The sequence below is a fragment of the Miscanthus floridulus genome, chromosome 6 (assembly GCF_019320115.1).
Source record: "Miscanthus floridulus cultivar M001 chromosome 6, ASM1932011v1, whole genome shotgun sequence".
Lineage (NCBI taxonomy): Eukaryota > Viridiplantae > Streptophyta > Magnoliopsida > Poales > Poaceae > Miscanthus > Miscanthus floridulus.
In genome coordinates, this window is record NC_089585.1 from 83,465,079 (window position 1) to 83,536,450 (window position 71,372).

Sequence of the window (71,372 nt, forward strand, 5' to 3'; positions counted from 1 at the left end):
CGTTTTATAGATTAGCCCTCGGATTTCCAAGTAATCAACCCGTAATCCAAATCAGTTCAAAATGATTTCTTTTAGGTTCTGTTTTATTCTGTTTTAGACCGTGTGTTTTCCAAAAATAGTACCCGCAGTCCTATAACCGTGTAATTTCATATTTTAATTGTTTTAATTCAAGAATGAGTTTAGTTTATTTACCAAAATGCCATTACACCTTATTTCATGCATAACTTTTGCATTTTAAGTCTGATTTGACCCGTTCGAATTGCGTTAGGATTGTATTTATGTTTTCTACATGTTTATACAACTGTTAGACATGTTTTAAATATTTATAATTCATGGGTAGATTTAATCTATTATTTAACTAAAGTAAAACTTGTTTAAATCATAATTTATTTATTTTAACTCCGAAATAGTCCGTTCAAGTTGTGTTTGTTTCATAACGATGAGATCTACGCATTAGTAATGATGTTTACTATATTACTATTTCATAAAAATCATGGTTTAAATCATATCTTGATTAATGATTATGCAAATGGATTTTATAAATAAAATATGATTTGATTTACTTTAGTTTTATAATTTAAATCTAAAATTGACTTAATTCGATCCATATTATTTATAAAATATCTTTTATATATGAATTCATATAGTTAACATAAACGAAGCCTATAGTTTTCTTTTCCATGTATTAAGCAAATCTCTTGGTAGTTGTAACTTCTCAACCGTAGCTTCGATTAGCGTGCCTCTCGCGACTGTGTGTTCATAGCGATGCGTAGAATTATGTTTCAATCTCTTTTATTTATTTTTCTATAATTGGTGTACTATTCTGATATAAATGCAAATGTATGCTATGCATGTATGTGTATGGATGTTTGTGTGGTGTTCTACGATTACGTCCAGTCGGTGAGATACACGTGGTGATCCAAGAAGAAGAAGAAGGACGTTGAAGATTAAAGCTTACCGAAGGATCGGTGTGTAAGGCAAGTATAGCATAGAACCATCCTTGTTACCTATTTACATTTAATCACTTAATTCATATTGCATGTGTCTACCTTGATGCCAATAAGGATATCCTAGATATTTGATATCTTGTACCTTGAAACCTTTGGGATATTGCATTAGGTAGTTTTGCTAGTGCTTAATCAAAACCATGATCTTGTAAGTTGACTAATGGTATATGCAATAAACATTAAAACATGACTTTTTAGCAACATGGAAATAGGGGGCTGGAGTATTTAGCTACTTTCTAAATGCTTTAGATTCCTCTCCCTAAGGACTTATCTGTAAGCGATCATCCAGGACTTACAGTGTAGCTATGAGGGCTATATGGCTCTAGCTTTAGCTCAGTATGAGGACCTTTTATAGCTTGTTAGTGGTTACCTTTGTGGCGCATGAGGGTATGTTTCCTTTTCTGCTAGGTTGTGTGTACCATGTTGTGATGCCCATGCGTGCCACTCCTAGAGAAGTGCCACATACGCCTAACGGCCCTAACTTGTTAGACGAACCTTTGAAAGGCTTCATAGTGAACCCTACCGACCTTCCTTGGTAGTGGGTCAAGAGGCTGATCACCTCGGGCGAAAGGGTAAATCACGACTCATAGTGAAAGTGTACAAACTCTACAGAGTATAAAACTGATATATCAGTCATGCTCATGGACACGAGCGGCCTTGGACCCTTATGGAATAGAGATGATCACTAATGGATAATGGTACTAATGATTAATTGTTTATGCTATACATTATTTATGTTTACCCGATCATGTGTTTATGGGAATGATAACTTCTTTGCCACTCAATTGCTTAAAAAGATGACCCATTAAAGCTAATCGCAGTAAACAAGTGTCGGCCTTTTGAGCCTCATGAACCCCATGATATAATTGTTAAGTATGACATGTACTTACGCTTGCTTTACTTTTCTATACTTTGGATAAAAATCCCGAATGGGTACCAGATTGCTAGTTTGGAGGAGTTAGGCTTGTGGTCAACCAGTCAGTCATCCCTATGGATTTGGAGTCTTTGCCTAAAGATCAGAGTCGACTTTCCACTATCTATACTCTGAGGTTATTTTCTTTTTACTAATACATTATGTAATAAGTATTGTCTCTTGATATTACCCTTATTTGTGGCTATATGTGAGATTTGACTTCCTGGGCTCACATATAGTGTGTATCTGGTTTTGTCTTTAAAACTAGGTGCTACACAACATCGCTCTTGCTTTCGGGCAGGAGTGGGGCTGGTGTCATAGCCTCATTGGCTGGTTAGGCACCGCTCGCAGTGGTGCCCATGACCTCGGTGGGACAAATAGTCGCAGGGGCTGAGGGAACACCCTTGGAGGTCGTAGAGCAACCGGCGATGGAAGCGATTCCACTGCTGACGTTAGGGTGGACGGAGTTGGCGCTCACACTCATGGTGCCGGCCGCTGTGGGTGTGATGCCACCAGTCGAGGCCCCTCTGATGTAGATGGAGGTGGCAATGACTATGATGAGCCATGAGTAGCTAGACGTAGCAATGGCAGTGCCTAAGGAAGCAGCGCAATCCGCACCATTGACGGCCCAAGTGATGGAGCCTGACACGGGCCGGTTGGAGGGAGGCACAGCCGAGGGGTCCCTAGGCATCGTGACAGTTGTGGAGAGGACTGGTGGGGAGTCACCCTTGGCCCTAATGTCAAGGGCAGCCATTCGCCTACACAGGGCGAGCCACTGCTCTAGTGGATGGATCTGCAAGACCCAACGTCGATACTCTTCTCGCTCGATGATGCTACCGAGAGCATAGAGCGAGAGAGTCTTAACGAGGGGATCTCGACCATGCTTGAGGCTCTAAACCAGGCCAGGGGTGTCCTATGCAATGTCATCATTCCTATAGGCCGTGTATTCGCTTAATCTCTCCTCTTGCTTTCTTCTTTCTTCATGTATCTTTGTGTTTTGACATTGATCTTCTTTTAGTCCCTTATCGCTTGTAGCTAGGAGAAATCCTGGTTCCTTAGCTAGTAGAAGGAAAAATGGGACCACCTCGATGAAGAGACCTGGCTGCACGAGGATGTGAGCGCCTAGCTTGCTATTGCCTAATAGAGGGTGGCCGAGCAGACTCCCCTGGCCGAGGAAGCAGTCGAGCTCCGATAGCGGGAGGCCGAGGCCCATTAGGATGCAGAGGATGCTAAGAAGGCATTCTAGGATTTGTCGGTGAGGGCACGGTAGGACAAGGAGGAGGGTGCCAGAGTCCGAAAGGAGCAGGACGAGCTACTCTAGAGGGACCATGAGGCCCGCCAGTGGGTCCTCGACCTCCAAGCCTAGGTGGAGAAGGAGCAGGACCTCAAGCTAGGAGCCAAGGAGAGGTCCATGGCCCTACAGCAGAGGGTGAGCCTGGACACCGAGATGATAGCCTGGATGTGCAAGGAGCAAGACGAGCTATGCCAGACTATGGAGAGACTCTACTTAGAGTGCGGTGTGGCCTATGAGGAGCGCGACCAGGCCATCCAAGAGTGTGACAATGCACAGCAGAGGGTCAGCTCCCTCTAGGCCAAGCTTGGAACCATGACAACCTAGAGGCTAGAGGCCAAGAGCATCTCCACCGGGCTAGTCATGGAGCTTGCCGAGGCGCAGAGGATCCTTTAGGCAGAGAGCAATGAGCACGACCTCCTACGTGTTGCCATCGGGGTTGTCTTCGATGACCTAGAGGTGGCGCAGTCGGATGGAACCAGCTCGCTTGCAGCCCATGCCATAGATATCACGGCACGGGTGCGCCAGCTCAAGAAGGAAGTTCTCCACTTCAGGATCACCCAAGCCTTCACCATCGCCCGCTCCCACTATGCCGATAGTATCAACTTGGAGACAATGAGCCTTGGCTTCATGCCTGGCTATGAAGCCTCCGAGCTAGATGAAATAGAGAAGGCAGTGGCTCCTATCATGTGGAACCTAGCGGACAAAGTTGAAGAGATAGTTCTCCCTTAGAGGGGGACAGTTAGTCAACTAGGTTGGGTGATCTTAGATAAGTGTCATTGTACTCTAGACAATTGTCAATCCTTATGTATTACAAGAACAAATTCATAACTTTGTTATTTTGTTTTGTTTGATTGAATTTGTTTCCTTCCTTTTTTGTATGTGAAAAGAGAAGGCTCACATATTCCGACCCTTTCATTTGTTAAGATCATAGGGCCTAAGGTGTATGGGGAGAACTTCGACCATGCTAGTGAGCAAAGACACCATAGCCACCAAGGCATAGGTGTTTTGTAGTCCAACCAGACATGACCAATTATATGTTTCCACAAACCTTGCCACTAGGCTTAGCATGAAGAAGAGATCTAATGCAGAGACTATTTTAGAAAAGGTATACTTATACCTTCATCAGCCCCCGGGTGAGGTCTGACACCTTTGCCACTACTAGGGTTGGATGTCACTGAGAATCAAGGGAATGACAGTGAAACTTAGGAGAATACATCTCATATTTGCATGTACCCTCTCCCTAGGATCTTAGCTATCTTCTACGACCGCGTGTTAGGTCTCCTTGTAAGTCTAACCTTCCTTGAGCCCCATGTGTGGTAGGGATTTGGTCAAGGGTCGGCTCATTTTTCATGACTGTCGCCCCATCCATAGTTTTTGCAACAGGAGGGGTCGATGTAACATCATTTGCCTTGATGGCTCAGGTGATGCACTTAATGAGCTTGCTGATGGGTGTGTTCAAATGGAATTTGGTTCCGTTGCTTGTAATGGGGTCGACAAAGCCCACGGGGGTATTCCACTGCTCCTTAACCCACCTTCCAATAGATTCCCCCTCAATGGGGAGTCCATGGGCTTGGATAGAGGTTTTGGTCGAACGACAAGGTTGAGATGACCTTGTCCGCTTCTAGGCGGGATGGGTGAAGGCCATTGGGGCTCATCTATGTTTTCTCCCCTAGATCTATTTGATGCGAGGTGGCCTTGGGCCCTTCATGGGTGGCCTTCGCACCTTGGTCTCTCGATCTCAGATTAGGTGGCTTGAGCCCCCGAGCCCCATGGGGTTCAAAAGGGGTTGGCCATGTTTCATGCATCACCCCATCCTCAGTTTGCGCAACCAGAGGGGCTAAGCTAACAACACTTGCCTTGATGGCTCGAGTGTCACGCTCAGTGAGCTCGCTAATGGGCATGTTCAAGTGGAATCCGGGTCCGTCATCCGCTGATAGGGTTGGCTGGCATTCCACTGCTTCTTAACCCGCCTCTTGGCAGATGCTAGAGCAGTTTGATAGGCTCAGGTGACTCATTGGCCTCTCCTCAATTGGAGATTCTATGGGTTTTGCTCAAGGTTAGAATCAAACGAGAAGGGTCAAGATGTCCCTATTCGCTTCTAAACAGAGTCGGGCAAGGCCACTAGGGCTCATCTTGGTTTTTCTCCCCTGGCTCTATTTGACACGAGGAGGCCATGAGCCCTTCACTGGCCGGCCTTCAAACCTCAACCGGTCGCCATTCATATTGAATGACACGACTACTATTTCATGACGCGACGCGAAGCATTGTGATGCGGCAATCACACGTGCAATGCTTGGATGTACGAAATGATCATAGTTTAAGAGAAAATGGGGGTCAATAATGTTACCTCGATGGCATGAGTGATGGGTTCTAGGAGCTCTTTACTAGATATCTCCATATGAGGTTCAGGTCCAACGTCTGGCATAAACTGCATGAGACTCCCATTCCTCTGTATCTATCATTCGGTAGTGGCCCAAGTTGATCGATTTGGGCTACCTGATAGCCTCTCCTTGATGGAAATTCTATAGGTAGGCCCCTCCAAGTCCTTCCCGAGAAGGTAGAGGTTGAGGTTTAGAGTGCAAAGACAAGGACTTTGATCACGTTGGTGGACCAAAATGTTGTAGCCGCTAGGGCATAGGGTCCTAGCGGTCTAACCAGGCCTACTCAAGGTTTGTGCCCGCACACCGTGCCTCCAATTTTTTTAAATGTAAGGAGAGGCCAGGCAAAGAGAATGTCTAGCGAATAGACACCCTCACCAGCCCCCGAGCAATTCCTAACCTTCTGCCGTCACTGGGGTTGGAAGCTTGGTAATGAAATTAATACATAAAGTAAGTAAGTGAGAATGCTTATCTTTTAGCAATGGTCTTGAGCCATCTGATCAACCTAGGAACCGGTTTTACCTCGATGGTAAGTGTGGTGGGTTAGGAGAGCCTCCCCTGATATGAGCATGACCCCACTTGCTCCTTATCTATTTCTCATTGGTGGTCAAGCCATATGATCGATTCACGTTACCTGTTAAGACACGATTTCCCTAAGGAAATAGAGGATGAGGACAATCCATGAAAGAATTTAGTTTGGTACATAGGCCAAGCATCGAATTTGTGCAAAAATGGATGAGCTCTTTGTTATAGCAAATAGTTTTTTTAGCTATTTTCCCTCTTTTTGTAAAAGAGGTTTTAGTGTATTCTAGCCCTTCCCATAGTTGAGGTCATAAAGGCTAGGAGTGCGGGTGAGCTAGCTCTGATCACGCCGATGAGCAAAGGCACCGTAGCCACTAGGGCGTAGGTTTCTTGTAGTCTACCTAGTTTTACTCAGAGCTTGTTCCTGAGAACCTAGCTCTTAGGACTTAACATACATAGGGCAGGCATAGAGAATTTTTGTAGGATAAATGTACTTATATCAGCCCCCAAGTGAGGCCTGACCCCTGGTATTTGCTAGGATCGGATGTCACAAAGGATTAGGGAGTTTTGATAACAAAATTGATAAGTAAAAAGTGTGCATTTATTAGGGGTAAAAGCGACGTAGCTGCTCGATGTTCTAGGCATTGGTGAAGACCTCACTGTTGATGGTTTTTAGTTTGTAGGTGCCTGGCTGGAGTACCTCCATGATGACGTATAGTCCCTCCCATGGCGAGGAGAGCTTGTGGCGGTCCTTATTGCTCTTGATGAGGCAGAGGACCAATTCCCCGATGTTGAAGGCCTGGCCCCACACTCATTGACTGTGGTACCGCCGTAATGCCTATTGGTACTTGGCTGAGCAGAGGAGGGCGACATCACAAGCTTCATCCAGCTGGTCCATGGCATCCTCATGGGATGCCTCGGCTCCCTGTTCGTCGTACGCCCTAATCTGTGGTGCTCTATAGTCGAGGTCGGTTGGGAGGATGGCCTCAGAACCGTAGACCATGAAGAAGGGCGTATAGCCAGTGGCTCGACTAGGGGTTGTCCTTAGGCTCTAGAGTACTGAAGGGAGTTCAGCGACCTAGCATGCGCTGAATTTGTTCAACCGGGTTGAAGATCCTAGGATTAAGGCCTTGTAGGACCATGACATTTGCGCGTTCCACCCGCCCGTTCATTCGGGGGTGTGCTACGGAGGCCCAATCGACATGGATGTGATGTTCATCGCAAAATCAAAGGAACTTCTTCCTAGTGAACTGTGTGTCATTGTTCATGATGATGGAGTTTGGGACTCCGAAGCGATGGACGATGTCGAGGAAGAACAACACGGCCTTCTCAGATTTGATCATGGAGATTGGCCGAGCTTCTATCCATTTTGTAAACTTGTCAATGGTGACAAGCAAGTGGGTGTAGCCCCCGGGTGCCTTTTTTAGTGGTCCAACTAGATTGAGTCCCCAAACTATGAATGGCCAGGTGACAGGGATTGTCTGAAGTGCTTGGGCCAGTAGGTGAGTCTACTGAGCATAGTACTGGCACCCTTCGTAGGTGCGTATGATTTGCTCAGCATTGGTTACCGTGCTAGGCCAGTAGAAGCCCTATCGAAACATGTTTCTGACCACCATGGTGACCATAGACCCCACCATGGATATTGCTTGGCAAATGCTTCCCCTATTCGAAGGGGATGCAATGCTATAGGATCCTGGTGTGGCCTCGCTTGTAGAGTTCACCCTCCACAAGAACAAAGGCATTGGCGCAATGTGTGAGCCATCAGGCCTCCATCTTATCTGTTGGTAGTGTGTCACGGAGGAGGTAGTCGAGGTAGAGTGTTCTCTAGTTAGCCAGAGGGTCAGGCTCTATCGCTAGATCCTCTTCAAGCTCTATGACTACGGAGCTAGATGTGGCCGATGGTTGTTCAGCCCCCGGGCTAGGATTGGATGAACCATCATCGCCCTGTTTTGACTCCTCGTAGTGAACCGAGGGCTTGTGCTGGTCGCTAGCGAAGATGCCCATTGGTACCAGCTCTTGACCGGATGCAGCTTTTGCAAGCATGTTAGCTGCCTCATTAAGACGCCTTGGGATATGATTGAGTTCAAGGCCATCGAGCTTGTCCTCCAATCGATGGACTTCTCGATAGTATGTGGCCATCTTGGTGTCGTGGCAACTTGACTCCTTCATTACTTGGTCGACAACCAGCTAGGAATCCCCTCGAACATCGAGGCATCGGATGCCCAATTCGACGGCAACACGTAGGCCATTGATGAGTGCCTCATACTCGGCTACGTTGTTGTTGGAGGGGAAATGGAGATGGACCATGTACCTCATGCATATCCCAAGGGGCAATATGAAGACTAGCCCCGCACTGGCACCCTTCTTCATAAGTGATCCGTCGAAGTACATTGTCTAGTACTCTTGATCGACAACTGCTGATGGCGTTTGGACCTTAGTCCATTCCATGACAAAATTAGCCAACACCTAGGACTTGATGGTTGTTCGAGAGGCATACGCAATGCCCTGACCCATCAGCTCGAGTGCCCATTTCGTGGTTCTCCCCGTGGCATCCTGGTTTTGGATGCCCCCACCAAGGGGGAAGGACATCATGACCATAACTAGATGTGACTCGAAGTAGTGGCGTAGCTTCCTCCTAGTGATGAGGACAACATATAAAAGTTTCTAGATTTGGGGGTAGTAGGTCTCTGAGTTAGATAGGACCTCGCTGATGAAGTACATAGGGCACTGTACTTTGAGGGCATGCCCCTCTTCTTCCCGCTCCACTACTAGGGCGATGCTGACTACTTGTGTGGTGGCCATGATGTAGAGCAGAAGGGGTTCTCCCTTGGTGGGAGGAACTAGGATTGGGGCCTTTGTCAGGAGCTGTTTAACCATGTCAAGTGCTTCCTAGGCCTCGGATGTCCATTTGAAGTGATCAGCCTTCTTCAGGAGTCGATAAAGGGGCTGACCTCATTCACCGAGGCATGAGATGAAGCAGCTAAGCATGATGAGGCACCCCATAACCCATTGTATCCCATTTATGTTCTAAATCGGGCCCATCCTCGTGATGGCTGAGATCTTCTCTAGGTTGGCTTCGATGCCACGCTCAGAGAAGATGAAACCAAGCAACATGCCCCTTGGGACCCTGAAAACACACTTCTCAAGATTGAGTTTGATGCCGTTCACTCAAAGTTTTGTAAAGGTCTGCTCAAGATTGACGACGAGATGGTTGGCTTATTTGGTTTTAACCATGATGTCGTCAACGTAGGCCTCAATGGTCCACCCAATGAGGTCCCCGAAGCACCTGAGCATACAACGCTGGTATGTAACCCCAGTGTTCTTCAGACTGAATAGCATTGTGATGTAGTAGAATGATCCCAAGGGGGTGATGAACGATGTCACAAGCTATTTGGACTCTTTCATCGCAATATGATGGTACCTGGAGTACGCATCAAGGAAGTAGAGGGTTTCGCACCCCGAGGTAGAATCAACTATCTGGTCTATGCATGGCAAAGGAAAGGGATCCTTTGGGCATGCTTTGTTGAGACCCATATAGTCAACACACATCCTCCATTTCCCACTCTTTTTTCATACAAGAACGGGATTGGCCAACCACTCTGGGTGGTGCACTTCCTTGATGAATTCGGCCACCTAAAGCTTTGTGATCTCTTCACTGATGGTCCTGCGTTTCCCCTTGTTGAAGTGACACAGGCAATGTTTCACTGGCTTGGAGCCTAAATGGATCTTCAAGGTGTGCTCGGTGACTTCCCTTGGGATGCCTAGCATGTCCAAGGGTTTCCATGCAAAGATGTCTTTGTTGGCATAGAGGAAGTCGACGAGTGCATTTTCCTATTTAGAGGAAAGCATGGTGCCAACGTGCACCACCCTACCATCGGGGCTTCCAAATCTATGAGGACCTCTTTAGAGCCCTCTATAGGCTCAAAAGACCTGGTCAACTTCTTAGGGTCGGGTGCTTCTTTGGTGACCTCCTTCTTGATGGCGATGAGTTCTCTGGAGGCGATGATTGTTGGGGCATGATCGTAGCACTCGACCTCGCACTCATAGGCATGTTGGAAGCAGGTGCTGATGGTGATGACCCTGCTAGGGCCTGGTATCTTTAGCTTGAGATAGGCATAGTTGGAGATGGCCATGAACATTGCATAGCATGGACGTCCTAGAATGGCGTGGTAGGTTCTGGGAAACCTGACCACCTCGAAGGTGACGGTTTCCATCCTATAATTAGACAGATCCCTGAAGGTAACAGGCAGATCGATCAGCCCTAGTGGCATGGCCTACTGTCTGGGCATGATGCCATGGAACGGTGCTCCGGTTGGGCGGACGCGTGTTCGGTCGATGCCCATTTCGTCGAGCGTCTTGGCATACATGATGTTGAGGCTGCTACCTCCATCCATCAGTATTTTGGTGAGCTGCTTCATGCCAACGATCAGGTCAGCCATGAGCGAATATCTCTCCAGATGTGGTATGCTCTCTGAGTGGTCAGTCTGATCAAAGGTTATGGTGGACTCTGACAGCTTGAGGAAGGCAGGTGAGGCCAGTTTGGTCATATAGACCTCATGGCGTGCGACCTTCTGACAACATTTGGAGTCATAGGCCACTGATCCTCCAAAGATCATGAGGCAACCGTACGGTGTTGGAAAGCCACCATCCTATCCCTCGGTGTCATCCATGGTGGGGTCAAGGTCCTTCCTATGCTCTCCTTTGTTGGAGCCTCCGAACAAAAACCACCTCATGAGGCTATAGTCCTTGTATAGATGCTTGACTGGGAAGGCATGGTTCGGGCATGGACCCTCGAGAAATTTTTAAAAATGGTTCAGAGTGCCCTCCATGGGCTTTCGACCACCCTTGCAGTCAGTGGCGGCCATAAGTGAGCCCTCGTGCCATTGCTTCTTATTCTTCCATTTGGTAGAATGATTGGAGGCACCTTCGCTGGCGTCCTTGTCCCACCTTGCCTTGCCTTCGAGACGATCAAAGATTGCTCTGACCGCTTCTTCTCCAGAGGCATGCGGGTGGCGATGTCCAAGAGTTCCTTGGTGGTTCATGGGCCCTTGCATCCTAGCTTATGAACCAAACACTCATAGGTGGTCCCAGACAGGAAAGCTCCTATAACATCGGTGTTAGCGATGTTAGGAAGCTCGTTTCACTACCGGGAGAAGCGCCGGATGTACCCATGGAGGGTTTCACTAGCCTTTTGTTGGTAGTTCTTAAGGTCCCATGGGTTTCTAGGGCACTTGTATGTGCTCTAGAAGTTCCCCATAAAGATCTCCTTTAGATATGCCCAACTCTAGATTCCGTTGGACGGTAGGTGTTCCAACCACGCTCATGCCGAATCGGTCAAGACCAGTGGAAGGTTGTGGATAATGGAGTCATCATTATCCACACCACTAGCTTGGTAAGCAAGCCGATAGATAGTCTTCAAGCCATAGTCTGGGGTTTGTTTCCCCAGAGTACTTCTGGATATTGGTCAGTGGTCAGTACCTTGGTGGGAAAGTAGTGTTGAGGATGTGATGGCCAAAGGCCTAATGATGAGGGCATGACACCCATGCATATAACCATGTTTGGCACATGGTATGGAGGGGTAGGAGGCCAGCAAGGGTGTCCAAGTCAAGAAGTAGGCCCGAGGCTAATTTGGTTTGAGTCCCCGAGGTGGAGGCCCAAAGCAACTCAAGTTCGAGTCTGCCTTGGCCTCTAGGACTAGTCTACCTTAAAATGGTCACCCAGGACGCATCTGGACTCCTTTTTGACGATCCACATATGGTTAGAAAGATAATTTGATAAGGAATCCAATCCAAGTGGTCTCATATCAAAAGGCCTTCAGAATCAATAGGAATCATCAAAACAAGTTAGCATCTAGAATCTACCAGGGTGCTACGACACTGTCTTTTGGTCCGTTGGACCATCTATCGTGTTTGGGCCTATTAGGGGGCGCGTCTAGGGTAGGTGATGAACCTAAGACCTTTATAATCATACGCCACTGCCATCCTTAGGTTTTGGGTTTTGCTTAGATTAATCTATCAAGAATAGTTTTGTCGTTCATTAGTTTGTGAGACCCCAACTTCATGAAAGTAATCATTCATCTGCAATTTCATTGCTTTCTTTCTTGTTCTTGCTTGTGTTCTTCGTTGCATAGGCAAGGATTAGCCTTCTTGGCAAGGTCAACTGGATACATGTCTCGGTTGATAACTAGAGGAGTTGTGGTGCTAAGATTGCAGGGTTCGATCTTTCGATCTAAAGCTGGATCGGTGTGTCATTCTTTACCACAACGATAGTTACCTGTACCTGATGGAAGATTGAGATCCCTGTTTCCATCACCTGAGGCCCCAGCAAGCCAGGGCTTAGGCTTGGGTCCTTGCCACTGTTGTAGCATCCACCATGATGAGGGTGATAGCCGCGTCTTGCTCCCTCTCTTGGGTTGTCGTAGGCACATCTATGGGTGTCTAGGGTGTTGCGTGCGTCATGATGGTGGCCAAGACACTGATGCACTAGCACCGTGGTGCGCTGCCTACTTCCTTGTGGCTCCTAGTGGACCGACACGTCCCTAATGGGGTGCTCCAAGGGTGTGCACTGGCTAGCATTGAGCTCGCGTTGCCGAGATAATGAGCTTTCGGCCTGTTGCACTGCCGCACGCTCGAGCAGCATGCGAATATCATGGTGGGCCCAACGATCCTTAGGCGTCGCGGCCTCTGGAAGGCCATGGAGCAAGACCACCATGGCGGCGATGTTCTGGCCCACACAGGCAAAGCGAGGAAGGGCTTCATCGTCAGCGATGATCCTTCGGTCACATCATGATCCATGGTGTGTGCGCGCCCACCATCTCTATGGTGCTCAATTTCCTGATCGAGCTCTGCGCATTCTTGCTCGAGCTAGAGCCATGCTTCCTCTATCTCCTGGTGTCAGACTTTTAGCTACTCCACCCGCATGCGAGGTGGGGCCATTGTATCCCTCTCGACCTTGTCACCAAGGTTGTTCACTAGGGTAGCCTCCTCCTCATGAATGCTCTCAACATGTCCTTCAGGGACACCCATCATGAAACATTCATGGGAGGGACAATGGCTTCCCCTTCTAGAGTTAGAGCCAGAGAGCAATTCAGGCTCCTCTGCCAGGAGGTCATGGAAAGATTCCGTGACACATTCGATCATCCCCACAAATTCATCGTTCATGGGAGATGGGAACATGCTTTGTTCCACAAGGTGCTAACGGTCGCCATGGCATTGTGGAGACCAAATGGAAGCACTATCAGGGTGCTCTGTATGAGGTGTTCTAGAGAGAGGGGTTCCCCTCCAGCGAGTCATGCCATGACATTGGCGTTAGAGAAGGCGAGGCGGCATGGGTCTTCCCTAGACAGCTGGGGTCCTAGGAAGACGCCAAGCTAGTGCTCAAGCCTCCTAAAGTCAAGGCCAATGGAAGGGAGAGGTTGGATGGCGGCATGAGCCAATGCCAACTCTCCTCCACCATGACGATGAAGTCTAGGTCCCTAAAGTGCGCGTGTGCTCCTAGGACCTAGCTGATATCGTGGCTAGCCATCTGTGGCCCGATGTTAATGTCGGAACACACAAAGGTCCCCTACCTGGCATGCCAACTATCGGTGTTTCGAGTAAACACTAACGAGTAAATTTGTATTATTGCGTGTTGGACCCGGATGGTGTGCTAAAAGACACAAGGTGTATACTGGTTTAGGTAGAATGTCCCTACATCTAGTTTGCGGTTGTTGCTCATGTTATTAGCACTAAAAGGTTCATAGTAGGGGTTACAAACACGTGAGAGAGGGATAGGTCCCAAGTCTCTAATGGAAAGGTTGAAAGGACACTAAGAGCTTGGTTGTTGCTTAGCTGTGTGTTATGTGATGCATGGTGTGTTCTATTCATCTCCCCCCTAGTGGGGTGCCCTGCCTTCCCTTTTATGGACCAAGGGGAGGCAGGGATTATAGATGGGAGAAATAAGAAAAACCAGAGGCAAAGAAGGTCCTTCGAAGGTGTTGGGTCTTCCTTTTCCTCTAAGCGAGCCCTCCTGACACGGCAGATGGTGCTAGGGATAGCTCCATGTTGGGCGTCTATCCACTGATGATGCCATGCTCTAGCTTGATCAACAAGTGGTCACATCCCATCCCACCCTGGTGAGTGGCGCAATGGACCAGGGTGTTGAACCATAACCCTATGGGGAGCGGACAGCGCAGTGACTGCACGTCCATCACTGTAGAGGATATGAGTCTCCTCCTAGACCATAGTGGTTGTCGTATGCCTTGGTTAGGATCCGTGCCCGAGGATAAATGTCGGTGCCCATAACACTATAAGACAAATGTCGGCGCCCACAACACTTTTTGGGCTTCTAACCTACCTAGAAGGGCTTAAAGCACCCATCTTGTCATATCCTAATGGTACTTTCCTATAGGCGTGTAGGGTATAGTCCTCGGTATTGTGGTTGACATGAGTGCCCCTTCTTATCTACGTGTGTAGTTATGAAGGAGCAGCGCGTAGTCATCGGGCATAGCAGAGTCCACCCTCGGATGTTAGGCGAGGCGAAGCTAGCCCTTGGACATCGAGTGAGGTGGAGTCTACCCCTCAGATGTTGGGTGAAGCAAAGCCAGCCCTTAGACATCGGGCGAGGTAGAGTCTGCCCCTCAGACGTCGAGCAAAGCAGAGCCATCCCCTAGACATCGGGTGAGGCGGAGTCTGCCCCTTAGACGTCAGGCGAGGCGGAGCTAGCCCCTAGGGGCTGGGCGAGGCAGAGTCTGCCCTCAGACGTCAGGTGAAGCGAAGCTAGCCCCCAAACATCGAGCGAGGTGGAGCCAGCCCCCGAATGTCGGGTGAGGTAGAGCTAGCCCTTGGGGATCGGGTGAGGCAGAGTCTGCCCTCAAACGTCGAGCAAGGTGGAGCCAGCCCCTAGGGGTTGGGCAAGGCAGAGCCAGCCGTCGAGGGTTGGGTGAGGCGGAGTCAACCTTTGGGGGTCGGATGAGACGGAGTTTAACCCTCGGTCTTTGGGCAAGAGGTGTAGTCGTGTTCTTGTCTATTCAGAAGCATCAATGTTTGATTATTATTGGCTCCTTCTCTTTGGGTACCCTAGTATTTAGTCCCCGATAGTATGATCAATAAAGGTGAGATAGTCTTGCTCATGGACTTTAAACTTAATGAATAGTTATCTTTTAATTTTTGTATTCCACTACATTTTTACTTTAAATAATCCATGCATCTATCTCATTTAGTTTAAATTCTCTCATATCAAATCCACAGCATATTTAGTTCCTTGCATACATTCATGCCACTTGCATCTTTTATTAACAAAATCTCTCACCATGATCATGCTCTTTCATCTCTTTTTAGTAAATCTATAAAATGCTTTCATGCTACTATTGTCTGCTATAGTATGCTTGGATTTGGGGTATCTTCATATATCTTTTAAATTAAGCGTGGTGCTTAGTTTAGGAGTGCTGATCTTACTTCTAAAGGTTTTTTAAATTAAGTGTGGTGCTTAGGTTGAAAATGCTTGACCAAGAATATGCTCTAGTAGATGGCAGATATTTTGTTGGACTAACCCCTGTAGAAAACTCTCATATTTTAATTTGGGAAAGTCCTAAGATGAACTCACCCCAGAGATGAAGCAAGGCACATGATGAACTCTAATAACTTAGCACAAAGAAGACATAGTTCATCCTTCTTGGATGGAATATCTGTGAGTATCAAAGTTTATTCACTTTGTCTTTTGCTAAAAGTTACTTTTGCCTTGAACCATGCTAGAATGTAGCGGACAAATAAAATTTGTTAAAATGATAAAGTACTCACACAAATTATGGATAACAACCCATATTTCAAATTTGTTATATTCCTTCGGGTATGTGTCCATTAACATTTTGCAGGAAGAATGAATATAAGCTATGCCTGTTCAAGGTTTGGTATGAACCTACCAAACCACCACTATAGCTGTGGAAGTGGATGAGCAAATCGATAGGCTAAGAGCCACATCAAACGACAACCTAGCATTAAGCTTTCCCAAGACTCAAGCTTGGATGCTGATGAGAAGCATGATGTAACCCACCTTGTATTATCCAGAATACATATGCTCCCATCATCTTTGGAGACACTGATTCACACATTGACTTCAAGAACCAGGACAATGAGATGCCACTACATCATGGCATGCAATCTCGTGTTAACAAAATGTCATCAATCAGTGGTGGTCTATCGATGGTGTCTTGTGGAATCATAAACAACCATGGGCACAAGAAGACATCCCTAAGTCATCGGAGATGAAGCTTTCATGCAAATACCAATGAGGTTCCTTCTTTGACCATCAAGACGGTCGGCGTATCATTAACAAACAAAGAACAACTCTCTACCACGCCGTTAGACAATCAAGGAGGAACTTGAGTTGCATCTCCAATGAACCCCAATTCATCAACCAAGAATCAACAAAAATCAAGAAAGGTTGATGGAAGAAGAGCATGCAATTGTCTGTATCCTCATCGGATGGTGCAAAGACAAAGCTTAATGTAAGGAAAGGTCCTGCTCAATGGACTATGAGCTCTCGCCAATAGGTAAATTGGATAAGCCTCCTTCAGGTATGTTTGTCACTAATCATTTCAATAAAAAGAAGAAAAACATAAGGTATATCCAACCAAGCATTATGCAACATAAAATCTCATTCACAGGAGAATTCTATCATCCAAACTTGATTATGCATTCTACAAAATTCAAGTATGGGGGATAGAGTTCTTCAAAACATCTCGTGTCATGTTGCTAGTTTGTCTTGGTCATCCCTACCTTTATGATGAGCTTAAATTGCTAAATCTCTAACAAGTAAAAATTTAAATAATCATGCTCCTTTGGGTCACCATACATATTCTTGTTTCTACTTTAATGAATCCCTTTAGTCTTTCAAGCTTCCTTGTTATGTTATAAGTATGCTTTGGAATATTATTCAAACATGATTATTGAATCAAAGCATACTTGTATAGAGTTTGGTTGTATATATAGACTAACCCTTGTAGGAAAATATTCAAATTTTTTGGAAGTGTTAGGAGATCATTTGTAGAAACAAATCAAGGTTTGAGGTCTTCTTCAAAACAATTTTACACATCTTTGCCTTAACCTTGTTGAAAATTTGAAGTAGTGGTGAACAATCAAGGTACACTATTTAAAACATGGGATAAAGATTCTATGCAAATTAAAATGTTAAAACCAACTTTTTTGTAGCATAGAAGGTGACCTTTTGCTCTATGACAACACTATCCTTGCTTTGAATCATTTGTATACTCCTTTAGGTATGTGTTGTCCACTAATCCTTTGAAGAGAAGAAACAATGAGTAGAGCAGAAGGTATAACACAATGCCATGATCCACAAAAGAAAGGACAAAAAGATGGCATGACAAAAGAATAAGAAAGAAGGAGTGCGACATAGGAGACAAGATGCTCATGAATAGCTCAAGCAAGGGAACATTCAAGCAGGAAGAGAAGACCACCACAAGTCATTTACCCTTCATCACATGGTGTCATCATGCTCCAATAGTGAAGGTAACATCTTAAGGTAAGTGGTTGTCATTTTCCTCTTAATCTTGGTATACACATAAATGAAGAAACAAACATGTTTGAGTTACAATTTTGCTTAATCCAATCTAATTAACTCAACATGTTTTGTTCCTTAAGCTTGTTCATACTACCACTTTCTTGATCTCATAGCCTTAACCAATTGAGCTAAAATTTTGCATATCTTACCCTTGGAAGATAATAGTCATAATCATATAAAGTTTGATACATTATAAAGATTGACAATGTTTCCATAGGTTAAGCAACTTCACTCTTTTTGTCACAGTCAAAATACTACATCCTTCTAATCTTATCACCCATGTTATAAGAATAAATAATGCACATAAGATTACCTATATCATGATTCAATGTGCTTAAGGCTAGAGAAGAGTAAATAAAGTTTTGGTTCTATTGGTGTTTTCCCACCAATAGAGCCCATGCACTTGACTCTACCATGACTTTATGAGCATAACACACTTCGAGTAAAGTGTGGGGGAGTCGACCCCCCAAATTCTACAAGTGGAAGTTCTAAATTCGACAACAAGCTCACAACCATTGATGAGAGGACACCTGCCATCAAAGGTATGTTACACAATCATACACAATGGCAGGTAAGCATGGGACAGGAGATGGCCAGCTTCCAGCAACAATAGCAACAACAAAATCAAAATTGGAAGGCTCTGTTCTAGCACCTCCACATCCGGCCATCTCGTTGAGCAACCACGACAACAACTAGCTTGGGGAAGAAGGCATTCCCCATGTATCCAGATAAGTATTTCTTTCCTTTTATTATTCTTAGTTTGCTTTATATATATTAGAAAAAAGATGAATAACTAAAAATGTAGTAAAAGTCATTTTTATAAAAATATATATATAGTTATAATGTGTGATCTAAAAAATGAAAACAAAATAAAGAGAGTGTGTCTAGTTTGCTTTAATCTATTTTTAGGAACTAAATAAAATAAAAGGTCTCTAAAGATAATCTCTTAAAATGGAAATGGTGAATAGTTGCTCTATTGTAATTCCTATCAAGTACCTAGTTTTCCGCCTTGAATTCTCCCAAGTTTTGGATAAGATTGTTTTGATATAAGGATTTACTCTAAACTTAAAACTCGTGGGTAGCATATGCTTGATCTAAGTCTAGGTAATTGATGGATATAATATGAGAAGGTCTGAGTTGTTGTTTATCTTGTTCCAATGACACTAAAATTCTAGAGATTTATCTTTTGAAAAACACAAAAATGCTATGATAAGTTCTTGTATGACAAAGCTTGAATTCCTACTAGAGCCATATATGTTATTTAAGCTAGGAAAACTTCCACATATATGTTGCTTGTTTTGCATTGAGTTTTGTCAAGCTTTGTTGACCCTTATGAGAAGTTTGTCATGCTCTTAAAATCAAGATCACGTACACTCCACCCACATATGCACTACTCCTACACTAGGGGTAGGCGTAAAAACATGCTTTCCATCTAGATCCACCCAAAAATGTTTTACTCCTACACTGGGAGCAAACACCAAAAATATGCTTGATAGGTTTTTCCATCCACCAAATAAATGCTCCAAAGTTCTTGTTGCTATCTCTCAAAAGTTTTGTTACAAAGAAGAGGCAGGGGCTATGCAAAAGTTATTCATATAAAAAATAGAGAGTTGAAAAAAATAGACAAGTGTCTGAGATATCTAAAATAATGGGTACTCAGATGCCCACCTGACAAAAAAGAGAGATGAATAAGATAGCTCATGTTCTCTCGCAAAGATATTTCTAAGTTTCAAAAGAGACATATGGTTTCAAGGAGCAAAGTAGAATTATGTTAGCCACCATATATATCCACCATATACATCCACACACATGCATATCTTGATTTAATTGTATGACTTAACTCTTTTTGGATCTGAGGTTTGACTTTACAATATATGTATTGCAAGTATGCTCTAGCTTTCTCCCTACCTATGAACTCCACATAAGCCTTAGTGGTAGGAAGAGAAAAGACATAACATCTTTATTGCCTTGGTGAGGATCCACAAATACCACATATATTGAGAGACTTGAGAGTGTCATACAATGGAATCTCTTAGTTTTATTTTGAAAACTTATAAAAACTCAGAAACAATGGTGGAACAAAGACCTTGAGACATAGTGCTTGACTTGATCATTTTGTCTTTCAATTGCTCAAGACCCAAGTGAAGGCTAAGAAGCCCCATGGTTGAAGGAAATATGGGTAAGTTTCAAAGTTAGATCAGTTTATTCTAATACGAAGGAGAATTTTTTATTCAACACCTATGTACTTTTGAGGAGTGAAAGCATTATAGCAAGTCCTGATCCATTATTGAGTTTGGCTTTGCTCAGGGACTAGCAAAGGTTAAATGTGGGGGAGCTTGTTGTTGGTAGTTAACATTCATCATAAATCATCAATATAACTTACATAAATGCATAATAAGGATCACCAACATAGGTCTAGGGATTTAAACTAATAAATTCCACAAGTTTTGGTGAATCTGTGTTTATAGGAGGATTTACTCCGAAAACCATCAAGGAGGGCCTATTCGTCAAAGCAAATCACATTTATCCACAGCGAAACCAATGTAGGAAGACTCTAGAAGACTCTAGAAGGTAAACCACCGAAGCGGAGGGTAGGTGGCTATCATGTGGGGTCGTCAGGCCTCACCGATAGGCTACCCTAGCCCCTAGGGCCCACTGTCAGCCTCTGCTTTATAATGTCAGTTCTCCACCACCTCCTAGGATGCATCTACACCATCCTTTAAGTTGGTTTGATCTAAGGGCTCATGATGGATGCTTCGGCCTATATATACTAGCCCCTACCCCCTCCCTCAGGCCATCCCTGAAACCCTAATTCATATCTCTCATTCAGAGATCAAGATACACTAGGAGGATTAGGTCTAGACTCTCCAATGTAGTAGGTTAGTAGCTCAGGAGTGAGGGTCGAGTTGGGCTCATGCTCAAGTTCTGGATCTAGTCTTGGAGGCTCAGCAAAGATTTGTATCTTCACTTATACATCTTGTAAGACTTATTATCAATTCATTATATTCCTATTTACATGACTATGCTTACCTTGAATATATATCTTGCTTAGTTAAGATTATCATTGCTTTTGTGTGTGGGTTCATATAGCGCTTAGCTTGCTATAGTTTATCAATTGGGCTAAGTAGATGAGCCTTGTGTAAGCATGGTGTTTATATGATGCTCTGCCTATGAGTACACCCTATTCTCTGGTTGGGTGGTAGCAGTAGGAGGTGATAGCCCCATCTATCCTATGTAGTCCACTCCAAATTGAGTAGGTTCTTAAATTATAGGACCGTAGTCGCGTCGAAAGAGTTATCTATTGTGGGTACTCTACCGTCTAAGCAGTGTCCCAAAGTGCACAAGAGTAGTGTTAGTCTTAGCTATAGTTGGATGTATATATACTTTGACCATGTAATAGGAACATCATAGGAATCTAAGTCACCCATTGTTCTCTCAAGTTGACTGGTTTACATTATCTTATAGATCTACCCCCTGAGTATCATTATCCTTAATTTCTATCATTACCTTCACCCCTGCTCTAGCCATACTGGTATGTTGATAGATAGATACTCCTTTGATATTCAATAAGTCTTTACTCCATTGTTTCCCTGCGGTAAAATATAAATAACGATACCAGGAATACTCCCAGTAAAATGCTACAATGGTATTCTGTGCGCTTGCAGAATCCTTCATGTTTTATTTGCACTTATAAATACCAACAGCCCTCTTCACAGCCGCACCAGGCTTTCAAGTCTTAAGCATGTTATGGTGGTCAAAAGCTCTTCTTCTAAGATGCACTTCTTGTGTCCAGCTTTCCAGTACATTCACTTCACTTCTGGCAACCGTGCAAGGTCTTTATGGGAGGAGCGTCCCCCTTCCCTCAAAGATTCTAAATTTCATTTGTTTCTTTAGGAATTCAATGAATCTATTCGTATGAAATAGGTTTCCTTGTATAACGTGAGATGTGTTCGGCCCGGTCAGATTTACGATGCTTAGACTTTCTTGCGTGTGCTGTAAAATTTGAATAGCTATGTGGCTCCTCCGTTAGGCATTACATCAACACAAGACTTGATCAGATGAATTTCGTTATGCATTTTTGCCATAACTACAGATCAGAAAGAGAGCCAGAAAGAAACCTGTAGGCAAAACCAACCAACAGCGGCTAGAAACTGGCTACCAAATGACCAAAGGACCTAATCTACACCATGCTCAACAGAGTTTAACCCACCTAATTAATACAAAGTTCAACAATATAGTAAACATAGACATGCAAATAAGACTTTGCAAATCAAAACCTCTGTACATTTGAACACGTCCGACATAAAATGCAAGGGAAGATACATAAGGAAGAGTAACTACATAAGGAAAGAGTAACAACATGTACTCCCTACGTACTCCCAACATAAGGTAGATACATCAAATGCAACATGAGATACATCAAATGGAGCTTTATTTACTCCTCTACACGTCGTTGGTATCACTGTCCTCATCCTCATCCTCCTCATTGGTATCAATGTCATCGTCGTCCTTGTCAGTGGTGATGCGGTTGGCCACCTGCTCAAACATTGGCACAAACTAGGTTGCGCTAGTGCTTCTTAGTGCTGTGGGCGGTGTTGATTCCTTGTGTCATGATGCTACTATTGAAACAATCTATCTAGCTCCAGTAGCAGGCGAGGATGTACTCTGCGTTGTCCGTGTGATTCTTATTAAGGTAGGCTAGCAGTTCTTCTAGGACATCGGTGAGTTGGTGAAAAATGAAGACGTAATAGCTCACCTTTTCCTCCCGAAGCGAGTTGAGGGTGCCCAGACTGGTGTTCTATAGCACATGCCTGGTCTTCAAGAAAGCCTTACTCATGATGCCAATGGCCCAATCATCTCTATCTCTAAAGGGATCCACCGGAGCTTCATCTTGATTCACCACGGGCACGGCGTCATCCTCCTTTACCATGGGCACAGCGTCATCCTCCTTCACCATGGGCACGGCATCATCCCCCTCCCATGCACGCTTCGTAGAAGGCTCTCCCTTCACTATGGTGGTGGCTAAGAGTGCACTAGATTTGGAGAAGGCAACTGCACATTCCTAGTGATTTTAGATTTGCAGTGGGAATGGGAGGGCTCGGGGAAGGAAGAAAAACAAGTGGAGTTGCGGAAGAGATCGTGGCAGTTAATATATCACTACTACAGAGGAGCCATTAGTGTTTTTTATTTTTTGGAAACCAAGAGGAGCCATTGGTGTTGAAATGTTACTACACACGCAAGAAATTCCAACCTCTGTATGTTTGAACGCATCTGACACACTGCATAGACCTTAGCTTATATTACAAACAAGTTAAACTTGCTACAAAATAATGATAGCATCCATCCAAAAGGAAATTAACATGTCCATAGACAATCAAACAACATTGATCCATTTAAACATGTCATGATAGAGAGATACATCATGGAACTTTATTTACTCCTCTGCTAATGACTCCAAATCCGAGAACAAGGGAACATAGGGAAGATAGTAAGGACTGTAGATGTTTTGTGGCAGGACATCATGTCTGAAAAATGCACTGTAATGTGTAGGGACAACATGAACTTTTCTACTGTCCATGTTATATGTGATGATGTCATTTTCGTCCCCAACCCCAACAAAGAGAAGCAAATTCCATTCTAGGTGAACCGTTGAGTAGTACTAATCAACATCCCAGTAACCAAATTCAATGTTAGTCTCCGCAAACACGTCTAGAGTGCTGATAATAAGCTTCAATGTCCATTTATTAGTACCATAGTCTTCAAGGATCCAGATGTTAAGCTTAGGCATATAGCAACCATGAATAGTACACACACAAGTAACCCTGAGCTTGATGGATGGAACCTTTAGAACGATGTGGCAAGGAATTTTCCTCCATGTCTCTCCCTCCATATCCACAGTAAGTATCTTAGGGTAAAACCCCGAGTACCCCATAATGTGTAGACAACTGTTAAGATATATAGTTTCTGATGATCTCATTTCTTCTGATCTCTTAATTGTCACACAAGCATTCCTGCCCTATTTAGATTTCTTACAGATCCATGCTGTAGTTTTAGATGAGTAGATGTCCACACCCCTACACCAATCAAATGGTGACTCCTATATATATTCAATCACATGGAAGTGTGAGGAGGCTTTCGAATCGAACCCCAATCGAGCCTCACAAATAGAATGGATGTTAGGCGGCAGTTCCTTAAACTCCTTGGTTGTCGGATTGTAGACGACATAGCAGTATGATCCATTAGCCCCTCGGCACTAGTATAGGATGAGGACGTTGCAGATATCTAAGACAGCTACATTGGCCAAGGTGAAGGGCAAGAAGGACAAGGAGGGGTGTTCATCAGCGACTCTGGTGTAGCATCGATAGCCTTGGTTGGTGTCATAGAAGAAGCCTACCACATTCTAGGGCAGCACCTTATGGTTGTTGTAGTCTTTGATGAGGTGGTTCTAGGAGCAACAGACACATTTATAGCAGAACAAGGAGCGGGCAGGGAGGCGGTAGAGGATCTCAACAACGACATCATCCATGAGGCTGGCTAGTGCATTCCTCTTGTTGGGGGCCTCCTCCATTTTGTCAGTAATGAGATCACTAAAGAGTAAAAATAATCCAACAAAGATCCAATAGTGAAGTCCACTACTCATACCAAAGTGCAACTTTAACAACCATTAACAATTTTTATGGTACGACCTCAAACAAATTTAGAGTAGCACCACATAGATATATATAACTCAAACTAGAGTAGCAATTAATGGAGCTATAACCATTACAATTCTAGCTAAATCAAGTCTATCCATCACACTTACAATCAATACATGAGCTCAGAACTTCTTCCATAGGAGACAGATAAAGATTAAGAGGACGATAATTACAATAGTTTTGAAGGCAGAAGCAATGGGCCTATTTGTTTGCCTAGACAGATAGGTATAATCAAGCAAGCGCTTCATAATTAACAGGCCTAGTTGCACATAGGCATTTACAGTAACAAAATTGAACATATGCAGAAAACCAAGATATCAGTATAAAACCAACCAGTGCCATCTCCTAGTTCTTTTCATCATCATATCATTGGCCTAACCAGATCTCTAATGCTAGAATGTTTCTTGTATACCTCATGTTCAAGCAAGGACCAAAATAGTGAAGCAAACAGGAAAAGGCGAGAAAGGATACCAATGGATTAGATCTGTCACCTTTGTCGTGGCACACAATTGACACGGACGCTAATGCCGCCATGCTCCACCGGCAAGCCCCGCCGCCTAGCCTCCAAAAGGATACTAGAGCCACCACAGCACACCAAGGATAGTCCACCACCACCTCTAGTCTAACGGGCATAGATTTGTTTCCACTTGAATGGGAAATATCCAATATAGGTCAACCTATAGGGCATCTACAGAGAGAATATAATACTATAAAGACTCCAAAGATATGCCAATACAAACAGGCATCTAGCGCAATGGTAAAGACCATGCATTCCATCCTCCTGGTCCTGGGTTCAACTCCTAGGCATTGAAGTTTTTTTGAATTTATTAGACCCCGACGGCACAAAAGGTACAAGTGAGCCATCGGGTCCCATAGGTCGGAAGGAGATGGAGAAAGGTCCCACAGATACACATGACATGTGAGCCATTAGGTCCCATAGGTCAGATGGTCCCACAGGTACATGTGACACGCAAGTCATTGGGTCTCACAGATCAGATGGAGATGGAGAACGGTCTCACAGGTACACATGACACGTAAGCCATTGGGTCCCACAGGTCGAATGCTGAAGGGTCTTGTAGGTACACGTCGGATAGAGAAAGGACCAAGCAAAGACTTTTATGATGAATTGCAAGCATCATGGATGAGTAACTACAGGTCCCACAAGTACACGTCAGATGGAGATGGGTCCCAAAAGTACATGTCACATGGAGAAAGGATCGAGTGAAGACTTTTATGATCAATTGCAAGCATCATGGATGAGTAACTATAGGTCCCACAGGTACACGTCAGATGGAGAAAGTACCATGTGGAGATCTATGACGAAGCCGTTCGTTACAGATCAAATATTGTTCATCATAGATAGGTAATTAGTTCAATGACGAATCCCTGTTCGTCATAGTTTTAAAGGAGATCACCATAGTTGAGTTGCGCGAGTGATCTGTGATGAAACCCTATGTTCTTCTATGATGTTTTTGTGATGATGCTTGATTTCGTCATTGAAAAGGAGGGTTGCATGATCGTCACCACTGATCTATGACGAAATGGAAATATTTGTCATAAAAAGCGATCTTCTTTGACGGTTTTGGATTCGTCATTAAGATTTTCATCATAGAAGTAGAGATTTCTAGTAGTGAACCTCGCTTGGATAGTGTTGGCCCTATTCTCTGAGATGGTGAGGGCATCTTGCATCGCGTTTAGGTGAAAGTCCATTCGTCCAAGATCCCAAACCATGTTAGAATACAAAGTCCAAGCCACATCTCTCTCCTGAAGAAGACGGCGAGTGTCGTCCCTGTTGTAGGAACCAGAGGGTTTTAGGGAGGAGTTTACTGAAGCCATCATGTGCACACCGCTAGGGCCGATGATCACATGGGAAGGAACGCCACCATTCGAATTGGCCCTACATATATGAAAAGTTAAGCCAACCCACTCAAAAACCATGAGATCATATTCATCCTTACTCTTGGAGGTGAGAACGCTGGTGTGGCGGTACAAGCTCGATAGGGATCTCATCGGCAGGCCGCTTGCTGTTGTCCATCTCTTTGGAAGAGATTATGGTTTTTGGATGTGAAGATGAGAAAGACGATCCACACAAGAGGCGCAAGCGATTAAGAGAAGGCAGATTGGCTTCTCGGTCGCAACCATGGCCCATATTTATAGCCTAGGGAGACATGGTGGTAAACCTCCTTGGAGATGTGCAATCAGATTCGGTTATGGAAACAAATCATCATACCGAGGATTAAGGAAATGGATCACGAGGAGATAAAGAATGTGACGGACGTGATAATTGTAAATAAAGATTCAAAAATTATTGCTTTCCATAATCATGGACATCCTAGATCTCAGGGTTTGTTACAAAGAAGATTACACCTGATGTCGACTAACCAACCCGAGAAGGCTTTATTGGATTGAAGGGAGTCCTGGCCCCGTGAAGCCAAAAAATGTGGACGGAGATCACATAGGCTAAAGATGGAAGTAGCATCAGGGAGAAAAGGTAATAGGCCTATGGAGAATGTGCTGATTTATTTCACAAGCTTCTTGGCATAGGCAGAGCAAACAAGGGGAAGGTTTCCACACATTAAAACCCTTGCAAACACTAGAACAGCCTCATACTGAAGGTGAGAAGACTTAGGTGATGTCACAAGAATTTTTCTAGCCACAACAGCTGATTCCCTTGCTTGACAAGGAGTTAAAATGTGTGACACAATCACCCTAAGCACAAAATTTCTTCTAGCCACAAAGGGTTTTCATGATGGAGCAATGATCCATGGAAGATCCGGTAGAGCTAGAAGCGCTTGGAGGAGTGAAGATGAAAGGGGCATGGTAGGTGATGAGGACATGACACCCATGCATATGACCATGTTTGGCACATGGTATGGAGGGGTAGGAGGCCAGCAAGGGTGTCCAAGTCAAGAAGGAGGCCCGAGGCTAATTCGGTTCGAGTCCCTGAGGTGGAGGCCCAAAACAACTCAAGTTCGAGTCTGCCTCAGCCTCCAGGACCAATCTGCCTTAAACTAGTCACCCAGGACGCATCCGGACTCTGTTTTTTGACGATCCACATATGGTTGGAAAGCTAATTTGATAAGGAATCCAATCCAAGTGGTCCCATGTCAAAAGGCCTTCAGAATCAACAGGAATCGTCAAAACAAGTCAGCGTCCAGAATCTGCCAGGGTGCTGCGACACCGTCTTTTGGTCCGTTGGACCGTGTATCGTGTTTGGGCCCATTAGGGGGCGCGTCTAGGGTAGGCGATGAACCTAATACCTTTATAATCATACGCCGCCGCCGTTATTAGGTTTTGGGTTTTGCTTAGATTAATCTGTTAAGAACAGTTTCGCCGTTCATCGGTTTGTGAGACCCCAACTTCGTGAGAGTAATCATTCATCTGCAATTTGGTTGCTTTCTTTCTTGTTCTTGCTTGTATTCTTTGTTGCGTAGGCAAGGATTAGCCTTCTTGGCGAGGTCAACCGGATACATGTCTCGGTTGATAACTAGAGGAGTTGTGGTTCTAAGATTGCAGGGTTCGATCTTTCGATTTGAAGCCGAATCGGTGTGTCATTCTCCACCACAACTATAGTTACCTGTACTTGATTGAAACGGGGCCCGTTTCCATCAAGTATAGGTAACTATAGTTGTGGTGGAGAATGACACTCTGGCTCAATCTCGTATAAATTTTGATACAAATTAGTTATCGGTTAAATCTATTAAGATTGGTAGGGTTTCCATGTTGTTTTTAATAGATTTGCTAGTTATCGATCTTGTTATAATTAGTATTCTTACTATTTGTAACAACATCACCCCTTACCCGATTAAGATTGAAAGGGATCGGCTTTATATCTCTTTGAACTATCGTCTTATTGCTTTATCCTGTTCACATCCCATTTTGACGATGGTTTCGGCTAGATTAGTCGTTTTGTTTCAATCTTGATCGAAGATAGCACGTGGTCAAGGTGTGTTTGATCCTAAGTAAGCTTGCTAGTTGATAAAATCTGGTCGAGAACTGCTATTATGGCTGCCATCGATTCGGTCGACCCCCACTGTTAGCATTATAGATCAGAAATTATCAATTAACAAGTCTTGCCTATGGTCAAACATAGCCTCTAGCTACATGTTATGTTCGCATCGGCTATTTAGCTGATCACCTGCGCTTTTACGATCGTAACATGCTTTCACGATTCCATTGAGTGTGAACCGACTCATATTCTTTGAAGGTTTAATTTGTTATCTTTATTATGGCTACCATCGATCTGGTCGAACCCCACTGTTAGAGATAATAGATTAGATTTGATAGGTTTATGGATCTGTCCACGTTCAATGTTTTAGTGCTCGCATGTTATGAGCTTATTTTCACTGGAATAGACTATTTTAGCTGATAGCCTGCTTATTGATAATACACTTGCTATTTATATATTTGTACTTGTTCTTATCTTGGTTAAAGGCAAGTATGATTCTCAATTAATATAGATGCTTTCATTACACCTTTACATGTTCTCATGATCATCGGTTGATTAAGATCTATATACTTAAATATCTGATGTCGGCATGCTTATTTTATTGGCTTTGCATCATGAACATGCTGGATATTGACTCTTTAGTCGATAGCCTTATATCATCGGCTACTTAGCCGCATATTTAGAACTGTCTGGAGCAATACCAATATGTTTCACCTTAAATTACTGATCAAATATTTTCTCCTTGTCAATTACAGGGTCAAATTGACTGGCACGCCCTAGATCACGACCATCTGGTCTGGTGTTTCCTTAAGCCTGGGGAGAGCTTGGGATCTGCTCCACGTGGTTTCTCCCAATTTGCTTCGCGTGTTGGCAGCAAGGCCCGGCCTATCGCGCTTTCGCCGTCAACAACGGTATCTTGTAAAGTTTGGATGATTATTAGATAGTAAAATAGTTGCTTGGAATTGAGCTAGACTGTTATCATACATGTTCATATGCGCTCCGGGTTTCAGTCTCTTCTTCTACATTTCCCTGCAAATGCTCTACAGACTGTAGTGTAAGTCTCAGAAAGCAGGAAGAGGAGCAAGATGCTTGTATAGTAGCTCCACCCTCGTTGATTCTGCACTGGTACTTGCCTACTGGTAGGTACTTCCTGTCCGAAAAAGAATGTAAGGACCAGGTACGAAAACCAACGCCAACTATAAAATTACAAAAATACCCCTTGAAAGGTGCATCACCTTGTCATGATGGAAGAAGCTCTGACGGTAACAATCTGTTCATTTGCTCATATACAATCGTGAATTATAAATTAGAATAGTATTTTTCTTACATAAACCAGCCAGCAATAAATAATATAACGAAACGAAAAGACTAAACAATGTCCGTACATCAAGAAACGAGTGGACGAGAATATTTCCCTTTTTTTATTAACTATCTGTACAGTGAGGCTGGAGGTTTCTGGGTGGTCCATGCGCCCTGGACGAGAGAAGTGGCTTGCGAAGGGTTTTTTTTACAAGTGGGTCCCACATATCCTAATAGAACTCCTAGGTTGCATTCTTTTTGGGATAAATTTTGAACTATTGGATTATATTTTTTTTGGGATGGAGAAAGTAGGTTACATGCGTTGTTCGGAAGCATGGTTTCCTCATGGGCGCTAAAGAGTCTGATGCAGATTAAAACAAAGGAATAGTTTGTACCAGCAAAAACAAACCCACCTTTCATCCTCTCTAGAAATCAGGAACATGATTCTGTACTCTGATGGTTAATCCGTCACAGCTAGAAGCTAGAAGCAATGTAGAAGCTTCAGCATTCCCTTTTCTAAAACTCCGAGGCCCCCTTTGAAATGCAGAAAAGTTTCCCGAGTCTGTGTTGTTCTTGTGAAATTGAAAGTTTTCTGAGTCTTACATTTTCCAATGAAATTAAACTGATTCCTATAACTCCTATGAAATTGACGAATTGATTCCTATAAAATTCCTACACAATTCCCATGTTCAAAGGACCTAAACTAACACTGTTGCATCCATAAGATGCGGCAACATATTTCACATTTCTTGGCGCGGTTTCAGCAAGTTGTTTTTGGTTTTTCCTTGTTTTGCCTTCTCATGTCCTAATGCCGATTAAATGTCAGAATACATGTACTGTACTACAGATGGTGGCATATTTTCCTGCCTAGATGTTGATTGAGCTCGCACACATTACTGTAACTTTATGGTAGGTTTACACAATTCATACGACAACATACAATCATGAGCAAACTGTACACTTGAGTCTTAGCTCCATATATAAGTACACACCAAATCAAATTCCTGCCCGTACATCAAATAAGACTGGGGGACTTTGTTGTTCTTTCTCATACATTAGAGTATTCACAAAGACACATCCACAATGTTACTGAGCACATCTGCAGGGAGAGTGCCACACCAATCGCATGCATCTTTGTTGCTTTGAAGTATTTTTAGCTCTGCTTCTTTGGTGTATCAGCATGCTTCCAGGAGGCAAGTGCTGCAGATAAAGAGTAGTGTCTTCCACCTGCCACATCTTCTTCACGTACCTGGCTCCCGATTTCTTTCAGATCTTCGTCTGTCCGTTTCACCATCAAGGAGTCAATGCTGGAATCTAGATTCTTGTTGGTAGTAGAGGTCGATGCAGTCGATGCCGAGGTGGCGCAGGCTGGCCTCGCAGCAGGCGTGAATGTACTCCGGCCGTCCACACATGGTCCGTGTGCCGCTCTCGTTACGCCGTATCCCGAACTTGGTGGCCACTTGCACCTGTAAAGATGAGCATGCAGCCCGCGGCACGGCCCAAAGCCCATTTTTTGGCCCGGCCCGGCCCGGCCTTCACTGGGCCTGTGCCAGGTATGGCCCGAAGCACAGGCCGTGCTTGGGCCGTCACCCTAGCCCGGCGGGCGGCACGGCCCGGCCCTTTTTCTAACGGCTAGGCCCGGCTCCCAGGGGAGGCAATATAAGCCCCCCCCCTCCCGCCGCCGTAGCCGCTCCCCTCCCCAAACCCTAATTCCCATTCCCCACCCGCTGGGCCAAGTCGCTCTCGCCTCTCTCGCTGACTCGCTCTCGCCTCTCTCGCCCTCGTCGTCGCCCACCTGCAACTGATGTCGTCCTGCCCGTCTTCGGTGACGTCTCCACCACCGGATCTTGCAGATCTCCTCTCGTCTTCCTCCTCTCATACTCTCTTCTTTGTCCTGGCCTCTCTCTAATCGGTCGTTGTCCTCCACCGGTTGATCTCGTCACTTTCCGTCCGTCGAGGTGGTGCTCCTGACGCCGCGTCTTCATCTCTGCCTCTCCGGTGCCTGGCTCTGGCTGTGTAGGTTCGTCACGAACCCTAGATTTATATGTCTTCACATGAACCCTAACCCTAATCTCTCTATCTTCACATGAACCCTAACCCTAGATCTCTCTATTCATTGTTTGCAGGTCATCGGACGATGTATGGTGCGTCGTGCTGGTGCCGCACGAGTCGTTGAGGTACGGTGCCGAGAGGGGAAGAAGACGAGGTTGGGGTGGCCATGGACGACGAAGATGGCCACTACCCTAGAACCATCAACGAAGAGCTCGTCGAGTTAGGGCAGCTCCCAACGACGTCGACGGCATGGGAGATGCTGCTGCGCTCTTGTTCGGTAGCAATGCTGCTCCAATCAACCTAAAGGAGGCAGCGCCGGCTAGTGGTGCTGTGGCCTCTAATGACAACGACTCTAGCATTGTCTAGCACTGGTAAGCATCGATCTACTATCTAGGGAGACTTCGATGAAGTTATAGAAAACATTGATGGTAAGAAGCATGTTATTGGAGTTTGCAAGTTCTGTAAGGCTACGTTGTCTGCTAATTCAAATGCTGGCATTGGCCATTTGCTTAGACATCAGAAATCATGCAGGAAGAAGGCAGATCATGCTGCTATGGTTCAAACTAGTCTTGCTTTAAACCCTGATGGATCTTATAGAAATTGGGAATATAAACTAGATGTTGCTAGGGCCGAGTTATGTCGTTTGATTGCTAGACTTGATCTTCCTTTAGCAATAGCTGACACTGATGCCTGGGATGATTACATTCAGCGTGCTCACAACCCTAGGTATAATAGAGTCTCTAGATTTACCATAGCTAGAGACTTGTCTAAGCTTTACAATGAAAAACTGCATCACCTTAAAACTATTGTTATGCCTGGTGTGTCTTCTGTTTGTTTGACTTCTAATATATGGTTAGGTAATGCTAAGGAAGATTACATAACTGTTGTTGCTCACTATATTACTGCTGATTGGGAACTTAAGAAATCTGTGATAGGTTTTAAACTGATTGAAGTGTCTCATAATGGTATTAACATTGCTGAATGTATTGCTAGTGTGCTTCGAGATTTTGGTCTGCTTGACAAAGTTTTCACTATTAGCCTTGATAATGCATCTTCTAATACAACTGCTATGCTTACTTTGACACATATGCTTGCTGGTTACTTGGGTTTTGATGTTGATCCAGTAAATGCTAATAAAAAGATTTATCATGTTGTGCATGAGCGCTGTGCTTGCCATATAATTAATTTGATTGTTAAATCTGGTTTGAAAAGGCTTAAACCTTATATAGAAGTTTTTAGAACTGCAATTAACTTTCTAAATTCATCTAACCAGCACATTGCACAATTCAAAAACTACTGCAATGCTAAGGGTGTGCGGCCTCATAAATTTTGCTTTGGATATGGATGTTAGATGGAACTCAACATATCTTATGCTAAAGCATCTAATGCCATATAGATCTATGTTTTCTGTGTTCATAAATACTCACAGTGGCTATCCACTATTGAATGAACATCATTGGTTTGTTGCTGAAAAGGTATTGGAGTTCCTTGAATCGTTCTATGATTCAATTGTTGTTCTTTCTGGTGTTTATTACCCCACTAGTCTTTTGGTACTGCATCACATAATTGAGATTGCTAGCCATCTGCATGACTATGAACATGACAATAATCTTAGTGTTGTTGGTATGCCAATGAAGGCTAAATTTCTCAAGTACTAGAAGTCTATACCACTGTTATATGCATTTGCATTTGTTCTGGACCCTAGGGCTAAGATGAGAGGTTTGTATAATGTTCTTGAACTGCTTGCTCAGTGTAACAATATGAGTTACAATGCATATTTTGTTGAGGTTAAAACTGAGCTGCATAATCTGTATGACAAGTATAAATCCAAGTTTGGTGCAGCCAGGCTAGCTAGGACCACACATCCATCTGGACTGACAGGTAAGAGAAAGCAGGCATGGAGCAAAAATTTTGGAGGATCAGGTGCTTCTGGTCCTTCAACTGCCACTGGTTCATTATTTACTACTGTGACTCCTAATCTTTCTGAGCTCACTGTTTACCTTGACAGTGACAATGTTGTGGCGTATGATGATGACTTTGGTATCCTTAATTGGTGGCATGAGCATAAACTAACCTATCTAGTTCTCTCTACCATAGCTAAAGATATTATGTTAGTTCCTGTCTCAACTACTTCTTTGGAGTCTTGCTTTAGTCTTACTGGCAGGATCATTGAGGAGCAGCGACGACGATTGAGCTCAGAGATAGTGGAGATATTGGTTTGCATCAAGGACTAGGAGTTAGGCCAGCAAAGAGCACAGCATACTGTGGAGGACCAGGAGTTAGAAGACTACTTCAAGAACCTATGGCTTGATGAGGAACAGAATGCTTCTGCTGGTTGAGTGCTTGTGTTGTTGCTGCTGCTGGAGAGTGGAGATCAAGATGTTGCTGCTGGTTGAGTCTTGAGTGTCTGTGAGTCTGAGACTCTTAGAGTGTCTATGACCGTGAGTCTGATTGTTTGTGAGAGTGTGAGTGAACATTTAAACTCTGGTTTATAATAACTTTGAACATTTGAACTTTAAAAAGAGATGGCCGTACTCTTTTTTCCTTTCTAGGTTTTTTCACGAGGTGTGAGTTTTATCTAGAAAAGTTTTTAATGAGACGGCATTGCACAAACAACTCAAAATTTGATCATCTTGTCTTTCATATTTGATCTGTGAATTGTGAATGTGAGACTGCTATAGTTGTATTGAATTGAGACTTCTATAGTTTTGTATATTGAAATATGTATTGAATCTGGTGTTTTTTTTTTGTGATGCAGGCTCCGAGCTGACACGGTGGGGTTTTGGGCCCGTGTCTTTTGGGCTGGCACGGCCCGAAAAATAGTCCGAAGGCCGCCTAGGCACGGTGGACTACTGTGGCATGACCCGATGGCACGACGGCCCTACTGTGCCAGGCTCAATCGTGTCGTGCCTGGCACGGGCCCCTGCCGTGCTGGGCCCGGATTGCTCATCTTTATGCACCCACGCCCGCGGCAGCTGCTTCAAAGAGTCCATGTGCCTTTAATTGAAAAGATTGATAAGAGATTGTTGCGTGGCGAGGTCCCTTTTTAAAACAGGACTGGCACACTTACTTTGGACACGCCAGTTTGGTTCTCCATACCTACTTACACTTTCACTATTTTCTCTCTATCCCTCTATGGCTCTATCAGCATGGGCGCACAAAGAATTTGATAGGATTCACAGGTCCTTCATTTGGAAAGGAAAAAAGGGAGAAAACGTGGCCACTGCCTCGTCAACTGGGGAAACGCAAATAGGCTGGAGAAACATGGATTAGGTGTGTTGGAGTTAAAAAAAAATGGACGAGCACTAAGATTGCGGTGGCTTTAGCTACAAGTGGTTAATGACTCAAAACCTTAGGTCGATATGTGGACCTTCCTTGTGATGCCACAAACCGACTGCTATTTAATACATCCATCACGGTTATTTGAGAATGAAGAAAGGGCCAAATTTAGCATAGGCAGTTGGCTGCACAGAGTTGCTCCAAGAACTCTAGGTCCGAACTTATACTCCCTAAGTCCAAAAATAAATGACCTTATAGAATTCAAATTTTAGCTCAAAATACTATACCTTCTCATTTTCAATGCACCTTTCTCTTTTTCTAATACACATTTTTCTCTTCCAATACATCTCTATATATCTCTACCTCTTTGTCTATCTCTCTCTCTTTGTTTTATGTGCATCACACTTTCAAGCTGCTTAGTTTCTCTACTTGTTACTATACCACCTTGTAGAGTGAGGATACACAACTAGGATGTGTGTGTTGATTGGCTTGCCTCAGTGCCTCAAAGTCCGTGTGAGCTAGTTTTTCCTTGCTCGAATGAGAGACCGATTTGATTCGCTTGGGTAGGCAAGTTTATTGTTTCCTATGTCAGCGAAGCAAAGGCAAGGCACGTCCAAAACCAAACACATCCTTAATCACTCTTACTTAATTCCCTTGCCATGACCTATAAGATCATCTATTTTGGAAATTGGGGAGTATAACTTTGTGAAGTTCAAGAACAAAAGACACGACAGTTGGCTTCACGCGAGAGGTATCAGAGGAGGAGAAACTTCCAAATTGTAATATGCGCGGTTGAGGATCTTTTTTTATTTTAAAGATGAAATAGGAAAATCCCAGGAGCAGCTAAATCCTTAAATACCACCCCTCTATTCCAAATTGTAATATGTCCTGTCTTTTATAAGTATATTCCTTTGTTACATGCACCTTATATCTAGTTCTATATTAAAAATAACCTAAATACTAGATTTCGGACGCGCGCTTTAGCGCCATGGCATGCGCAGCCCTCGCTGCCTTCCGATCTCACCGTACGGTGAGCATATCATATCATATACTGATACGTACCGTACGTGGGGTCACAGGAACATCAGGCACGTAAAGTTAGCACTCAGACGTCGATCCCCATTTATACTCTTTCGTTCTCTCCAGAGCATGAAAAAAATTTCTCTGGGGGCTTGAGGAGTCAGGAGTGAAGGCGATCGTCTTTTTCCTTGCGCGGTTTTCTAGATGTGGCCCCAACTCGAAAGGTGCTAGCGGAAATTATTTTTCCAGTGCGCAGTAGGGTGTGGTGCCCGCCAACTGAAAATGGAAAGCGGGGGATAGTAGTTTGCGCTCGTGTTGAGTTCCAACCCCAAATTCTCAAAAAAAAAATGCTACAGTATTCATTATATCGAATCTTACGATACGTGTATGGAGTATTAAATGTAGACAAAAAAAACTAATTACACAGTTTGGTTGGAAATTACGAGACGAACATTTTAAGTCTAATTAATCCATAATTAGACACTAATTACCAAATAAAAACGAAAGTGCTACAGTAGCCCAAGTTCCCCAATTCTCCGAACTAAACACGCCGTAATATGAAATGTGCATCCGGATATCTTAAATACTGCGCGTTCGTGCTGTAGTAACGTTCAATAAATAATGTATCTTAAAAAGTTAGAATGACTCATAATTTAAAATAGATGGAGCAGTTTTTTTTCCCGTTAGGGATTGAAATTAAGGAACTGCAAAAGAAGCAAGAGATGTTCTTGAATATAGTACTGTACTTTATTAGTCTCCACGACTGCAAATGTGGCCCGGCCCGGGCCCCTCATCTGATTAACCAAACCGCTTGCCGTCGCGAGCCCGATCCGGCACCAGAATCCTACCCCCGCACCGTTTCTTGACTTTCTTCTCCGCTGCTCCGTCTCCCTCTGGTTCGACGTCCTGACTCACTGCTCCGCCACGCCGCGTTCGGATCCGGCCCTGAGCCTTTCCCGATCCCGCCCCGGTCCCCTGCACCGCTCGGCACGATCCGCCCCCTCTCCACGACCGGTCCGCCGCTGAGCTCCCGGCGCTTCTGCGGCCGGCGCCATGGCGACCGGCGGCGGCACCGACCTGCCGCCGGCGGAGGCCGAGCCGCTGGAGCTCGTGCTGTTCCAGGTCGCCGAGTGCTACGTCTACCTGGTTCGCCCCCCTTGCCCTGCCTCCGACACTTCGTGTTCCTTCTATTTCATTCACGGATAGTTGTAGTGTAGTGTCATGTGCTCTGCCCATGCCAGCACCCCTCTGCAGGTTTGGGCGGCGAAGTTCGTCCGAAGCGTGCTAATTAGGTTTTGGGTTTATGCGCAGATACCTCCGAGGATGACGGCTGCCTCCTACAGGTGCACTTCTTGTCTCACCAAGGATGTTGTAGTCGACTTGGTAGGAGTAGGATCTGGAATGCAATTCTTTATGCCTGGAATGCAGACACGGTTAGGAGTGGCTGTCAGTGCTATGTGCTAGATCGATCTTAATAATAAGCAAACTTGGCTAAGGGCCGTCACGTTTCACCTATGCTTAGTTGCTCCCCCACATTTGCTCAGAGACCATTGGAGCGGTTCACTTCATGATTGCGCTCATTCCTTCCTGATTCAGTACAAGTTGGGATTAATTTGTTCCATGGAAATAATCGATTAAACTCGTGGTAAAATCCAGGGCGGATGAGTGGAACGTCAACAAGTGGGCATGGGAAGGGGCGCTTAAGGTTGTCAGCAAGGGAGAAGAATGCATCATTAAACTGGAAGATATGAACACTGGTATTATAGTCATTTTAGTTCTTTTGGTCAATTTCCTTTTTCTTCATCACAGTATTGAGTTATTGATTCAGTGAATGTGTTTCAGGGGAGCTTTACGCTAGGGCATTTCTCAGAGAGGGTGAACCACATCCAGTGGAACCTGTAATTGATAGCAGCAGGTCTGTATCTGGCGCTGCCACAAAATATAATCCAATCCTACTATTAAATATGTGCATTTGTATTTTCCACTATCCATAAGAAAACTGCTCGAAGATTATACGCAGATCCTGACATGATTCTTGCTGCTTGAATATTTTTCTTGCAGATATTTTGTACTACGCATTGAAGAGAATATAGGTGATGACTGTCTTTCTATTGTTTTCTCGAACACACAGAGAGCTCTGCCATTTCATTAATATAGAAGAAGAAATTTTTGTTAGTTCACAGGCCCTAACTGCCCATTAATAACATTAACAATACAGCATATGCACCACGGGCATAGTATAAATGACCCACTTAGGCCTCGTTTGGATGCGCATGTATTCATCTCAATCCACATGTGTTGAAGTGGATTGGAGTGAAATTAAACTAAATTCCATTCCATTCCACTGCAACACATGTGGATTGAAGTAGATACACATGCATCCAAACAAGGCCTTAGGGATTACCTAAAGAAATCTGAACGCAATACTCAGCTTAAAAAACTGTGTTTGGTTCAGGAGACACTTCATTGATAAAACTTGACCAATCCTAAAAGGAATAGGTGGCTTTATTATCTTAGTATTAATTAAGAAGAAAATAAGCACTCAAATTCACCTAACGAGGACTTGAACCTAGGTTTTGTGGGTGTGCATCCACACCCTTAACCAGCTGAGCTAGGCTCAGCTTCCTTGTCTCTTTCGTGGGCTCTATGATATTCCTTGTGCCTTAATGTTCTACTTAGTGGTTAGTGTTGAGTTGAGGTCTTGAGGATTCATAGCACTTGGTACTTAATGTTGAATTGGTGTGGCCACTTCAGTCTCATGTTGGGTAATATATTATCATAACAAATCTTATCGTCAACTTCAGATGGGCGTCAGCGTCATGCTTTCATAGGTTTAGGCTTCCGGGAAAGACCTGAAGCATATGACTTCCAAGCTGCTCTACATGATCATATGAAGTATCCTTCTGTTCATTCAAACATGTTATGAATCTCATAATTTGCAAAATCACGTGATTTTCTTTTCCTGTGCGATTCCTCAATGACTAGGAGTTCTATATGTGGAATTCTATTTGATATGGCCATTGACTATTGATTATCGATTAGCAATGTGCATGATGGATTGCTGTCTGGGACCTTTTAATATCTGATTATTAGATCCTCTACCCATGCATTCAGATCTTAGCTTATTTGGCAAGTGTGTTTTAATGTGAGTTCTATGAAATATTTTTATGTTTTCCGCAAGGAATCCAATTCATTTCCTGCGATCATCATTTTGTGATCATGCTTCCAGTATCTTTATATGATGCACTATTTTGCCTCTATGATTTGTTCTTCTCTTACATTGTCAAAGATATTTAAACAAGAAGAAGGCTGCTGAAGAGATGGTTCAGCATTATGAGAAGCAATCATCAGTGGATTACAGCCTCAAAGAAGGAGAGACATTGGTTCTTCAGCTTAAAAATGTAAGTTTTCATCTAAAAGTTTTCTGGAAGAAAATGAAATCAGAGAGCCCGTTGATGATAGATTGTCTTCTAAGGTGTGCAAAACTAGAATATTGGATTTTTTTTTCTCCATAGTACCCTAGGTTACTCAAGCAATGGCATGTGGTACCGCATTAGGTGGATATGTTCATTGGATAGATAGCAATAAACTGTTGGATCATTGGATCCTTGCTAATCTATGAGAGCATAAAAAAAACATGGTCGATCTATGCCGTGTTTATCTAGAATATATTCATGTAAATGTACAGCCACTTCTAAACTGAATCTCAGTTCTGTTTACGCATAGTTCCCATCTAGATTTCTGTTATGGCATTTGAGCAGCACATCCTTGCATATCTGTAGATATATTTAATTGAGGCTTTGAGCTACTCTTTCATAGGAACCTGAAAAAAATTGAGCGCTCCTGTACTACATTGAAGGGTATTTGCAGTGGTGCCAAATTTTGTGTAAATAAAACGTTTGTTCATAATTTTTTGTAACACGTATGTGCATCGCTTTTTCATTCAATTTCTATAAATACATTTATCTTTGTGTAATGTTTCCTGGGTGTTTGGCTTTGCTTTTATTCTTTGCAGAAAGAAACTGGCACCAAGACAAAATCAGCATTTTTTGAGCAAGGCCTAAACAAGCTCTCAGTGAACGAAAAGACAAACACCAAGGAGGCCCCCGTCTCCCTTAAACTCCCACCACCGCCACCTTCGCCTGTCTCTCCAACGGATTCTGGAGTCGCTGCTTCGCCTTTCAAAGCAGAATTTCCTCCCCAAGGGCAACCAGCTGCTGAACCCATCAGCAGAACCAGCGCTCTCCCTTCCAAAAGTGAACCTGCTCCGGAGCTGCCAGCTGCTGCAGAGAAGATGGAGCAAAAAACCTTGGATGATGACTTCGGGGACTTCCAGGCTGCTGGGTGATATCATGTATCTTGTACATACAGAATGTTACTGAGACCACATTTTCATTTTTGGTTTATCTTCTTTCAATCAGTTGTGACTTCTGCCGGCACCCTGTGTTTCTGTATAGAGAGCTTCCATCTCATAACCTATATACAAAATACATGGACAAACGCTGTACCTTTTCACAAATACATGGACAAACGCTGTACCTTTTCATTTGACGTAGCATCTCAGTTTTTGTATTCGGGCCATGGAGTTATAAAAAATCGCATATCAACATTGTCTCAGCTATTCTTGGAGATCAACGAAGACGGTGCCGGGGGCAGCAGGAGGAAGAGAGAAAGGGAGGGGCTACCGCCCATGTCTCCGTAGACGAGGAAGGGAGAAAGCAAGAGGATGCCACATGTCTCCGCAGACAAGGAGGGAGGAGGAAGAGAAAGCAAGAGGAGCTACCTCTAGTCTTATGTAGTTATGTAAGCAAGGCGAACGTTACACATTCAGTTATCAATACATCTATAACTCTCAGAAACCAACACCGAGCCAAGGAAACAAACATCGAACCAACTGAACTAGACATCGAGCCATGCAGAAAATAAGCAGTATTCGGCTAGACTTGTTTTTGTGCGTTACAAGTATATAAAAGCTAGCAACATGGCTTATTGTTGAGACTGAGTCATTCCACAATGTCATTTCGCCATCTCTTGTATCAAATTGTAGTAGGAAATGATATTTACAGTAGTCAAAACCATTGTAATATATCAGACCTCGAAGAAATCGTCTTCATCAGTTTCATCCACCCACTCGACCTGTGAGTAAGATGTGGATTTCATCAAGTCCGTGAGGCCAGTTAGGTCTTCCAAATAAGTTGGTTCATTGATCACTTGCATCACAAAATCCATTCCACTCCTCCGATATTCAGACAATACCTGTGATGTTTTGCATGTAATCAAATAAGAGATCCGTAGCATAGCTGTCAGCAAACTTTAGTATCGTTTGCATTGTTGGAACTGGAAAAGGATGAAACTCACATGACAACAAACTCGAGCACTCTCAGAACTAAAACAGAAGCTACGCCAACAGACACGAGAGCAGAGGTATTTGTGGCGACGCACGCCTTTTGTCTTCTCTGTATTCTCAGTTAAAGCAATGACCATGCCGAGTACTTGGCTCATAGTCCAGCTTACTGCTTACATGCGCAAGGGAGCATGTATCAATTGCCCTGATCTCGCGCAAGCACGCTCTGCATCAGCGTAAGCCGCAATGACACAGTTCACCCATGTGCCCTGATCAAGCCAGGCCTCATAACATGCCCAAACGCACACCCTTCTGACTAGCATAGCATAGGCTAACAAGCTAACTTGTACTGTACATGCAACAGACATGCAGAGACTCTAAACGTACAAGACACGTATCCACTACTAACTCATACTCCCTCCGTTCCAAATTAAAAGTTGCTTTGACTTTTTTGGTACATAGAATTTGCTATGTATCTAGACATATATAATGTCTAGATGCATAGCAAAATTGATGTACCAAAAAAGTCAAAGCGACTTATAGTTTGGAACGGAGGGAGTATTAACTCATGTAGATACTCTAAAACTCATACCCATGGAAAGCGCTAACATGCATGTTGTGCAAGAGTAGAAAGTATATATACCGCATTGGAACATGCCGTGCAATTACTCGAGGAATAGCCCAACAGGGTTAATAAGTTGTACTGCGATAGTGATCCACGCATCTGGTGAGGTAATAGGCCATGGTCATGACCACTGCTTGTACCAGCAATCTCTCCTAGAGCATGTATCCTGCAACAGGTAGAAGAATTTATCAGACTTCCTTGCTTTTTGTTCACTGGATGCAGTTAGCATCTTCCTTGGAGATGATAACACAGGAAGTCATGGTATCGTTCCAGCTTCCAGCAGGTGCCCAGTTGCTTACCCATCTGGATGATGTAACATTCTTGTGAAAAGGTCTGCGGCGCGTCCAGATGCAATAGAGGCCAACCCAGGTCGTGTCACTGTACATTGTTGATCCAGTGTCCGATTGGAAACTGACTGCATTAAACATAATGCCATGATTGTAGTAGGTAACATATTGAAAGTAAGACAAGTACGATTTCCAAAACATGGAACATTACATCAACAGGAGCAATGACGTCATTGCAGAAATAACACCCCAGCCTTTGACGCCCAAGGGCATCCTCTGTGGATAGCTTATCTGTGGCAGTGGCCACACTGGAAGCTTCACAGCTTATGCCAGGACCAGCCCCATGTCGCATAACAAGGTAACTATCATACCCTAATGCTGCAGTAATAGCAATCTGCAGTGCAGAGGGGCATTAGCATATAACACATTCCAAGGTCTACATTATTCAAGGATGCCTAGAGGGTTCACCTTGTTTTCATTAGTGCAGAGGAGAGTTGGAAGCCACCTACTTTCTCTTGTGTCAGTCAACAAGAAGGCAGCATCGTGGGAAGCCACTAATTCCTTAAGGCGCTCACAATCTTGGAGCACACCAGCTGCTTCACCAGGAGACACAGGATGCCCAGGCATAGGTATTTCCATTCTAATGCCTTGTGCATCCTACATGAGCGCATGGCACAAATTCATTAAGATGAGAAAACAGTAAAAGGAAAAAGGAAGTAATATAGTTTTAAGGGCAACAAAGTGAAGACTCACCACTGAAGGACATCTCTCCACTAGATGCCTAAGTATTGCAGTTGCTTTTGGAGCACCACGGTCATCAGAAGTATAGAGTGATTGTCTCGCTAAATTTGACACAACTACACGACCACTATCAACTACTGTTAGCTTCCGTACACCACAGTCCTGCAAAGTTGGTTTCCACCAGAGTGTATGAGTAGATGTTGTATTTGACATAAAAGTAACATCATTCGCAATAGTGAGTCACTGACCATAAGAATGCGAGCAACATCACATCCAAGAGTTCCAGCACCCAATAGTAGACATCGGACATCAGAAATCTTGTCTGAATTTACAGAGATGCTGGCTGGTATTTTAGGACAAGTATCTGGCCTTTTCAAATCAGAAATGCCTGTAAAATCTTTCAGATATGTTGGATAGCTGATGGCCTGCATGACAAAATCCAATCCTCTTCTTCTATATTCTGACAATACCTGGAATGTTTAGCACGGAGTAACATTAGAAGCCATAAAATTGTGAATGTAATGTCATGCGGTAGAATTTACTTACAGCAACAGAACATGCAGTACAATTGACTGAGGAATTGCTCAGTTCCATAGATAAAACACACTTCGGGAGTGATCCTCGTAGCTGATGCGGCAATAGACCAAGCCGATGTTCTGTTTCCATACCAGCAGTATCGCCTGGGGCATGTATCCTGCAAAAGGGTATGATACTTATGGCACCACATGGTGGACTGAATATTTTTTTCAACTTCCCTACTACTTAGCTCACTTAGGTCTGTAAAAAACTAATATTCACTATCAATGCTACACAAACATACTCCCTCCATCCACAAAAGAATGCAATTCTCGCTTTTCGAGAAGTCAAACAGTTTGAACTTTGATAAATTTATATAAAAAAGTATCAACATTCATGATACAAAATAAGTATCATTAAATTAGTTATAGAGTATATTTTCATAATAAATTTATTTGGAGACGTAAATGCTAATACTATTTAATATAAATTTGGTCAAACTTGAGCTAGTTCGACTGGCACAGATCCTATAATTGTGTTCTTTTGGACGGAGGGGGTAAGTTGGACTCAGCATTTCAGCAATAATCTTTGAGGCATCTTACTCGTCAGGATGATGTAACATCCTAGCAAAGAGCTCCACTGCTTTGCCAGATGCAACTGAGGTAAGTCCAGGTAGTGTTCCATAAGGAATTGGCTGCAAAAGAATAAAACTGAACATGAAAGGCCAATAATAAAGTATAAAACAGAAACAACAGGAGAACATGTACGTTAATAAGGGAAGCGGCATCATTGCAGAAACAACAGCCCAATCTTTGATGACCAAGAGCATCTTCTGTGGACAAATTTTCTATCTGAGTAATCACTTCATCGGCACCCCCACTTGTTCCTGGCCCAGCACCATGCCGCATGACAAGGTAACTGTCACATCCTAATACTGCACTAATAGCAATCTGCAGTGGAAGTATAACATATCATTAGTAAATAGCACACTATACACAATGAAAAAGTAGAGGTTAAGAGTAATTTTTGTAACTAAGACATGTGTGGTTAATCTATCTGGATTCCCTCCTCCAGCCATAGGCTAAGTACTTAGACATTGTTGTACAAGAACAGCTGAAAAGGTCCTTAGCCAATGGATACTGTGTTCAAGGTTTACCTTGTTTTCACTTGCACAGAGAAGAGTTGGAAGCCACCTGCTCTCCCATTTGTCAGTTAACAAGAAGACTGCATCATTGGCAGCCACTAATGTTTGCAGATGCTTGCAGTCATCAAGCACACTTGCCATTTTGCTGGAAGAAACAGGATGCCCAGGCACCGGTATTTCCATTTGGATGCCTTCAACATCCTGCATGACAGCAATCACCATCGTTTATCCACAGTAGAAATTTGAAAGCATATGTTTCACGGAAAAGACTGTCCTCACCACTGCAGGACATCTTTCTTTTAGATGTGGAACTATTGCAGTTACTCTTGGAACTCCACAGTCCTTATCTATGTAGAGTGATTGCTTGACAAGGTCAGACATCGCGACACTATTACTATCAACAACCGTTAGTTTCCGTACACCCCAGGTCTGAAAAAAAAAGAAATAGTTGCCACTATAAATTAGAAGCAGGATATAAAGACATATAATCTGTTGGATTTATTACGAATAGGAATCTAGTACCACCATCAATAACGCGGGTCTCTATGAACCAATTTGGTTTCATGCCCGCAAGGTCAACCATGGAAGCCATTTTCTTAATAAGACAAGTTATGGAGTGGTATAGGGAGAAGAAGAAGGACCTACACATGGTTTTTATTGACTTGGAGAAGGCTTATGATAAAATACCAAGGAATGTTATGTGGTGGGCTTTGGACAAACATAAAGTCCCAACGAAGTACGTCGGGCTCATTAAGGACATGTACAGCAATGTTGTGACTAGAGTTCGAACAAGTGATGGAGACACGGATGACTTCCCGATTAGGATAGGACTACATCAAGGGTCAGCTTTGAGCCCTTATTTGTTTGCTTTAGTGATGGATGAGGTCACAAGGGACATACAAGGGGACATCCCTTGGTGTATGCTTTTCGCGGACGATGTAGTGCTAGTTGATGAAAGCCGGACATGAGTGAATCAGAAACTGGAGTTATGGCGGGAGACTTTGGAGTCCAAAGGTTTTAGACTTAGTAGAACTAAAACTGAGTATATGAGATGTGACTTCGGCACTACTACTCGGGAGGAGGAAGATGTTAGTTTGGAAGGTCAAGTAGTGCCTAGGAAGGATACCTTTCGATATTTAGGATCAATGCTACAGAGGGACGGGGATATTGATGAAGATGTTAGCCATAGAATTAAAGCAGGGTGGATGAAGTGGCGGCAAGCGTCTGGTGTCCTATGTGACAAAAGGGTACCACAGAAGCTAAAAGGCAAGTTTTATAGAACGGCGATTAGACCTGCTATGTTGTATGGTGCAGAATGTTGGCCTACGAAAAGACGACATATTCAACAGCTAAGTGTCGCGGAAATGCGTATGTTGCGTTGGATTTGCGGTCATACAAGAAGGGATCGAGTTCGGAACGATGATATACGTGAGAGATTAGGGGTAGCGCCAATTGAAGAAAAGCTTGTCCAACACCGATTGAGATGGTTTGGACATGTGCAACGGGGACCTCCAGATGCACCGGTGCGTAGTGGAATCCTAAGTCAGGATAGTAACGTGAAGAGAGGCAGAGGAATACCGAAGTTGACTTGGGTAGAGGCAATAAAAGGAGACTTGAAAGGATGGAATATACCCAAAGACTTAGCCTTAGATAGGAGTGCTTGGAAGATAGCTATTCACGTGCCTGAACCTTGATTGTTTCTGTTGGGTTTCAACTCTAGCCTACCCCAACTTGTTTGGGACTTAAAGGCTTTGTTGTTGTTGTTGTTGTCGTTGTGAGGAATCTAGTACCAGCTCAAAGCACTAACCATAAGAAGGCGAGCAACTTCACATCCAAGAGTTCCAGCACCCAAAAGAAGAACTCGAACATGAGATAACTTGTCTATATTCACAGGAAAGTGGCGCCACCCCATAAGCTTTAAGTGCATCAATTGTTTTTCTTCATCCTGACTGTGCATGAAATAAACAATCAAGATAGTTTTTTATGCACTGTTGATTATATCGAAACTCGAAGGCAAAATATACAATAAAACCACCTTGCTGGATTCATTGATTGAAGATCTATTTCTTTTGGTTTCATTTCTTTTGTTCCCTTCCCTGGGTTTATTCCTTCCCATCCAATAGCATCAGGTAGAAAATCAGGGTCATCCCAACCTGTAGTAACAACCAGTGTTACAAATGGACAAATCATAGATGAAAGTGCAGAATGACATTTAAATCCACCATATTTATACCACAAGGTGATGGAAATGACGCTTCACCAATGAGGGACTGTTCCAGATCAGGGTTCCCTTTATATTCACGGTAGCAGAAAAACTGGACTTTCTCAATCTTCCATCGGATGCTCAGAAAGGCAACATAGTTTCTAATAACCCAACCAGGGCAATCTGAGCGACACCCATGATCATAAAATCCAAATAGTAGCTGCAACAGCAAAGCAATGAATTTACTTCACACAAAGATATACATGAAGAAGGGTAAAAAAACAGATATTCTTCTAAAGGAATTATCAAACTTCAGCTAGTATAGATGATCAAATGGATGGCACGAACATACCTTTTGATAGTTCCCCTGGCAAGCTTTCCAGTCCTTAAGTTGTCTTATAGAGGCAGAGGAATCTGAGGATATACTAACCAGAAAGAATGGAATAACTGCAGAGATGTTAATACAATGCAACAATAAATTAGAAAATCAGATCAACATAACAAATTAATAATATGGTGTCAAGCATATGCATTTGCTGTTAAGCATAGTTCTCAAACCTGTTGTTTCACTAGAAGCGCGCCACTTTTGCAATGATGTATACATGGATGCTGCCTGCAGGAACAAATCAACAGATTTCAGAACCAACTGAGAGCATTAAACAAGGAAACTAGTGTCGTTGAATACTACGTGCACATGAACATGACCTCTTCTTTAGTGAGCACTTTTGAGGCAGGTTGCAGGCTGAGCAGGGTCATTCTTGAGTTGAAAACCAATGAGGGGAATGCAACATTGTAATAGACCTTCCAATTCTTCAAATCGGCAAATGATGCCACAAGGAACCTAAGTAGAATAGAAGGATCCTCTTCCACTTTACCAGACACAATGTCTTGCAAGATCTGGCCCCACATACAAATTAGAACCAGACAAGTAAAAGAAATGCGTAAACAACAGCAAATTCCAGGTCAACCATACCTTCTTTGCTTCTGCTTTCAGAAGCTGTACTCTATCTAGGTTTTGAAATCCCCTCATGTTATTAGTGTTTATGAGGGTCCCTGGGACTGGGCAATTGTTTCTGTCGCCAACAGAATTGTGAGATGGCGGCACCAATGATCCTGACCGTAGGTTGAAGAAGCTTGCCATCGGGCGACGCTGGCGTGGAGTATAATAACCTGATATATTTCAAAAGAAACTGTCTAGCTCATCCAGAGATCTCTAGTCTAGCTCACTGTCAATAAAATTAAGGAAAAACACAAAACTGAAATTCTCTATTGGGAATTTCTTCCGATAAAACGCAACAGTTCAGCCTCGGAGTCAAAATTTGCGTGTTAAGAGTGGACACAGCAGAGCGCAAAGAGTAATTAGCAGCCACACTCCGGCGAACCCACTCAACAACCAAACAAACTTGGATCGTGACCGGCAAGCAACTTAAGGCGGGTTGGGCTCTACGGAAGTCGGGAAGCGGGGCGCGGAAATGCAAGGGATCAGCGTTCGTTCCCTGCCCTAAATCGCGAATTCTACAAACAAACAGCGAAGAGAGGGGTTGTGGGCGCGCGGACCGGTGATTGGGATGGGGGAGTCGTCGGTGCCGAGGACGTCGAGCTTGAGGCGGCGGAGCGCGTCCCAGAACCCCTCCTCCACTAAGCTCTGGATGCGCTGAACCATCAGCTCCCGTGGGAAGCCCACCGCACCGGCACCCGCCATACCTCTCGTCTTCCGTCTTCCCTCCGCCGGCACGGCGAGCGGCACTGCACTTTGTTTTTACCTTTTTTTTTCTAGTTTGCCCCCTGGTTGGAGTTTGGACGTTGCTTTGGCGTGCATACAACTCGAAAACGTTACGTGGAGTCGTAAAAGACCACAAAGACATCCCGTGGGAGTGTCATACTCCTACAAGTCATCCTGACACAAATGATTATTACGCTGCTAAGGAATTTGATAAATAAATTTCACCTATAAAAAATGATCACCATTTCACCAACACCTAAATTACTCTAGCCATGCGAGTATATACGAGGAACAAATTCAAATGTTTTGTAAGTGAGTCTAGTTCAATTGGTTGAGTTGGGATGTATATTAGGTACGGTAGAGGTGTAAACGGATCGAATACGGTTACCTACGAATATGAATACGGGATAATTATCTGTTACCGATATTTCGGCTAAGATATGACTGGATATCAACATTGTATATATATATATATATCAAATTTGAGTATCTGGATACCGATAAGGTACGAATACTAAATCTCTGGATTCAAAACATTTATTTTGCATAATGAAGCCCTCCGATTATTTGGTCAACATCATATATTTCCAAATCTGAGTATTCGAAGTATACTATCTCTATATTCGGATACGATATATTTCTCTCGGATAATGAAGCCCTTTGGTCGATCGGTTGGAAACTACTCGTACCATTTACACTTGCTTAACAGCGATGGATTAATTGATTGACCCAAGGCTCTTATAAGCTAGAGCACGTATTTCTACACTCTATCCACCATATCAAGACATTGGTAATCCGCCGGAGATACTATTAGCAAGCAAGTTCGCCGGCACGATGCAATGCAAGTACCGCCGTTTGCATCCAACAATGTCGTTGACAGTGAACGTCTGACACTAGTGAAGTATAAATCTTTTATAAAAGATGAGATACCACACACATGGCCATAGCTAAAGCCCAATAACAACCATGATCTACGCGAACTTGGCGAGCTCGTCGGCGAACGCCGCAGCGTGAGGTTCCTCAACGCAGCGGAGCATGAGCCGGATGCCGCGCTTAGGCGCGGGCGGTTTGAGGAAGATCACCGACGCGACGATGTTGACGTCGTCATTGAGCGTGAAGACGTACCCCGGTTCGCCGAAGCCGTAGTCCACCTCGTTGAACCCGACGCGGCTCCAGTCCGACACCGTCACCGTGCCGTAGTCCAGCGGCACGTTGTAGTGGTCGTCCTTGGCGCCGCCGCGCATCCAGTCCGTGAAGCGCGTCGTGAGCGCCTCCTTGGCCTCCCGCATGACGCCGACCACCTCCGGAAGCGACGCCTCACGGATCGCCTTGCTGGTCCGGGTGATGCCCACGGGGTACACGCAGTTGCCGTAGTAGCCGTCCACCGACGGCAGCACGCCGTGGAGGAGGTGCCGCGTGCTGGCGGCGAAGCCGAGCCGGACCTCGGCGTCGTCTGGGAGCGCCATTGCCAGCGCGCGGCACTTGAACACCACCGCCGTGACAGCGTCGAAGGTGGAGCAGGTCTGCCCCGTCGCGTCCTTGAACTCGTCCTTGATGCGCGCGATGCTCTCCGGCGAGATCTCGACCACCTGGGTCACGAAGCTGAACGCCGTAAACGACGGCGGGGGGCCGCGCGGCAGCTTAGGCGGGTCCGGGATCGCGTCGCGGTCCCAGACCGGCGCGATCGACGGCGCCGGCAGCCCCCGCGCCATCTCGCCAGCCGCCTTGAGGAACTGCGCCGCGCCCTGCCCGTCGAACACCAGGTGGCTGAAGCAGATCCCGACCGCGAACCCGCCGCAGGTGAACTTGGTCACCTGTAGAGCACAAATTCTCAGCACCCGAAGACGATCCCATCTCTCCCCGGATCCGGCTAATCTTCCTAGTTGTCGGATACTGGGATAAGACAGGGGAATCTGGAGGCGATCGATCGAACCTGAGCCATGAGGACGAGGTCCTCGAGCTTCTCCTCGGGGGGAGGGCGCGGGAGGAGCTCCTCCTTGGGGATGAGCAGAGGGCGCTCGAGGTAGTTCACGTCGGCGAGCGCGCAGCTCGCAGCGGCCTCCACGAACCAGACGCCTTGCCCGGTGCAGTCCACGACGGGCTCCCCGGGGCTCGCGTCCGCGATGCGGCCGGCCACCTGGTAGTACGGCACCAGCGCCTTCGCGAAGCCGTCGCGCATGGCGGCCACGGCGGCGTCTTGGTCCCCGCCGGCTCCTGCGGCCGGGGGGAAAACCTGGATGAAATCCACCGACACGCGGACCGCCGCGGTCTTGTCGATGGAGGACAGTGGGAGGGTGCCGCCGGGGGTTGGCCCCGCTGGCGCGACGAGCTCCGGAGCCGATTTCACGACGGTGGGGGCGGCGGCGGCGGCAGACATGACGGTGTCGGCTGGTGGAGCGGAGCGGTGGGCTCGAGTAGCAGCAAGAAGCGGAGTTGGTGCTTGCGGTGCTCACCACTCACCAGCAGTAAGTGGAGCGGAGGTTGTTGCCGGCTGCGGTCTCGTTTCAGTCGTTTGCCACGAGCTCAACGATGGAAGTCGTCGGGTTCTTTTCTTCTTGTCTGTTAGGCGAGGCTGATCTGAAACCTGCAGGGAAGTCGACCTGAAGGCGAGTGGGGTTGGTGGCTTTGCGGTTGCCGAATAGTAGAGCTCACATGACCAGTTGTTTTCCAAATAATTTCTGAACTTTGCAGCTCACAAATGTGACACTCCAGCTCAAGTTCTTCGCTAAATGCTTAACTGACTACGTGAGGCAGAGCTTGATGCTTGTTTCGTCAGGCCCGTTTCTTTATGGTTCAGAGATTGGTCACACAAGAAGCTTCTTCCTGCTGCTGATCAATCATCAAGCAGTGCCAATTCAACCAATGTTCATCTGGAGCCTGGTTCCTTATGGCATATAGACACATTAAAACTCGAGACATCATGAACTTACAGCAGGACAACAAGTCAGAAATAATTTGTTTCAAATGGAACACTATTATTATTTCATCTCTGTCAATTACTCAATACATGTATAACGTAACGTGCTGATAATAGTACAAAGTATAAACATGACCAACCCTGTCTTATTGCAAGCAAATTACAGGAGCAGCAATTTGACACAACAAAATACAACAATTCCCACTGCGGAATGGAATACACTCACTCTATGCATGCTTCTGCAACTCCTCGCTGAACACGGCAGAGTGCTGCCCTTCCACGCACTGCAGCACCAGCCTGATGCCCTGCTTTGGCTTGGGCGGCTTCAGGTACACAACGGAAGGAACGATGTTCACATCGTCGTTCAGGGTGAACACGTAGCTCGGCTCACCAAACCCGTAGTCAACCTCGTTGAAACCCACATGGCTCCAGTCAGTCACGATGAGGGTGCCATAGTCTAGTGACACGTTGTAGTGGTTCTCCTTGGCGCCGCCGCTCAACCAGTCAAGGAACCTCGACGACAGAGCTTCCTTGGCTTCCCTGATCGCGGTCACGATCTCCACAAGTGAAGCCTCCTTCACCTCCTGGCTGGTCTTGGTGAGGCCACCTGGGTACACACAGTTCCCATAGTAGCCTTCGACCGAGGGCAGCACATTGCACAGCAGGTGGCGAGTGCTGGCTGCAAAGCCCAAGCGAACCTCGGCATCAGGTGCAAAGTCGACTGCCAAGGCACGACATTTGAAGATTATGGCGGTGACCACGTCGAAAGTGGAGCACTTCTGGTTGGTTTCACTTGCAACCTGATCCTTCACACGCTTGATGCTGTCCAGAGAGATTTCAACAACTGACTTCTCAAAGTTGAATGCGGTGAATGACGGTGGTGGGCCTAGGGGTGGCTTAGGTGGGTTGGGGATGGCATCCCGAGCCCAGATTGGCTTGATCGATGGCTCAGGGAGGCCCCTAGCCATCTCACCAACTGCTTTCAGAAATTGTGCAGCACCCTGCCCATCAAACACCAAGTGACTGAAGCAAATGCCCACAGCAAATCCACCACATGTGAACTTTGTAACCTGAACACACAGAAAATAGCAGTGGGTGGTTAATCAACTAAATAAAATGTAATTCAGTAACTAGTCATTGCAGAGGTCATGTAGCAGATACAAATACGTAACTTGAACACTAGGTGGTGAAGAGAAGAGTAAGTACTAAGTGCTCAAACTAAGGATGTGCGACTAAATTTCGAGAACATGCACATAGCATGGTAATAAGATCTCTAGGTGTGTGTGTCTGCCAACCAGGGCTCAAACCCTGGTTATCACAATGAAAACCTCCTCGCTGTGTGCTCCCCCGTGGTCATGGGGCAGTCTCTAAAGCGAAAACATGTGCTTGGTAGCCAGCTTTCAGGGGGTTTTCTCGACCTTAAGTGCAATGCCTTCAGGATGTCTCTCTCCTTGGGTCGAGTTTTTTTTTTCCGAGCAAAATTCTACTCTGTTGTCTGAGTATAGGACACATGCCAAAACCTATCTTTCTTAAGCATATAAGCTCCAACAAAAACATGTAGTTCCCCTCCAATAGCATATGCTTCCATCTAAATGAACTTTGGGACTACATAATTGGAAAATAAATATTCAAAGCAAGGTTAGATCAACATAAACGTTCCTAGATTCAGGGATCATCATCCAACTTTTAGAATTTAGATACCTGAATGCAGGTTTTGCTCTAATGCAAAAGGAAACAACAGTTGTTTCATCATTTTGTTATGTTGTTTGCCACCAGCAAGGCAACAACATGTAGTGAATGCTAAAAACTTGGCTGAATGCAATGCTAGTCAACAAGGTAGGCAGCAAATATAGAATACCAATCAATACTTGGCTTCCATCCTTGGAGGAACCATGCTGCCTACTTCTGATGAAACCATTAGCACCGCAACAGCATTCTCTACCAGGCTACCACTAATTATAAGCAGCTACCAGTGAGCGTGTTCTGTAGTGCTAAAATGAGGTGCTGCAGCTGCAGCCCCTTCAAGACATCCCTGTATCCGCAGCATCAGCAGCTGGCTGCAGCAACACCCACTTTAGCAAAAGTGGACGCACCCAGAAGCATGCTAATGTTTTCTGAGATGGTTGCTATCGATGGCTGTTAACTTGATAACTAGATCAGCTCAAACAATTTGTGGCCAATTGTCCATGATACACAGATACAGTCACTCACAGTTGCATCGATCTATTTTGAGGCAGACGTGGATGACACATTGTGCTTCACACCTTTTATTTACGGTTGTAAGCCATTCACAGATTTACTAGTCAACGTTAGTCAACACCCTGCTTCCGCCTCAGATCCACAGATCGAACAGTAAACCCCCTCAGATCCAGACCAAAAACTCGCGTCCCAAATTTACTAGCCGAAATGATCAGAAGTGAGGGGACTAAAGCAGCAGGGAATGGGAATCGGACTGACCTGCGCGAGCAGCAGGGTGTCCTCCACGCGCACGCCGGCCGGCGGACGCGGGAGCAGCTCCTCCTTGGGGATGCACAGCGGGCGCTCGAGGTTCCGCGACTCCTCAAGGGAGCAGCTTGCCTCGGCCTCCACGAACCACACCCCTTCACCCGTGCACTCGATCTCAGGCTCCCCAGGCACGGGCTCGGCGATGCGGCCGGCGACGGGGTAGTACGGCACGAGCGCCTTGGCGAAGCCCTCGCGCATGGCTGCGATCGCAGAGGAGGGGCTCCGGTCCTCCTCCTTCCCCGACGTAGGGGCGGGGAAGACCTGGATGAAGTCGACGGAGACGCGGACGGCGGCGGTCTTGTCGATGGAGGAGAGCGGGAGGGAGCCGCCCGGGGTGGGCCCCGCCGGCGGGACCAGGGACGGCGGAGACTTCGTTACGGTGGGCGGCGCGGCGGCCATTGCCGAGGCAGGCGGTGGTGGGTCGGGGTGGATCTCCGGAGGTACGCCGGGGAGCCGGGGAGGAGGTCGCGGGAAGAGGTGATTAGTTTGGTTTGGTGCGGGAGTGGTGTCCAGCTTAATTTCAGACAACAACCGACGACTTTCGGTAGTTGGGCTTTGCCGTTTTTTTTTTCTTTTTTTTGACAACATTTCCGCTTTTTTGTTTGGCCACAGGACACTAAACTACTGTTTTATTGTTCTAAAAAAAACTAAACTACTGTTTTATTTTATTAGGGTCTGTTTACCGGCGCTCAAGCTCTATTCAAGAAAAATACCTTTTTTATAGTTAAAACTTGTGAAAAATATTTAGCAGATTGGCTTCTTCACTATTTTTTAGCTAGAGGACATTACTGTTTTATTAGGGTCTATTTAGCGGCGCTCCAGTTCCATTCAAGGGAAATGACCTTTTCTAGAGTTAAAACTTTTGAAAAATATTTGGCAGAATGGCTTTCTTTTGTTTTTGTTTTTACCAAGAGACATTATTGTTTTATTATGGTCTGTTTACTAGCGCTCTAGGTCTATTCAAGATAAATGGTTTTTTAGAGTTAAAACTTTTGATGCTTCGTAGAATGGCTTTTTCTGTTTTTTTTTTTTTTTTTGCCACAGGACATTCCTTTTTTATTAGGATCTTTTTATCGGCGCTCCGACTCTATTCAACAGAAATGGCTTTTTTTCTTAGTTTAAAAAAAGAGGCAAATGTGGTTCTTCATTTGATTATCTCAGTTTAAAATTATAAATTATTTTGGATTTTTATATACATCTATCTCTATATATATACATAAAAAGACTCTAAAGTCATCATCTACCTGATGATAGCAAATCTTGAATCCTGCTCACGCGTCCACGTCCGGTTGATTTGTTGTGAGAGAAAAATACTGTTCTGGTTGAAAAAACAAGCTGAAAAAAAACAGATTATAAGAGAAGCGAACATGGTCATTAATTTGAAACGTAACGAATACTTACTATTACTACTGTTAGCCCATCTTAGCTTTTATTTGATCTGATTTTTGAGTTTATATTAAAAATAATTAGTGGATGTGCATGGTTTTTTTAATAGATCATCAATAGAATTACTCATTAGACTCACAATTATGAGTAGCAAAAGGGGTTTTGTTTCACCAAAAAGTAAACCCGCTCCATGAAGGAAGACATCTTAATACGTGGATAAACATAGATAGTGCACGGGCATGTTAGTATACTATCACATACAAAATGAATAACAAAAGAGACAACAAAATTCATGGAACTCTTATCTTTATTCACGGGAATGTTAATGTGTGTTCGACCTCGTCGATCATGAATGAAACGGGTCGTCGTTCTATACCAAATGTTCACAGCCTCATCGGTCGTGAAATATAGTGATCTCCCTGCCTTATCGGTCAGGACATATATATAATGTTTCCAATCTTGTTGGTCGTGGGACAAGGGTGATTACTTGAGACTTCAGTCATGTTGGATGACATGTGTTTTGAACCAAGGGAACAGTATATTGGTAGTGGACATAAATATTTAAACTCAGGCAACAAGCAAGTCACCTGGAGATAACACAAACACATTCATGGCGTGTACTTCATCCATGAGAAAGGATTCTTTTCGGGACTATTAAAAACCCACGTTCAGCCTGTTCGTTTGTTGGTTTCTGGATTGATAAGCTTGATAGGTGCTGGTTTGTTGTGAGAGAAAAACACGGTTGGCTGGCTAATAAGCCATGATTGAAACCAACGAGCAAACAGGCTGTAAATTCTTATGCTAAATAAATGGCACTTACAGATTGACAGTATTGCCGGACCAGTGTTGCCACGACACATTATTTGTTTGTATTGCACGTGTCTGAACTTCTCAACTAAGTACTTTTGCATTGCAACTGTGTCACTGTCAGCCTATGGATTTTCATCGCTATGAGAGGCTCTACGTGGAGTGTACAGTGTGCCCTGAGAAATGTTCAGAAGAATTAGGTTGCCATCGTCTGGAGTATGAATGCCACAGTACCAACGGTGAAAGCATTAATATTCGGTTTATTTATACTGACTGCTGATTCACAATCATCCAAGGGAACTACATGGACCGAAAATATAAGCTCACAAATATATAAGGGCGTGATAGATGCATGCCCTGCAAATTAGGAAGATTCAGATATCATCATCTCTAACACGTTAGAAGTAGTGTGTTAGGTCTGTGGAGTCACCTCATGCTTTATGAGGTGATGCACTCATGCCATGAATTTATATTTTTATCATAGAGAAGGTCTAGCATGGACAAGTATTGATAACTTATATTATTGATGGAGAAATAAACCATAACCAATATTCTACTCATAATAGCGGTAAGTCATATGATAAGATATATATATGATAAGTATTGATCATCAATAATGATAAATCACTCAGAATACTTTTTTCTATGGCATTAGTATGGTCAGGTAGAATATTAAAGGAATAATTCCTAAGTCATTCTTAATTACAAGTCAAAACATAGATTGATTAGTGCAATTACACCTAGTAATCATGACTAAGATCATCTTTATATCTACACATAAGGGATATTACTAAGGAAGATTAAGAACAGAGCTTGTCTTCCTTCGTAACTAGATCCTACTTTTATACCTATATTCGGGGAGTGAACTACAAAGGACTCAATGGGAGTGTCACATCCACGATCTACTACATGACCCGGAATATAGGGTGTATCCGTAGGTAGACAACGTATAAGCACCATGCTTACACAATGTCGACCACTCACCCCGTGTACTTTGGAGTGAGCGCTATACGAACTTATGCATAAACATAATGATAAACTAGATATAATAAGTATATAATCAAAGTAGACGAAGAATATTATAACAAAGAATATGAATAAGATGAATACTAATATTGTCATAACAATTGTAGCAAGCATATAAAAATAATGAAGATACAAAAGAGAGGGGGTTCAATAATTATACTAAATCACGCTCTTGACACGATCGGGAATCCAAGCGAAACTTGTTTGCCTCCCTCTAGATCTAACCTAACTAGCTATGCCCTAGAATTGATGGAGCTCTGAGGATGATTAGGGTTTCTGTCTTCTCAAATGACTTGATGATGGGTTATGCCTGAGGGGTTGGCAAGGGCTGGTATATATAGGCTGGAGCGTCCAACGTGAGCCCTTGGATCAAACCGACTTAAGAAACGACATAGATGCAACCTAGGAGGCGGTGGAGAACCAACATTGCAATGCGGAGACCGACAGGTGGGCCTAGAGGCCAGGTGGCCTATAGGTGGGCCCCCCACTTGGCATCCTCTGCCTCTCTGCCTCATCGTGGTGTCCTCTGAAACCTTCTAGTGTCCGTTTCACGACGGATAAGCACAATGAAATCTGACATGTAGATCCACCTTGATGGTTTTTTGGTTAAACCCTGTAGAAAATACATATTCATCAAAATTCGTGAAATTTATTAGTTTAAACCTCTAGACCTTTGTTGGTGATCGTATTTATGCCCTTATGCATATTATATTGATGATTTATAATAGTTGTTAACTACCGTCAACAAGCTTCCTCAAGCTTAACCTTTGCTAGTCCCTTAGCAAAATTAAACTTAGCAAAAATTGGATCAAGAGTTTTGAAATATTGAAGCAACTCCTTAAAAGTACACATGTGTTCAAACAAGAATTCTCCTCCGAATTAAAATGAACTGATCTGACTTTCAAACTTACCCATATTACCTTCAACTATGGGGATCCTTAGCCTTCACTTAGGTCTTGAGCAATTGAAAGACAGAACGATTAAGTCAAGCACTATGTCTCAAGTTATTTGTTCAACCAGTATTCTAGGGTTTTTTTTAAGTTTTCAAAATGAAACTCAGAGCTTCCATTGTATGACACTCTCAAGTCTCTCAATGTATGTGGTATTTATGGATCCTCACTAAGACAATAATAATGTTATCCCTTTCTTTTTCTATAACTAAGGCTTATATGGAGCTCATAGGAGTGGAAAAAGCATGAAAAAGCATACTTGCAATACTATATTGTAAAGTCAAACCTCGGATCCAAAGAGAATTAAGTTATACAATCAAATCAAGATGTGCATGTGTGAATGGATGTATGGTGGATATATATGGTGGCTAACCTAATTCTACTTTGCTTCTTAAAAACATATATCTTTTTTTTAAACTTAGAAATAATTTTGCAAGAAAACATGGGCTATCTTATTCATCTCTTTTTTTCTCAGGCGGACATCTGAGTACCCATTGTTTTAGATATCTCGGACACTTGTTCATTTTTTCAATACTCTCTCTTTTTTATGAATAACTTTTGCATAGCCCAATGCTTCTTTTTCTGCAACAAAACTTTTGAGAGATAGCAATAGGAACTTTGGAGCATTTATTTGAGGATATCATATAGGGTATATTTTTGGTGTTTACTCCTAGTGTAGGAGTAAAACATTTTTTAGTGGATCTAAATAGAATGACATGTTTTTGCGTCTAACCCCAATATAGGAGTAGTGCATATGTGGGTGGTGTGTACATGATCTTGATTTTAAGAGCATGACAAATCTCTCATAAGGGTCAACAAAGGTTGACTAAACTCAATACAAAAGCAAGCAACATATATGAATGGAAGTTTTCCTTTTCTAAATATCATTTATGGCTCTGGTAGGAATTCAAGCTTTGTCATACAAGGAACTCATCATAAAGCATTTTTATATTTTTCAAAAGATAAATCTTTAAAACTCTGGTATCACTTGGAACAAGATAAACAACAGCTCAAACCTTCTCATATCATATACGTCAGTTACCCAGACTTAGATCAAGCATATGTTACCCATGAGTTTCAAGTTTAGAGTAAATTCTTATATCAAAATAGTCTTATCCAAAACTCAGAAGAATTCAAGGCTGAAAACTAGGTACTTGAAAGGAATTACGACAGAGCAACTATTCATCATTTCCATTGCAAGAGATTATCTTCAGAGTCCTTTTATTTATTTAGCTCTTAAAAACAGAAAACTAGACACACACTTTTTATTTTATTTTCAAGATTTAAGATCACACCTTAATAATATTTATATAACTGGTTAAGATAAATTTTTATTTTGTTATGCATCTTTTTATTTCTTTAGCTAATATAAAGCAAACTTACTAATAGTAAAACTAAAGGAAGGAAATACTTAGCTAGATACATGGGGTATGCTCCTCCCCCAAGCTAGATGTTGCCGTGGTCGATTGTTGGATGTTGATTTATCTTTCTCAGAGCAGATTTGTCGGTGTATGTCCTTCTCATCCACGAGTGGAGTGAGATGAAAACAACCGACTGAACTTGCTCTTGATCATGTGAATCATCCTGCAAAATACTCCAACAAGAACAAACTCGTGGCTCGATTAAGATAAGGGGTTAGCGGTCAGCCATTCAGAGATTTGTTCTTGTGGGTTTAGATAGATTTTCTAATGGCAGAATTTTAACAGGATGTCTATCTAATATTTTTGGATTTTCTATTTTTTTATATGCAAGAAAGAAAATATGTAGGCATATATATATATATATATATATATATATAATTTTTATGCCACCACGGTGAATATTCCTTGGGCTTGTTATACCATGAAAATTATTCACATGGGGCTTAAAGATACAATAATATTTTTATTTTCTTTTCTTATGCGATGATGATCTGCAGTAATAAAACTTTTTATTTTTCTTTATATGCAGAAAATGAAATATAACTAGATGTATGCATATATTTTTAACTAATGCAATGCTAATGTAGAAAAGTACATATGCTAAAGTAAGAGCAATTCATACAATATTGAAAATAAAAATGGATAACAACCAATATTACCTCACGATGAGGGTTCGGATTTTTAAGTCCTCCGGACAGGACTTTACTCCAGTCTTATTCATTCTTTGGGTCCATCATCCGATCACGGTGATGGAGACTGAAAGCATCTAGGCCCCCAGTTGGGTTTCGATGATTAATGATAATACGTGATTATTGTGACTAACATGTGTTTTGTAGAGGCAATTAAGTTAGGTCACGGTAATAGAGATCGATTGGGCTATCATGGTGGTCATGCCCCTACGATGGAAATCATTTTGGTTTTCAAAGGTTGGATGACAAGGTTAAGGATAGACTAGTTCTAAGTGTCGTTTGGTGTTGAGGAGACACTTAGAGTAGTTTAGGACTTTGTTTTTCCTTTGGCCATACTATTAAGGGGGGTATGGATGGGTAGCTTAACCTAGGTGAGTCTAGTGAGTTAGGTGTGGTGCACACTTGCTAAATCTAGCACTAGGTAGCTCCTAAAAAGCCTTTAAATCCATTGGAGCAAACTTCATTCACATATGATCGAGAGTTGAAAGTGAATGGAGGGTCAAATGCTGACCGGACACTGGTTCTAGAGTGACCAGACGCTGGCATAGAGTCCGGTCAGTTCATTTGATCAAGGTGAAATCGTCTGGTGCGTTCGGACGCTGAGAGGTGAAGTGACGGGACGCTGGGTCTCAGTGTCCAGTCAACTCTAGTAAGGTTCTAGAGAGGGAAAATCATGATCAGACGCGTCTGGTCAATGTTGACCGGACGCTGTCCAGCATCCGGTCACAACTTAAACATTGGAGATTGGGGAGAACTGACCGGAGCGTCCAGTCACCCCACAGAGGCACATAACGGTTCGTTTTTTTAGCCATGGTTATAAATACTTCCTCCATTTATGTGTGGGGGTACTTTTGCTCATTCCAACAGCTAAGAAACACTTTTGAGAGTGCCAAGAAGAGCAAGGTCCTAGTGAGGTGATTGAGATTTGAGAATCCCAAAGAGAGCCCTCATTAGTGAAAGCAAGAGTAGCAAAGTGTGTATCCACCCTTCTCATTAGGCTTGTCATGGTCAAGTGAGAGTTCGTGCTTGTTACTCTTGGTGATCGCCATCACCTAGACGGCTTGGTGGTGATTAGGAGCTTGGTAATCATCCGACGGAGCTTGTGGATGACCCAACTCAAGTTATGAGCGGTTGTGGGTGATTCATCGTGATGGAGTGTCAAAGAATCAACCCGTAGAGAGCACTTGATCCTTGCGTGGATCAAGGGGGAGCTACACCCTTGCATGGGTGCTCCAACGAGGACTAGTGGGGAGTGGCGACTCTCTGATACCTCGGCAAAACATCGCCGTGTTCCTCCTTCTCTCTTTACTTTGAGCAATTCACTTCTTGTCATATATATTCATAGAATTGCCATGCTAGAGTAGGATTGAAACATAGATTGCTAAAACTTTTGTGCGGTAGATCAATAGAAACACTTTCTAGGCACAAGGGGTTAATTGGGCTAACTGTAGGACTTAATTATTGTAAAGAAATTTAGAATTAGCCCAATTCACCCCCCTCTTAGGCATCTTGATCCATTCAATTGGTATCAGAGCCTCGTGCTCATGTATTTAGGCTTAACCGCCTACAGAAAGATGTCTCATGAGGATGGACCTCCTCCTATCTTTGAGAGATGATTTTCCTTATTGGAAAATCCGCATGGAGGCATATCTAGAAGCTCTAGATGTTGGAATACTTAGAGCCGCCTCACAAGGTTTCCCAAAACCTCGGGATGCCACACACCTACAAGGCGATGAGGTGAATTACGAGAAATGGAATGCAAAGGCTCGAAACACCATCTTTAGAGGCCTTTGCAAAGATGTGTTTAACCGAGTGAGGAACCACAAGGACGCCCATGCACTATGGTCGGACGTTTGTGCGCTCCATGAGGGAACAAAGAGTGAGCGTGAGGAACACTATCATCTTGTCATGAAAAAGCTTAACTCTTTTGAGATGCTTCCTAAAGAATGTGCTAATGAGATGTACTCATGTTTGAATGTTCTTGTAGAGAAAGTCAATGGGCTTGGACTCACTCAAATGCAACCATCCGATGTTGTAAGAAAAATCTTGAGTGTCCTCCCTATTGATAAATATGGGCATATTGTGACCATGCTTCATCAAGGTGACCTTTCCACCGCTACACCAACATAAATCTTGGGAAAGATCAATGCTCATGAGATGTACATGCACATCACACCCCAAGATGGTTTATCCTCTACTAAGAAGAAAGATAAAGACTTAGCATTCAAAGCTAGCCAAGAGAAGGACAAAGCAAGGCTTGAGTATGAGAGCTCAAGTGATGATGAAATTGATGATGCAAGTCTTGCTCTCATGATGAGAAGAACCACCAAGATGCTAAAGAAGCTCAATAAGAGTGGCATCAAGTTTGATGGCAAGAAGAAGAAGTTCTTTACTAGCTCTAGAAGGAAGCCAATCTCCGAGATGGATTGCTACAATTGTGGAGAACTTGGTCATCTAGCACACCAATGCACCAAGCCCAAGAAAGACAAGTTCAAGAGCAAGTACAAGGGCAAGAAAGATGACTCAAGCAATAAAGAAGAAGATGAGAAGAAGAAAAACAAGCCATACAAGAAGAGAGGTGGCAAGAAGAAGGACTTCCACAAGAAAAAGAAAAGTGGAAAGGCATACATCGTCGGTGATTGGCTCACAGACATTGATTCATCTAGTGGCTCATTCGATGATAATAGTGATAACGAGAAGGTGGCCGCCATTGTTGTTGACTCTTCATCATCTTCACTGCCACCACCACCATCATCCTCTACACACATATGCCTTATGGCCAAGGGTGATCGCAAGATATCAAATGATCATAGTAGTGGTGATGAACATGCTAGCAATGATGATAGCGATAATGATGATGATGAATATGAATCACCTTCTTATGATGATCTTGTTAAATTGCTAAATCAATACACTAAGATCATTAGAAAGAGTAGAGCTAAAAATGAAAAACTAGAAGCTAAGAATGATTCTCTTTTAGCTAAAATTGATGTAGCCGGAAAGGCTAGTGTTGAGCTTAGAGAAGCAAATGATGCTATTGAAAGCATCTAGGCCCCTAATTGGATTTCGGTGATTAATGTCAATACAAGATTACTATGACTAACGTGTGTTTTGCAGAGACAATTAAGTTAGGTCATGGTAATGGAGATCGATTGGGCAATCAAGGTTGTCATGCCCCTACGATGGAAATCGTTTCGGTTTTCAAAGGTTGGACGACAAGGTTAAAGATAACTAGTTCTAAGTGTCAATTGGAGTTGAAAAGACACTTAGAGTAGTTTAGGACTTTGTTTTTCCTTTGGCCGTACTATAAAGGGGGGTATGAACGGGTAGCTTGACCTAGTTGAGTCTAGTGAGTTAGGTGTGGTGCACACTTGTTAAAACTAGCTCTAAGTAGCTCCTATGAATGCCTAAGATCCTTTGGAGCAAACTTCATTCACATATGTTCGAAAGTTGGAAGTGAATGGAGGGTCAAACACTGACCGGACGCTGGCTTCGGTGCAATCGGACGCTGGCCGCAGGGTCCGGTCAGTTCATTTGACCGTGAAGATCAAGTCTGGTGTGACCGAACGCTGGGAAGTCATGTGACCGGACGCTAAGGGCCAGCGTCCGGTCGACTCCAGTAAGGGTCCAGACTTGGGAAAGAGTGACCGGACGCGTCCGGTCAGTGTGACCGGACCCTGAGTATCCAGCGTCCGGTCGTTTACAGTAAGCATCCAAGAGCGACCGGACGCGTCCGGTCGGTACTGACCGGACCCTGACAGCGTCCGGTCATCACTTGAAAACTGTTCGCGGGTTGAACTGACTGGAGCGTCCGGTCATAGCGATCGGAGCGTTCGGTCGTCCCGCAGAGGCTCATAACGGTTTGTTTTTCAGGCTGGCTTATAAATAGTAGCTCCACTCGTGAGTGGAGTATCTTTTGCTCATTCCAACAGCTGAGAAACATGTTTGTGAGTGCCAAGAAGAGCAAGGTCCTAGTGAGGTGTTTGTGATTTGAGAATCCAAGAGAGTAGCCTCACTAGCAAATCAAGAGTAGCAAAGTGTGCATCCATCTTCTCATTAGGCTTCGCGTGGTCAAGTGAGAGTTCGTGCTTGTTACTCTTGGTGATCGCCATCACCTAGATGGCTTGGTGGTGATTGGGAGTTTGGTGTTCACCCGGCGGAGCTTGTGGGTGACCCAACTCAAGTTGTGAGCTGCTTTGGGTGATTCGCCGCGATGGAGTGTCGAAGAATCAACCCGTAGAGAGCACTTGATCCTTGCGTGGATCAAGGGGGAGCTACACCCTTACGCGGGTGCTCCAACGAGGACTAGTGGGGAGTGGCGACTCTTCGATACCTCGGCAAAACATCGCCGCGTTCCTTTCTCTCTCTATTTACTTTGAGCACTTACTTTGAGCATTTACTTTGAGCAATTCAATACTTATTTTTACATCCATAGAATTGCTTGCTAGAGTAAGTTTGGAACTTAGGTTGCGAGGTTGTTGTGCATTAGTTTGATATAAACACTTTTCTAGGCACAAGGGGTTAATTGGGCTATCCGTAGGATTTGATTATTGCAAGAGAATTTAGAATTAGCCCAATTCACCCCCCCTCTTGGGCATCTTGATCCTTTCAATTGGTATCAGAGCCTCGTGCTCACGTTTTTAAGCTTAATCACTTAGAGCAAGATGTCTCACGGGGATGGACCTCCTCCCATCTTTGAGGGAGATGATTTTCCATATTGGAAAATCCGCATGGAGGCTTACTTAGAAGCTCTAGATGTTGGAATTCTTAAAGCCGCCTCTCAAGGGTTCCCAACACCTAGGAATGCCGCACAACTTCAAGGCGATGAAGTGAATTATGAAAAATGGAATGCAAAGGCTCGCAACACCATCTTTAGAGGCCTTTGCAAAGATGTGTTTAATCATGTAAGGAACCACAAAGATGCCCATGCACTATGGTCGGACGTTTGTGCACTCCATGAGGGAACCAAGAGTGAGCGTGAGGAACGCTATCATCTTGTGATTAAAAAGCTAAATTCTTTTGAGATGTTTCCCAAAGAAAGTGCTAATGAGATGTATTCTCGATTAAATGTTCTTGTAGAGGAAGTCAATGGGCTTGGACTCACTCAAATGTCACCATCCGACGTTGTGAGAAAAATCTTGAGTGTCCTCCCCATTGACAAATATGGGCACATTGTGACCGTGCTACATCAAGGTGATCTTTCTGCCGCTACACCGACACAAATCTTGGGAAAGATCAATGCTCATGAGATGTACATGCACATCACACCACAAGATGGCTCATCCTCTACAAAGAAGAAAGAGAAGGACTTAGCATTCAAAGCTAGTCAAGACAAGGGCAAAGCAAGACTTGAGTATGAGAGCTCAAGTGATGAAGATGATGAAGAAAGCCTTGCCCTCATGGTGAAGAAGACCACCAAGATGCTAAAAAGGCTAAACAAGAGTGGCATCAAGTTTGATGGCAAGAAGAAGAAGTTCTTCACAAGCTCAAGAAGAAAGCCAATCTCCGAGATGGATTGCTACAATTGTGGCGAACTTGGCCACCTAGCTCATCAATGCACCAAGCCCAAGAAAGACAAGTTCAAGAACAAGGGCAAGAAAGATGATTCAAGTGATGAAGATGAAAAGAAGAAGAACAAGCCATACAAGAAGAGAGATGGCAAAAAGAGGGACTTCTACAAGAAGAAGAAGAGTGGCAAGGCCTACATTGTCGGTGATTGGCTCACGGACATTGATTCATCAAGTGGATCATCCGATGATGATAGTGACGATGAAAAAGTGGCCGCCATTGCTATTGATCTTGCATCTTCACCACCACCATCGCCATCATCCTCTACACACCTATGCCTTATGGCCAAAGGTGAACGCAAGGTAACTAAGAGTGATGATAGTAGTGATGATGAACATGCTAGTGATGATGATAGTGATAGCGATGATGATGACTCACCTACTTATGATGATCTTGTCAAAATACTAAGAAAATATACTAAGATCATTAGAAAGAGTAGAGCTACAAATGAAAAACTTGATGCTAAAAATGATTCACTCTTAGCTAAGTGTGATACATTAGAAAAGGCTAATGATGAGCTCAAGGAAACAAATGATTCTATATCATCCAAACTCAAGGAGCTCAAATCTTCTAAGAAAGAGCTTAAAGATAAAAATGATAAACTTGAGTGGGTGCACAATGAGCTTATCACTAGTCACAATAAGCTAAAAGATGAATATGCAACTCTAAAGATCAATTATGATACCCTTATCATTGCACAAGAATTCTTACCAAATGAGCCACATGATGCTACTAACCATGTTGTTAAGATTGATATAGCTACCTCATGTGATGATTTAATTGATGAAAGCATTGAGCATGGATCTAGTAGCAAGGGCAAGCAAGTGGTTGAATGCAATGACTATAATGAGTATGTCAAGCTCAAGAGTAACAATGAGAAGCTCATGAAAGATCTTGAAGAAATGAAAAGTCACAACACCATTGTGCTAGAAACTCTTGATCATGACAAAGAGGTGATTCTTGAGAATGAGAAGTTAAAAGAAGAAATCAAGAAACTCAAGGAGGAGAAGAACAATGATACTCTCAAGGAAGAGAACAAGAAGCTCAAGGTGGAGAAAGAGCATCTCAAGGTGGGATTGAGCAAGTTTGCTAGAGGCAAGCATCTCCAAAGTGAGCTACTCATGAATACCATCATGAAGATGGATAGAAGTGGCATTGGATATATGGCAAGTGTAGAGAAGAAGAAGGCTCAAGCTCAACACCAACAATCAAAGCCAAAGCCAAAGCCAAAGAGATGTTTTGAATGTGGACAAGAAGGCCATTTTGCTCATGAGTGTCAAACTCCACCGCCACAACCCTTGCCCAAGCATGCTAGACCCTTTGCTTTCAATGCTCACTACATGCTTAGAAAAGATTCGAGTGGAAAGATGAAAGTCATGTTCTTAGGTCCCCCCAACAAGAGTAGGCCTAAGAAAATTTGGATGGCTAAGTCACTTGTTGAGAAGGTGAAGGGCCCTCAACAAGCTTGGATCCCTAAAGCTTGAATCTCTTGTGTGTAGGTGAACTACAAGACCGGTGGAAGTCATTGGGTTATTGATAGTGGTTGCACTCAACATATGACCGGTGATCCTCATATGTTCACCTCACTAGATGAAGAGGTAGATGGACAAGAGAAAATAACATTTGGAGATAATTCAAAGGGCAAGGTCAAAGGATTGGGCAAAGTGGCAATATCAAATGATCATTCCATCTCCAATGTGCTCTATGTTGCTTCATTGAGTTTCAACTTGCTATCCATTGGACAATTGTGTGATCTTGGCTTCCAATGCTTGTTCACCAAGAAGGAGGTAGTTGTATCTAAGGTAGATGACAATCAAGTGATATTCAATGGATTTAGATACAACAATTTATATCTAGTTGACTTTACCTCCGAAGATGCAAACTTGAAGACTTGCCTATTCACCAAAACAACACTTGGGTGGCTATGGCATAGAAGGCTTGCTCATGTTGGGATGAGCTCACTCAAGAAGCTTATGAAGAATGATTTGGTGAGAGGATTGAAGGATGTGAAGTTTGAGAAGGACAAGCTTTGTAGTGCATGTCAAGCCGGCAAGCAAGTTGCAAATACTCATCCAACCAAAGCTTTCATGTCAACCACAAGAGTGCTAGAACTCCTACACATGGATTTATTTGGACCAACAACATACAAGAGTTTGGGAGGAAATCTCTATTGTCTTGTGATTGTGGATGACTATTCAAGATATACATGGGTGTTCTTCCTTCATGACAAATCCGAAGTTGCATCTTGTTTCAAGAAGTTTGCCAAGAGAGCTCAAAATGAATTTGAAGTGAAGCTCAAGAAGATAAGAAGTGACAATGGCAAAGAGTTTGACAACACAAACATAGAAGCTTATTGTGATGAAGTTGGAATCAAACATGAAGTCTCCGCAACCTATACTCCTCAACAAAATGGTGTAGTTGAGAGAAAGAACCGGACTTTGATCACTCTTGCAAGGACAATGCTAGATGAGTACAACACCCCCGAAGCTCTATGGGCGGAAGCAATCAACACCGCATGTTATGCATCCAACCGCCTATTTCTTCAAAAGTTCCTTATCAAGACACCATATGAGTTGCTCAATGGGAAGAAGCCGGACGTCTCCTTCTTTAGGGTGTTTGGTTGCAAGTGCTACATCTACAAGAAGCGGCAACACCTAGGGAAGTTTCAAAGGCGTTGTGATATAGGTTTTCTTGTTGGTTACTCATTGAAGTCCAAAGCATATAGAGTATTTAATCATGCCACCGGCTTGGTTGAAGAAACATATAATGTGGAATTTGATGAATCTAACGGCTCCCAAGGAGCACATGAGAATCTTGATGATGTAGGTGATGAACCATTGAGGGAGGCTATGAAGAATATTCCGGTGGGAGACATCAAGCCAAAAGATGATGAAGATGATGTACAAGTCATTAACCAACCTTCTTCATCAAATGTACCACAAGATGGTGAAAAAGTTGGGAGAGTAGAAAATGAAGATACTCATATCTCCCATGAGCAAATGGTGGTACAAGCACAAGATGTTGATGCTCCACAACCTCCTCCTCAAGTGGTCAATAGAAGAAATACACCTCTCCTACAAGATCATCCACAAGATCTCATCATAGGGAGTCCAACAAAGGGGGTGATGACTAGATCTCAAAAACTTACCTCATTTATTGCTCATCACTCTTTTGTCTCTTGCTATGAGCCTACCAAGGTAGAAGAAGCTCTAAAAGATCCGGATTGGATCAATGCCATGCATGAAGAGTTGAACAACTTCACTCGCAATGAAGTTTGGAATCTTGAAGAGCGACCAAAAGGTGCAAGAGTGATTGGAACAAAGTGGGTGTTCCGCAACAAGCAAGATGATCAAGGTGTTGTTATGAGGAACAAGGCAAGACTAGTGGCAAAGGGGTTCTCTCAAGTTGAAGGCTTAGATTTTGGAGAAACCTTTGCACCGGTTGCAAGATTAGAAGCCATCCGTATCCTTCTTGCATATGCATCACATCATGAAATGAAACTATATCAAATGGATGTGAAAAGTGCATTCTTAAATGGCTTTATTAATGAACTAGTCTATGTTGATCAACCTCCCGGGTTTGAAGACCCTAGATATCCTAATCATGTTTATAGGTTGTCCAAGGCACTATATGGGCTTAAGCAAGCCCCAAGAGCTTGGTATGAGCGCCTTCGAGACTTCCTTATTGAGAAGGGCTTCACCATTGGGAAGGTCGACACCACACTATTCACCAAGAAGCTTGATGGGCATATCTTCATTTGTCAAGTATATGTTGATGATATTATCTTTGGATCATCAAATGAAGACTCATGCAAAGAATTTGGTGAATTGATGTCTAAGGAGTTCGAGATGTCAATGATTGGTGAGCTTACATTCTTTCTTGGTTTTCAAGTCAAGCAAATGAAAGAAGGCATCTTCATCTCTCAAGAAAAATACACAAAAGATCTTCTCAAGAGATTCAAGATGGATGAATGTAAGCCAATCAAGACCCTCAATGCCTACCAATGGACATCTCGACCTAGATGAGGGAGGTAACTTGGTTAATCAAACTCTCTACCGTTCTATGATTGGTAGCTTGTTATATTTAACCGCATCTAGGCCCGACATCATGTTTAGTGTGTGTATGTGTGCTAGATTTCAAGCTAGTCCTAAGGAAACACATTTAATTGCCATAAAAAGAATCCTTAGGTATCTTAAGCACACACCAAGCATTGGCCTTTAGTATCCCAAAGGAGCTTTATTTGAATTAATTGGCTATTCCGATTCGGATTACGCCGGATGCAAAGTTGATAGAAAGAGCACATCCGGAGGGTGCCATTTGCTTGGTATATCACTTGTGTCTTGGTCCTCCAAGAAACAAAATAGTGTGGCTTTGTCCACCGCCGAAGCGGAATACATTGCCGCGGGTGCTTGTTGTGCACAAATATTATACATGAAACAAACTTTACTAGACTATAGAGTAGTTCTAGAGAAAGTACCTCTTTTGTGCGACAATGAAAGTGTGGTAAAACTTGCAAATAATCCGGTTCAACACTCGCGCACCAAGCATATAGATATCCGCCATCACTTTCTAAGAGATCATGTAGCTAAAAATGATATATCACTAGAAGGTGTAAGATCCGAAGATCAATTAGCGGATATCTTCACTAAACCGCTAGATGAGGCTACATTTTGTAGATTGCAGAACGAGCTCAATGTACTTGATTTTAGTAACTTCACTAAAAATTGAGCTTGTGTTGTCCCTTGCATTCATTGTAATATACAACTTGTTTATTTTGTGGAATTGCATATAGGGCTTGTCTAACATGGTTAAGATAACCACCGAAAAGCGTGTGAAGAAGCTTAACCTTGGATCAAACTTGACAAGCAACTAGATTTACTTACAAGTATTACATATGCATGAATGTTGTTTTGTCGTTTTGTTCCATTTGCCCTCTTGTTGCCTATTTTCTTAAAAAGAATTATAGCCTAAGGCAAAATATTTTGAAAAATATGAGGGTTTGAGAGAGGTCACTCACATCAGTCCCAATTGGTGTTTATTTGGATCTTATTCAAGTCGGGACTTGATTGGGAACAGGCAGCGTGAAGGAAGTTTGAAGATTTGCTGGAAAAGGTGCACCGGACGCTGCACCGGACGCTGCTGTCCAGCGTCCGGTCAGTTCACAGGAGGTGAACTGCTGTTGAAGGAGTGACCGGACGCTGCGTCTGTGCGTCCGGTCAGAAAGGGTTCAGCGTCCGGTCGATCGGAGGAAGATCAAGTTGTACTGACCGGACCCTGCCTGCGTCCGGTCATGGACCACCGGACGCGTCCGGTCCCGATTCCAGAGGATTTGGACCTCTCTGGAATTGACCGGATGCTGGGTGGTAGCGTCCGGTCGCTACCACCAGAGCGTCCGGTCAGTGGATCTCGTGCGACCTCAGGACTCTTTTCGATTTCCTTTTCTGTCGCGTTTGGGGGATTATATATTCAAGCCTTCGTGTTCTTCTTCCTTGACCTAACCCAAGCCGCCACCGTGCCCTAGCCCGAGCAGCCGCCAGCCACACGCCACCATAGCCT

The 71,372-nt window shown here is 43.8% G+C and overlaps 4 protein-coding genes across 4 annotated transcripts; 1 reads left to right on the top strand and 3 right to left on the bottom strand.

Annotated features, from left to right (window-relative positions):
* Positions 1–36,775: 36,775 nt before the first annotated feature.
* On the top strand, positions 36,776–40,483 carry LOC136456231 (uncharacterized protein At1g03900-like). Its single transcript, XM_066456025.1, has 8 exons — positions 36,776–37,110; positions 37,276–37,307; positions 37,621–37,721; positions 37,807–37,879; positions 38,026–38,057; positions 38,769–38,859; positions 39,254–39,365; positions 39,980–40,483. The coding sequence occupies exons 1-8, from the start codon at positions 37,018–37,020 to the stop codon at positions 40,310–40,312; spliced, it is 867 nt and encodes a 288-aa protein (XP_066312122.1). The 5' UTR covers positions 36,776–37,017; the 3' UTR covers positions 40,313–40,483.
* A 296-nt stretch (positions 40,484–40,779) lies between these two features.
* LOC136456228 (ubiquitin-like modifier-activating enzyme atg7) lies at positions 40,780–48,628 on the bottom strand. Its single transcript, XM_066456022.1, has 20 exons — positions 48,382–48,628; positions 47,798–47,994; positions 47,530–47,721; positions 47,383–47,437; positions 47,177–47,271; positions 46,855–47,044; positions 46,657–46,774; positions 46,429–46,570; positions 44,901–45,050; positions 44,634–44,822; positions 44,245–44,427; positions 44,080–44,171; positions 43,508–43,655; positions 43,210–43,431; positions 42,974–43,123; positions 42,689–42,877; positions 42,432–42,614; positions 42,233–42,348; positions 41,952–42,099; positions 40,780–41,220 (listed from the first exon to the last, which is right to left on the bottom strand). Exons 1-20 carry the CDS (start codon positions 48,524–48,526, stop codon positions 41,053–41,055), a joined length of 3,072 nt encoding a protein of 1,023 aa, XP_066312119.1. The 5' UTR covers positions 48,527–48,628; the 3' UTR covers positions 40,780–41,052.
* Positions 48,629–49,433: 805 nt separating this feature from the next.
* Positions 49,434–51,367, bottom strand: LOC136456230 (acyl transferase 5-like). The gene is made up of 2 exons (XM_066456024.1): positions 50,481–51,367; positions 49,434–50,361 (listed from the first exon to the last, which is right to left on the bottom strand). The coding sequence occupies exons 1-2, from the start codon at positions 50,922–50,924 to the stop codon at positions 49,519–49,521; spliced, it is 1,287 nt and encodes a 428-aa protein (XP_066312121.1). The 5' UTR covers positions 50,925–51,367; the 3' UTR covers positions 49,434–49,518.
* Positions 51,368–51,498: 131 nt separating this feature from the next.
* On the bottom strand, positions 51,499–54,477 carry LOC136456229 (acyl transferase 5-like). The gene is made up of 2 exons (XM_066456023.1): positions 53,922–54,477; positions 51,499–52,534 (listed from the first exon to the last, which is right to left on the bottom strand). Exons 1-2 carry the CDS (start codon positions 54,366–54,368, stop codon positions 51,692–51,694), a joined length of 1,290 nt encoding a protein of 429 aa, XP_066312120.1. The 5' UTR covers positions 54,369–54,477; the 3' UTR covers positions 51,499–51,691.
* Positions 54,478–71,372: the final 16,895 nt, after the last annotated feature.

What these genes read in the sequence shown, in the direction of transcription:
- LOC136456231 (XM_066456025.1), top strand. Translation starts at nt 37,018, where the DNA reads ATGGCGACCGGCGGCGGCACCGACCTGCCGCCGGCGGAGGCCGAGCCG. An exon ending in ATGACGGCTGCCTCCTACAG is followed by an intron (nt 37,308 to 37,620) that starts GTGCACTTCTTG and finishes GGTAAAATCCAG; the next exon opens with GGCGGATGAGTGGAACGTCA. An exon ending in TGGTTCTTCAGCTTAAAAAT is followed by an intron (nt 39,366 to 39,979) that starts GTAAGTTTTCAT and finishes TATTCTTTGCAG; the next exon opens with AAAGAAACTGGCACCAAGAC.
- LOC136456228 (XM_066456022.1), bottom strand. Translation starts at nt 48,526, where the DNA reads ATGGCGGGTGCCGGTGCGGTGGGCTTCCCACGGGAGCTGATGGTTCAG. An exon ending in CTCCCCCATCCCAATCACCG is followed by an intron (nt 47,995 to 48,381) that starts GTCCGCGCGCCC and finishes GAAATATATCAG; the next exon opens with GTTATTATACTCCACGCCAG. An exon ending in AAGTGCTCACTAAAGAAGAG is followed by an intron (nt 47,438 to 47,529) that starts GTCATGTTCATG and finishes TTGTTCCTGCAG; the next exon opens with GCAGCATCCATGTATACATC.
- LOC136456230 (XM_066456024.1), bottom strand. Translation starts at nt 50,924, where the DNA reads ATGTCTGCCGCCGCCGCCGCCCCCACCGTCGTGAAATCGGCTCCGGAG. An exon ending in ACCTCGTCCTCATGGCTCAG is followed by an intron (nt 50,362 to 50,480) that starts GTTCGATCGATC and finishes TGTGCTCTACAG; the next exon opens with GTGACCAAGTTCACCTGCGG.
- LOC136456229 (XM_066456023.1), bottom strand. Translation starts at nt 54,368, where the DNA reads ATGGCCGCCGCGCCGCCCACCGTAACGAAGTCTCCGCCGTCCCTGGTC. An exon ending in ACACCCTGCTGCTCGCGCAG is followed by an intron (nt 52,535 to 53,921) that starts GTCAGTCCGATT and finishes CTGTGTGTTCAG; the next exon opens with GTTACAAAGTTCACATGTGG.